This window comes from Mobula birostris, chromosome 5, assembly GCF_030028105.1.
Source record: "Mobula birostris isolate sMobBir1 chromosome 5, sMobBir1.hap1, whole genome shotgun sequence".
Lineage (NCBI taxonomy): Eukaryota > Metazoa > Chordata > Chondrichthyes > Myliobatiformes > Myliobatidae > Mobula > Mobula birostris.
The window spans coordinates 209,533,418-209,605,506 of NC_092374.1; the positions used below are offsets into that span (position 1 = coordinate 209,533,418).

General features: G+C 44.3%; 1 protein-coding gene across 1 annotated transcript; it reads left to right on the forward strand.

The window, feature by feature from the left end:
- Positions 1–5,557: 5,557 nt before the first annotated feature.
- LOC140198339 (zinc-binding protein A33-like) lies at positions 5,558–30,154 on the forward strand. Its single transcript, XM_072259437.1, has 6 exons — positions 5,558–5,992; positions 6,720–6,815; positions 7,237–7,470; positions 8,912–8,934; positions 9,022–9,140; positions 29,523–30,154. Exons 1-6 carry the CDS (start codon positions 5,582–5,584, stop codon positions 30,062–30,064), a joined length of 1,425 nt encoding a protein of 474 aa, XP_072115538.1. The 5' UTR covers positions 5,558–5,581; the 3' UTR covers positions 30,065–30,154.
- The last annotated feature ends 41,935 nt before the right edge of the window (positions 30,155–72,089 follow it).

The window sequence follows — 72,089 nt, forward strand, 5'->3', positions numbered from 1 at the left end:
TATGAGGGAGAGGTGGGGCCTTAGCAGAAGTTAGAGAAGTCGATGTTCATGCCATCAGGTTGGAGGCTACCCAGACAGAATATAAGGTGTTGTTCCTCCAACCTGAGTGTGGCTTCATCTTTACAGTAGAGGAGGCCGTGGATAGACATGTCAGAATGGGAATGGGATGTGGAATTAAAATGTGTGGCCACTGGGAGATCCTGCTTTCTCTGGCGGACAGAGCGTAGATGTTCAGCAAAGCAGTCTCCCAGTCTGCGTCAGGTCTCGCCAATATATAAAAGGCCACATCGGGAGCACCGGATGCAGTATATCACCCCAGTCGACTCACAGGTGAAGTGTTGCCTCACCTGGAAGGACTGTTTGGGGCCCTGAATGGTGGCAAGGGAGGAAGTGTAAGGGCATGTGTAGCACTTGTTCCGCTTACACGGATAAGTGCCAGGAGGGAGATCAGTGGGGAGGGATGGGGGGGGACGAAAGGACAAGGGAGTTGTGTAGGGAGCGATCCCTGCGGAATGCAGGGGGGGGGGGGAAGGGAAAGATGTGCTTAGTGGTGGGATCCCGTTGGAGGTGGAGGAAGTTACGGAGAATAATATGTTGGACCCGGAGGCTGGTGGGGTGGTAGGTGAGGACCAGGGGAACCCTATTCCTAGTGGGGTGGCGGGAGGATGGAGTGAGAGCAGATGTACGTGACATGGGGGAGATGTGTGTAAGAGCAGAGTTGATAGTGGAGGAAGGGAAGCCCCTTTCTTTAAAAAAGGAAGACATCTCCCTCGTCCTAGAATGAAAAGCCTCATCCTGAGAGCAGATGCGGTGGAGACGGAGGAATTGCGAGAAAGGGATGGCGTTTTTGCAAGAGACAGGGTGAGAAGAGGAATAGTCCAGATAGCTGTGAGAGTCAGTAGGCTTATAGTAGACATCAGTGGATAAGCTGTCTCCAGAGACAGAGACAGAAAGATCTAGAAAGGGGAGGGAGGTGTCGGAAATGGACCAGGTAAACTTGAGGGCAGGGTGAAAGTTGGAGGCAAAGTTAATAAAGTCAACGAGTTCTGCATGTGTGCAGGAAGCAGCGCCAATGCAGTCGTCGATGTAGCGAAGGAAAAGTGGGGGACAGATACCAGAATAGGCACGGAACATAGATTGTTCCACAAACCCAACAAAAAGACAGGCATAGCTAGGACCCATACGGGTGCCCATAGCTACACCTTTAGTTTGGAGGAAGTGGGAGGAGCCAAAGGAGAAATTATTAAGAGTAAGGACTAATTCCGCTAAACGGAGCAGAGTGGTGTTAGAGGGGATCTGATTAGGTCTGGAATCCAAAAAGAAGCGTAGAGCTTTGAGACCTTCCTGATGGGGGGTGGAAGTATATAAGGACTGGACATCCATGGTGAAAATAAAGCGGTGGGGGCCAGGGAACTTAAAATCATCGAAAAGTTTAAGAGCGTGAGAAGTGTCACGAACATAGGTCGGAAGGGATTGAACAAGGGGTGATAAATCAGTGTCGAGGTATTTCTGCTGACCGACCTATTGTCTCAGCTTGCTCCTGCCCTACCGAACTCATTTCTGTAGCTCCTGGGTACTCAGAGGCTCCATCTTCCTCTCACCCCAACCCTCCCCTCTCCATTGACACCCCCAGCCTCCGCCCTCCCCCCTCTGATCCCAGCTCTCATCCGTGCCGGGTCTTTACCATCCCCTCCGACCTTCAACTGTCGGAGGCAGAACACTCTGTTCTCAGTAAGGGCCTCACGTTTGTTCCCCCTTCGCCCACACCTCAGCGAGTTCCGTGTTCGCCATGATGCGGAACTTTTCTTCCGCCGTCTCCGTCTCCGAGCCTACTTCTTCGGCAAGGACTCTTCCACCCCCACCGATGACCCCTTCTCCCGTCTTCAACCCTCCTCTTCTTCATGGACACCCCGCTCCGGTCTTCTGCTTGCTCTGGATCTCTTTATCGCTAACTGCCGACGGGACATCAACCGTCTCGACTTCACCGCTCCTTGTCCCCATTCCAACCTCACTCCTTCGGAACGCTCTGCTCTCCACTCCCTCCGCACTAATCCTAACCTTATTATTAAACCCGCCGATAAGGGGGGTGCTGTTGTAGTCTGGCGCACTGACCTCTACCTTGCCGAGGCACAGTGACAACTCGCGGATACCTCCTCTTATTTACCCCTCGATCGTGACCCCACTAAGGAGCACCAGGCCATTGTCTCCCACACCATCACCGACTTTATCCGCTCAGGGGATCTCCCATCCACTGCTACCAACCTTATAGTTCCCACACCCCGCACTTCCCGTTTCTACCTTCTACCCAAGATCCACAAACCTGCCTTTCCTGGCCGACCTATTGTCTCAGCTTGCTCCTGCCCCACCGAACTCATTTCTGCATACCTCGACACTGTTTTATCACCCCTTGTTCAATCCCTTCCGACCTATGTTCGTGACACTTCTCACGCTCTTAAAGTTTTCGATGATTTTAAGTTCCCTGGCCCCCACCGCTTTATTTTCACCATGGATGTCCAGTCCTTATATACTTCCATCCCCCATCAGGAAGGTCTCAAAGCTCTACGCTTCTTTTTGGATTCCAGACCTAATCAGATCCCCTCTATCACCACTCTGCTCCGTCTAGCGGAATTAGTCCTTACTCTTAATAATTTCTCCTTTGGCTCCTCCCACTTCCTCCAAACTAAAGGTGTAGCTATTGGCACCCGTATGGGTCCTAGCTATGCCTGTCTTTTTGTTGGGTTTGTGGAACAATCTACGTTCCGTGCCTATTCTGGTATCTGTCCCCCACTTTTCCTTCGCTACATCGACGACTGCATTGGCGCTGCTTCCTGCACGCATGCAGAACTCGTTGACTTTATTAACTTTGCCTCCAACTTTCACCCTGCCCTCAAGTTTACCTGGTCCATTTCCGACACCTCCCTCCCCTTTCTAGATCTTTCTGTCTCTGGAGACAGCTTATCCACTGATGTCTACTATAAGCCTACTGACTCTCACAGCTATCTGGACTATTCCTCTTCTCACCCTGTCTCTTGCTAAAACGCCATCCCCTTCTCGCAATTCCTCCGTCTCCGCCGCATCTGCTCTCAGGATGAGGCTTTTCATTCTAGGACGAGGGAGATGTCTTCCTTTTTTAAAGAAAGGGGCTTCCCTTCCTCCACTATCAACTCTGCTCTTACACACATCTCCCCCATTTCACGTACATCTGCTCTCACTCCATCCTCCCGCCACCCCACTAGGAATAGGGTTCCCCTGGTCCTCACCTACCACCCCACCAGCCTCCGGGTCCAACATATTATTCTCCGTAACTTCCGCCACCTCCAACGGGATCCCACCACTAAGCACATCTTTCCCTCCCCACCCCCTCTGTATTCGGCAGGTATTGCTCCCTACACAACTCCCTTGTCCATTCGTCCCCCCCATCCCTCCCCACTGATCTCCCTCCTGGCACTTATCCGTGTAAGCAGAACAAGTGCTACACATGCCCTTACACTTCCTCCCTTGTCACCATTCAGGGCCCCAAACAGTCCTTCCAGGTGAGGCAACACTTCACCTGTGAGTCGACTGGGGTGATATACTGCATCCGGTGCTCCCGATGTGGCCTTTTATATATTGGTGAGACCCGACGCAGACTGGGAGACCGCTTTGCTGAACATCTACGCTCTGTCCGCCAGAGAAAGCAGGATCTCCCAGTGGCCACACATTTTAATTCCACATCCCATTCCGACATGTCTATCCACGGCCTCCTCTACTGTAAAGATGAAGCCACACTCAGGTTGGAGGAACAATACCTTATATTCCGTCTGGGTAGCCTCCAACCTGATGGCATGAACATCGACTTCTCTAACTTCCGCTAAGGCCCCACCTCCCCCTCGTACCCCATCTGTTACTCATTTTTATGCACACATTCTTTCTCTCACTCTCCTTTTTCTCCCTCTGTCCCTCTGAATATACCTCTTGCCCATCCTCTGGGTCCCCCCCCCCTTGTCTTTCTTCCCGGACCTCCTGTCCCATGATCCTCTCGTATCCCCTTTTGCCTATCAGCTGTCCAGTTCTTGGCTCTATCCCTCCCCCTCCTGTCTTCTCCTATCATTTTGGATCTCCCCCTCCCCCTCTAACTTTCAAATCCCTTACTCACTCTTCTTTCAGTTAGTCCTGACGAAGGGTCTCGGCCTGAAACGTCGACTGCACCTCTTCCTACAGATGCTGCTTGGCCTGCTGCGTTCACCAGCAACTTTGATGTGTGTTGTTTGAATTTCCAGCATCTGCAGAATTCCTGTTGTTTTAATTTAATAGTTGTTTTTTTAAATATTTATTTCGTCCCGGTTTTACACCCCAGACTGACTCTCTTTACACCTCGAGAATTTTTTTTTAAATGAGCTGCTGCAGGAACTCAACGGGTCAGGCAGCATCTGCAGAGGGAAATGATCGATCGACATTTCCAATGCAGAACGAGGGGTCACGGTTTGAGGACTCCAGAACGAGGGGTCACAGTTTGAGGATAAAGGGGAAGCCTTTTAGGACCGAGATTAGGAAAAATTTCTTCAGACGGAGTCGTGAATCTGTGGAATTCTCTGCCACAGGAAACAGTTGAGGCCAGTTCGTTGGCTATATTTAAGAGGCAGTTAGATATGTCCCTTGTGGCTAAAGGGATCAGGGGGTATGGAGGGAAGGCTGGTACAGGGTTCTGAGTTGGATGATCAGCCATGATCGTACTGAATAGCGGTGCAGGCTCGAGGGACCGAATGGTCTACTCCTGCACCTATTTTCCATGTTTCTATTTCGGGTTGAGGCAGTCCAGATGAAGGATCCCGACCCGTAAAGTCGATTGTACATTTCTCTCCACAGATATTCACAACACTCTGGAGGAACTCAGCAGGTCGGGCAGCATCCATGGAAAAGATCGGTCGACGTTCGATCGGCAGTCCTGACGAAGGGTTCCGGCCCGCAACGTCGACCGATCTTTTCCACAGATGCTGCCCGCCCTGCTGAGTTCCTCCAGCACCATGTTTCTGACTCGAGATTCCAGCACCTGCGGACTCTCGTGCCTCTCTTTTCAGAACTTCTCCCTTTCAGTCCTGCCTCAGACTGAACCAGGCTCTTCCCTCCGGCTTCATTTCTGTCCTGCTTCTTCCTTAGCCCATCACGCCTGCTGGGGCACAGGCCGCCAACAGCAGCTCGCCGGAGTTCCCTGTCCAGGGCCGGGGGTTGATCGATCCTGTGGCTTCTCCCTTCTCCACAGGACTTCAATTGCCATCCACGGAAGGTCCTACCAATCCCAGAGATGAGATATTTGGAGATTCAGCTGAAGTTTCTATCCAATTGGTTTTTTTTACGGGATGGGGTTGCTAACCCCATGCACAACTCTCATCCTTTCGCAGCCGGGCTTAGTCAGTCCATGGCCGAGTTTTCATTTCTGTTCCGACCTGTTTAATGTATTTTTGATCCCACACTATCATAGAAATGGCCACAACGTAATGTTCATTCCCTGAGACTGCAGCGCGTGTAGTGGACAATTGCGGTTCTGCAGGACATCAGCAGCTCCCGTGAAATCGTTCTGAATCAGGAAGTGCTGGGAGTTAACATGGCTTCGAATGGACCGGCCGAGAGTTTAAACGAAGAGGTCGTTTGTTCCATCTGCCTGGATTTCTTCACCGAACCGGTGTTACTGGAGTGCGGACACAACTTCTGTTGCTCTTGTATCACACGGTGTTGGGAAAGGGAGGAGAGAAACTCCTGCCCGGAATGCAGAGAGGTATTTGCTGACCACACCCTCAGGGTCAATCGGGCCTTAGCAAATCTGGCTGAAAAAGTTCGAAACCTAAACCTGAATTGGAAAGGGAAGGAAAATAAACTTCACTGCGAGGAACATGAGGAAGAACTGAAGCTGTTTTGTGAGACGGACAAGACACTGATCTGTCTGATCTGTAGAGATGCGCAGGAACACAAAGAGCACCGCTTCAAGCCGATTAAAGAAGCTGTTAAAATCTACATGGTAAAAACTAACATTAATTTAATACTTAAATTAACACAGAGGGCACCGCTTCATGCCGATTAAAGAAGCCGTTAAATTCTACAAGGTAAAACTAACCCGAATAGGTACTCACCCCATTCTCCCCACCTCACGAGCCTCCATAACCGCAACTTTTGCCAATTTAGACGAGATTCTACTACCATGCACATCTATCCGTCCCACAGCCCATCCCACAACTCTCCGCTCTCTGTAGAAATCGCTCCCCGGACTGTAACTCCGCTATCCACTCGCTCCTCCCCACTCATCTCCCTCCTGGCACTGACACCTGAAAGCAGGACCAGTGATACACCTAACTCCTACACCTCCTCCCTCGTCACCATTCAGGTCCCCAGACAGCCCAAATTCCTCCCGTTTCTTCCGTGGTCGATTGACCTCTCGGATTAGATTCCTTACCTCTTCCACCTGTCCCTTTCAGCTTCTCACTTCATCACCCTCCCCCACGTTCCCCCTCACGTTGTCTCACCCGTCACCTGTCAGCTGGTTCTCATCCCCAATATTTTCATTCTGGCTTCTGTCCCATTCCTTCCCAGTCCTAATGAAGGGTCTCATTCCGAAACGTAGACTGTTTATTTCCCTTCGTAGATGCTGCCTGTCTCCCTGAGTTTCTCCAACCTTTTATGTATGCTAATCGGGTTTGTTTCTTTAGTAGTTGTTTTTTTTTCAATTTCCTTTGCTCTCTGACTTCCAGGATCAGCTAAAATCTTCCTTAGACTCTCTCACAAAAAAGAAATCAGACTTCCAGGAAAAGGAGCAGCAACAGAAAGAGAAGATTTCCGGAGTTCGGGTGAGGCTTCCTGAGCGTAATTTCTGATTTTACTGTGTAGTTTTGCTCTCATTAATGCAGAATAGCAGAGTATCACAGCTCTAGTGACCTGGGTTTGATTCTGACGTCTGGTGCTGTCTGTGTGGAGCTTGCATGCTTTCCCTGGGACAACAATAGTTTCAGACATATTCCTCAGTGTTAATGGGTCAATATAAGAACATGCTGTATGAATGGTTAATTACTATTAACCCTGTGAAGGCAGGGGAGTGTGTATGTTAATCAAGTGGGAGTTAATGTGTCAATGAGAGAGAATAAGTTTCAGGAAAACGTGAGGGAATGCGGTAGAAGGAAATGCTCTCAGAACTAGCATGGACTCCCTTAATGTTAGAAGACAATACAACACAGCAATACAGTAAATTGAGCTTCACCTTTCATTCAACAGGAACAGTCACACAGCGTTCAGACCCACATCACATCCCAGTTTGCTGAACTGCGCCAGATTATCACTGAGAAAGAGCAGAGTTTACTCAGGGATCTCAGAGAAGAAGAGGAGAGGATTCTAAATCCAATGGAGAAAAATCTTCAAAAGATTCAAGAGAATATAAGGCTTATTCAGAAGGAAATCACAAAGTTAAAGGAACAGCTCGATCAAAAAAACAGTGTGATATTTCTCAAGGTGAGCGATTATATTTCAATTTGTTCCTGTCAAAGGACACTAAATGAACAGTGGTATATTCAAAATAAACACAGCACAGCGGCCAATTCTAACAAATCAATTGCCGCTGCTGGTGACCTCACACAGATTGTTATTCTTATATGATACGGCATCCAATCACTCCAATAATGGCATTCCAAAAAGGGCAAAGATATGTATTTCATCATTATTATCAACATACAATCTTGAAGCAATGAAACATCAGCATAATTAATCGTAAATTAAGTTGCAATGAAGCGGTCAAGAAATGATATGAAATCCGTCTGTCCGCAGCTTGTAACTGCCCAGAACAAGGTACAAATACGTAACTTGTTCCCTTCGCTATTACCACGTCCCCACTCACGTGACTAGTTACCATAATAAACACACAACACAAATACAATGCAGACAGAAAACAGATTCATGGCTCCGAAACACGACATGAACAAATAGCAGTAAAATGTTTCTCACCAGACAATTGATGCAACTATTCAGGGTTGCTGTTGTCCCAAAACTGGATTTCCACAACTTCTGTACATCCCAGGAAAAAATGCAATCTTCTCTGAAATAATTTACTCTGATCTTAACACGGAGCTGCTGATTATGTCCTTAATTACTATATTAAATATCCTCCAAAACTCACATTGACACCCAGTTGCAGTCAAAGGCTGTGTGTGTGTTTGGTGCGGTGGGTGAAAGGGTCTCTCTGCCAATCAGTGAGAACAAAGAATGTGACCCACACATTGGATTTATCCTCCAAATCCAGTTTCCATCAGATTAGCCATTTTAGGGAAACTTTCTCTCTCTCTTCACTTTTTCAAATAAGTTTTGTATGGGATTATTCTCCATCATAAACAGGCCATTCAGTCCATCCTCTATTAATTTCCCTGCTTCACAATCCTCCTTCCTCCCACTCACCACACTGAGCAACAGTGCCCCGAACTCCATGATCCCTCATGTGTTTATCCAGATTTGACATTATGTTCAGTCTCTGCTGTTCCGCTTCAACCACTCCTGTGGCAGTGAGTTCCACATCCTCCTCACTAAATTTCTTATGGGATTTATTAAAATCCATCTGGTATTTTATCTTTGACTGCAGGTCTCCCCATAAATAGAGATACTTGCTCTAGCCACACACAATCAAATCCACCACGAATCTTAAATTCCTCCATCTCATCACCCTGATGTCATATCCAGATGAAAATGCACAACTTGTCCTGTCTTTCCTGTAAGTTTCATCCTCTCAGTAATGGTCGAACTTTCAGAAACATTCCTTCTAATTTACTCCCTGGTTCTGTATTGTTCGTGTGTGTGAGTGATCACGGGAGTGGGAATTTTCAACACCTTGTAATGATTTGGATGAAATTCAGGATGTGGACAGTAAGTCCAAGTCTAAACAGATTTGTGTTTTTATTTATTTCAGGAGGAAGCTCATCGGAACCAGAGGTAGGACATGCTCTTTATTGAAACCCTGGATGAATTTGTAACATAGTTCAAAATTGTAGTTTATAACTAGCAGTTTATTATTTACAGGATTAATGATGATGTCTGGGAAATGTCAGTGACAGATGAGGTCCTATCGGTTGAAAAATTCGATCACCCCTATTTGTTGAACACAGAGCTGAGAGAAACACTTGATGCCATTAATCGAGGTAATACTTACAAAGATTCATTTCTCCTTGTTCAATTAGTTTGTAATTTGATGCAGAGATTAGCTGTAATAATGGGCTGAAATGGAACTGAAGTTTATTCCACATCAGCCCCACCGACTGGGAGGCATCACTGTTACATGGTCAGCTGGAGATGTCAGACCCCTGAACACACCAGCACAGGGTCACAATACAACCAATACACGGGACTGGCAGATGAACCACTGTGTCCTGATCCCAGACACACTGCACTAACACACCAAGACATGAATTTGAATCCTACCACAGCAGCTGGGAAATTAACACTGAATTGGTGATATCATAGGGAACAAAAGCGGGTATCAGTGTGGTGACTGAAATTGTCAGAAAAATACACAAGTCCTTCATGCGCTGTGAGTGCAGACTCTGATTGACGCAGGTCTTCCCCTCTTCCGGATCGCAAACTCTCACTGTTTTTGGAGGGAGAAGAGGGGAGCAGTAGTGATAGGGGACTCAATCATCAGGGGAACAGACAGGAGAACCTATGGATGTGAATAGGACGCCCGAATGGTATGTTGCCTCCTAGGTGCCAGCGTCAGGGACGTCTCCGATCATGCCCACAGCATCTTAGAGAGTGAGGGAAAACAACCAGATATATTGGTACGTTTTGGGGCCAATTACATAGGAAGTAAATGCAAAGGGGTCCTGAAAATAGAATATAGAACAGTACAGGCCCTTTGGCCCACAATGTTGTGTCAACCTTCAAACCCTGCCTCCCATATAAGCCCCCACCTTAATTTCCTCCATATACCTGTTTAGTAGTCTGTTAAACTTCACTAGTGTATCTGCCTCCACCACTGACTCAGGCAGTGTATTCCACGCACCAACCACTCTCTGAGTGAAAAAACCTTCCTCTAATATCCCCCTTGAACTTCCCACCCCTTACCTTAAAGCCATGTCCTCTTGTATTGAGCAGTGATGCCCTGGAGAAGAGAACTTGGACACCTTGGTAGAAAGCTCAGAGCAGTACCTCCAGGGTTGTAATTTCTGGATTGTTGCCTGTGCCACGTGCTGGTGAGGGTAGAACCAGGATAATTTGGCAGATTAAAGATGGTGCAGGGGGCAGGGTATCAGATTCTTGGATCACTCTGATTTCTTCTGGTGGAGGAATGACCTGCTTAAAAGGATGGGTTGCACCTGGACCCAAGGGAGAACAATATTCTCAGGGAAAGATTGGATAGAGCTGTTGGGGAGGGTTTAAACTAATTTGGTGGGGGGGTGGGTTGGGAACTGGAGTGAAGGGATAGGACTGACAGTAAAAATGCGAAGATGGCATACAGTCAGACTGTCAGATAGGACGGACAGATGCAAGGACAAAATTGTAGCCAGCAGGTTGAGTATCAGTGCAATTGGGTGCAGAATTAAAAAGGGTAGCAAATACAGTACAGAAAGTGTTATATCTCAGTGCACGATGTAAAAGAACTAAGGTGGATGATCTTGTTGCAGTATTACAGATTGTCAGGTATGATGTTGTGGCCATCACAGAATCATGGCTGAAGGATGGTTGTAGTTTGGAGCTGAATGTTCAAGGCTACACAAAGTATCAGTGATATAGGAAGGTTTGCAGAGGGGGTGACATGGCTGTCCTGGTAAATGAGTAGAAAGATGTGACATAGGATTGGAAGATGATGATTCCTTGTGGGTTGAGTTAAAGACTGCAAAAGTATAAATGACACCGATGACAGTCATATACAGGCATCCCAACAGTAGCTGGGACGTGGGCCACAGATTACAACTGGAAACAGAAAAGCCGATGAAAAGGACAATGTTATGATAGTCATGAGAGATTTCAACATGCAGGTCAATTGGGAAATGCAAGTTGGTAATGGATCTCAGGAGAGTGAATTTGTTGAATGCAATGTGAAGGCTTTTTAGAGCAGTTTGTCATTGAGCCTACTAGGGGAACAGCTCTACTGGATTGGGTGTTATGTATTGAACCAGAGGTGATTTGGTAAAAGAAACCTTACAAGGCAGTGCTCATAACATGACTGAGTTCAACATGAAATTTAATAAGCAGAAAGTAACATCTGACATTGTAGTATTTCAGAGGAGTAAAAGAAATTACAGTGGTCTGAGAAAGGAGTTGGCCAAAGTAAATTTGTCAGAAATGGTGTCAGTTTCTGGGAAGATGAAGAAGGTGAAGGATAGATGTAGAACATAAAACATAGAATAGTACAGTACAGCACAGTACAGGCCCTTCAGCTCACAATGTTGTGCCGACCCTCAAACCCTGCCTCCCATATAACACCCCACCTTAAATATCCCCAAATATACCTGTCTAGTAGTCTCTTAAACTTCACTAGTGTATCTGCCTCCACCACTGACTCAGGCAGTGCATTCCATGCACCAACCACTCTCTGAGTAAAAAACCTTCCTCTAATATCCCCTTTGAACTTCCCACCCCTTACCTTAAAGCCATGTCCTCTTGCATTGAGCAGTGGTGCCCTGGGGAAGAGGCGCTGGCTATCCACTCTATCTATTCCTCTTATTATCTTGTACACCTCTATCATGTCTCCTCTCATCCTCCTTCTCTTCAAAGAGTAAAGCCCCAGCTCCCTTGATCTCTGATCATAATGCATACTCTCTAAACCAGGCAGCATCCTGGTAAATCCCCTCTGTAACCTTTCCAATCCTTCCTATAGTGAGGCGACCACAACTGGACACAGTACTCCAAGTGTGGCCTAACCAGAGATTTATAGAGCTGCATCATTGCATCGTGACTCTTAAACTCGATCCCTTGACTTATGAAAGCTAACACCCCATAAGCTTTCTTAACTACCCTATCTACCTGTGAGGCAAATTTCAGGGATCTGTGAACATGTACCCTCCGATCCCTCTGCTCCTCCACACTACCAAGAATCCTGCCATTTACTTTGTACTCTGCCTTGGAGTTTGTCCTTCCAAAGTGTACCACCTCACACTTCTCTGGGTTGAATTCCACCTGCCACTTCTCTGCCCACTTCTGCATCCTATCAATGTCTCTCTGCAATCTTCAACAATCCTCTACACTATCTACAACACCACCAAGCTTTGTGTCATCTGCAAACTTGCCAACCCACCCTTCTACCCCTACATCCAGGTCGTTAATAAAAATCACGAAAATTAGAGGTCCCAGAACAGATCCTTGTGGGACACCACTAGTCACAATCCTCCAATCTGAATGTACTCCCTCCACCACCACCCTCTGCCTTATGCAGGCAAGCCAATTCTGAATCCACCTGGCCAAACTTCCCTGGATCCCATGCCCTCTGACTTCTGAATAAGCCTACCATGTGGAACCTTGTCAAATGCCTTAATAAAATCCATATAGATCACATCCACTGCACTACAGTCATCTATATGCGTGGTCACCTCCTCAAGGAACTCTATCAGGCTTGTAGACACGATCTGCCCTTCACAAAGCCATGCTGACTGTCCCTGATCAGACCATGATTCTCTAAATGCCTATGGATCCTATCTCTAAGAATCATTTCCAACAGCTTTCCCACCGCAGACATAAGGCTCACTGGTCTATAATTACCCGGACTAACCCTACTACCTTTTTTTGAACAAGGGGATAACATTCGCCTCCCTCCAACCCTCCGGTACCATTGCCGTGGACAACGAGGACATAAAGCTCCTAGCCAGAGGCTCAGCAATCTCTTCTGTCACCTCGTGGAGCAGCCTGGGGAATATTCAGTCAGGCCCCGGGGACTTATCCGTCCTAATGTATTTTAGCAACTCCAGCACCTCCTCTCCCTTAATATCAACATGCTCCAGAACATCACCCTCACTCATATTGTCCTCACCATCATTAAGTTCCCTCTCATTGGTGAATACCGAAGAGAAGTATTTATTGAGGACCTCGCTCACTTCCGCAGCCTCCAGGCACATCTTCCCACCTTTATCTCTAATCGGTCCTACCTTCACTCCTGTCATCCTTTCTTTCTTCACATAATTGAAGAATGCCTTGAGGTTTTCCTTTACCCTACTCGCCAAGGCCTTCTCATGCCCCCTTCTTGCTCTTCCCAGCCCCTTCTTATGCTCCTTGCTTCCATATATTCCTCAATAGACCCATCTGATCCTTGCTTCCTAAACCTCATGTATGCTGCCTTCTTCCACCTGACTAGATTTTCCACCTCACCTGTCACCCATGGTTCCTTCACCCTACCATTCTTTATCTTCCTCACCGGGACAAATTTATCCCCAACATCCTGCAAGAGATCTCTAAACATCGACCACATGTCCATAGTACATTTCCCTGCAAAAACATCATCCCAATTCACACCCGCAAGTTCTAGCCTTATAGCCTCATAATTTGCCCTTCCCCAATTAAAAATTTTCCTGTCCTCTCTGATTGTATCCTTTTCCATGATAATTATAAAGACCAGGGAGCGGTGATCACTGTCCCCCAGATGCTCACCCACTGAGAGATCTGTGACCTGACCCAGTTCATTACCTAGTACTAGGTCTAGTATGGCATTCCCCCTGGTCGGCCTGTCCACATACTGTGACAGGAATCCGTCCTGGACACACTTAACAAACTCTGCCCCATCTGAACCCTTGGAACTAATCAGATGCCAATCAATATTAGGGAAGTTAAAGTCACCCATGATAACAACCCTGTTATTTTTGCACGTTTCCAAAATGCCTCCCAATCTGCTCCTCCGTATCTCTGCTGCTACCAGGGGGCCTATAGAATACCCCCAGTAGAGTAACTGCTCCCTTCCTGTTCCTGACTTCCACCCATACTGACTCAAAAGAGAATCCTGCTACATTACCCACCCTTTCTGTATCTGTAATAGTATCCCTGAACAGTAATGTCACCCCTCCTCCCCTTTTCGCCCCCCCCCCCCACCTCTATCCCTTTTAAAGCACTGAAATCCAGGAATATTGAGAATCCATTCCTGCCCTGGTGTCAGCCAAGTCTCTGTAATGGCAACTACATCATAATTCCATGTATGTATCCAAGCTCTCAGTTCATCACCTTTGTTCCTGATGCTCCTTGCATTGAGGTACACACACTTCAGCCCTTCTACCTTACTGTCTTTACACCATTTATTCTGCTTCTCTTTCCTCAAAGCCTCTCTATGTTAGACCTGGCTTTACTCCATGCACTTCTTTCACTGCTCTATCGCTCTGGGTCCCATCCTCCTCGCAAATTAATTTAAACCCTCCCGAACCATGCTAGCAAACCTACCTGCAAGAATATTGCTCCCCCTCGAGTTCAGGTGCAACCCATCCAATCTGTAGAAGTCCCACCTTCCTCAGAAGAGATCCCAATGGTCCAAAAATCTAAAACCCTGCTCCCTGCACCAACTCCTCAGCCACGCATTCAACTGCCATCTCCTCCAATTCTTACCATCACTGTCATGTAGCACTGGCAGCAATCCTGAGAACGCCACCCTTGAGGTCCTGTTCTTCAGCCTTCTGCCTAGTTCCCAAAACTCACACTTCAGGACCTCATCCCTCTTCCTGCCTATGTCGTTGGTCCCAACATGTATCACGACTTCTGGTTGCTTTCCTTCTCATACCAGGATGTCGTGCACCCGGTCAGAGACATCCCGGACCCTGGCACCCGGGAGGCAACAAACCATGCGGGTGTCCTTCTCACGTCCACAAAATCTCCTGTCTGCTCCCCTGACTATAGAGTCTCCAATGACGACAGCTCTCCTCTTCTCCTTCCCATCCTTCTGCACCATCGGGTCAGACTCAGTGCTGGAGGCCCTGCCACCGTGGCTCACACCTGGTCAGTCGTCCCCGCCAACAGTATCCAGGACAGTAAACTTATTATTCAGGGGAATGGCTACAGGGGTGCTCTGCACTACCTATCTGCTCACCTTTGCTTTCCCCCCTCTGACTGTCGCCCAGCGACCTGCTTCCGACAGCCTAGGTGTGACTACCTCCCTGTAGCTCTCACCTATGACTGCCTCATTCTCCATTATGAGTCGAAGGTCATCCAGTTGCTGCTCCAGATTCCTTACACGGTCTTCCAGATCGCCCAGCCGTATGCACTTCTGGCAGATGTGACTCTGCGGGAGAGGGGAGTTCCCCCAAGACTGCCACATCTCACATGAGAGGCACATCACCGTCTCAGGAGGCACATCTGCAAAATATTGCCATGGCACAGTATTACAAAAATAAACAAATAAATGTCAAAATAGTACAACCATGGCTGACAAGGATATACAAGGTAACGTAAATGCAAAAGAGTGGCCATACAACAAAGTAAAAATTAATAGGAGAGTTGGGAAGCTTTTACATACCTACAGAGAGGAACTGAAAGAATGATTGGGAGGGGAAAAATGAAATATGAAATTGAAATAAATTGACTTTATTACTTACATTCTTCATATACACGAGCAGTAAAATTACTTACATTACATCTCCATCTAAATGCAATTTATAGGAATTTTCTGATAAATTATATTCATAACATGCTTGTCAATATAACATAGAAATACAGTTGCTCGGTATGAGTTAAGCAGTCTGATGGCCTGGTGGAAGACAATGTCCCCAGACCTTGTTGGTCCTGGTTTTATGGTAGCAACTAGCACAGTTTGTGGTTGGGGTGACTCGGGTCTCCAATGATCTTTCGGGTTCTTTTTACACACTTGTCTTTGCAAAACAAGTTAGCAAACAATATCAAATTGTTTTTCAAGTATTGTAAAAAAAAAAAATAGAGATGAGAGTAGATATACGACCACTAGAAAATAAGGCCGGATATATGGCAATGGGGCAAAAAAGATGGCAGATGAATTAAATGAGTATTTTGCATCAGTCTTCAATGTGGAAGACACTAGCACTGTGCCAGATGCTGAAGGGAGTGAGGGAAGAGAAGTGAGTGCAATTACTGTTGTAAGGGAGAAAATGCTCAAAAATGGACATAAGTCACGCAGACCAGATGAACTGCACCCACGTGTTCTGAAAGAGGTAGCAGCAGACATTGTGGAGGCATTTGAAATGATCTTTCAGAAATCATTGGGCTCTGGTATAGTGCTAAAGTTCTGGAAAACTTCAAATGTCACTCAACTCTTTAAGTAAGGAGGAAGGCAGCAGAAAGGAAATTAGCCTCACCTCTGTGGTTGGGAAGGTATTAGTGTCAATTGTTAAGCATGAGGTTATGGAATACTTGGTGACATTAGACAAGATAAGACAAGTCAGCATGGCTTCCCTTAGGGAATAGTTTGCCTGGCAAACCTGTTGGAGTTCTTTGAGGAGATTACAAGTACGGGAGATAAATGGGTTGTCGTGCATGTTGTATATTTGGACTCTCAGAAGGCCTTGGACAAGGTTGCACACATGAGTCTGCTTGCCAAGTTTTGAGCCAAAAGTATGACAGAAATGTTATTGGTATGGTTAGAGCATTGGCTAGGTGGTAGGAAGCAGTGAATGAGAAACTGGTAGGCTACACAAGGACTTGGATGAGGAGAATGGGCAAGAAAGTGGCAAATGATATACAATGCTGGAAAATGCATGGTCATGCACTTTGGTAGTAGAAACAATGTGCAGATTATTTTTTTTAAATGGGGAGAAAACCCAAAAAGCTGAGAAGAAAATGGACTTAGGAGTGCTTCTGCAGAACACCCAAAAGGTTAACTTGCAGGTAGAGTCAGTTGTGAGGAAGGTAAATGCAATGTTAGCATTCAGTTCAAGAGGTTTAGAGTACAAGAGCAGGGATGAGATGCTAAGGATTTATAAGGCACTGGCGAGGCCTTACCTTGAGTATTGTGAACAGATTTGGGCTGTTTATCTAAGAAAACATGCTGGCATCGTAGAATGCTCAGAGGAGGTTCAGAAGGATGATTCCGGGAATGAAAGGGTTATCACATGTGGAACATTAAATAGCTCTGTGCCTGTACTCGCTGGAATTTAGAAAGATAAGGGCGGATCTCATAGAAACCTTTTGTATGTTGAAAGGCCAAGACAGAGTAGATGTGGAAAGGATGTTTCCCATGGTGGGGGAGTGTAGGACAAGAGGGCACAGCCTCAAGATAGAGGGGCATCTATTTAAAAACAGAGATGCAGAGAAATATCTTTAGCCAGAGGGTGGTGAATTTGCAGAACTTGTAACCACAGGCAGCCGTGGATTAGATTAGATTAGATTATGAAGACAAGCAGTCCTCTTTTATTGTCATTTAGTAATGCATGCATTAAGAAATGATACAATATTCCTCCGGTGTGATATCACAGAAACACAGGACAGACCAAGACTGAAAAACTAACAAAACCCACATAATTATAGCATATAGTTACAACAGTGCAACAATAGCATAACTTGATGAAGAACAGGCCATGGCACAGTAAAAAAGTTCAAAGTCTCTCAAAAGTCCCTCATCTCATGCAGACGGGAGAAGGAAGAAAACTCTCCCTGCCATGCCCGACCACAGTCCGACTCTGAGTCATCCAAAAACTTCGAGCTCTGATCAGCACCTCCGAAACTGAGTACCGAGCACCATCTTTGCCGAATGCATTGACCTTAGCCTCGGTCGCCAGCAGCAGGCAAAGCCGGGGATTTTGGGGCCTTCTGTCCAGAGATTCTCGATCACACAGTAGCAGCCAGGTCGTTGGGCATACTTAAGGCTGAGCTTGATAAGTTCTAGATTGAACACAGTATCAAAGGTTGTGGGGTGAAGGCTGGGGAGTGGGGCTGAGGAGGAGAAAAAAAAGGATCAACCATGATTGAATGGCGGAGCGAACTCTTAGAAAACATAGAAACATAGAACACCTACAGCATAATACAGGCCCTTCGGCCCACAAAGTTTGCCAAACATGTCCCTACTTTAGAAATTACTAGGCTTACCTATAGCCCTTTATATTACTAAGCTCCATGTCTCTTAATAGAAACATAGAAAACCTGACACGATGGGCCAAATGGCCGAATTCTGCTCCGATGTGTTATGAGTATCAAACCGCTACATTGAAGCATTGTGAGAATGAGCCCAGACACACCAACCAGCATTGACATTAGTCTAGATTTCATCTCAGGAGAAGCACACACAGCATAACCGGCCTGGCAAAATACTCCCACACACATACACAAGGACTGGCAGATTGTAGTCAGAATCTCAGCAATATACGTTATTATTTCCCTCAGTAACCTGGAAACTAATCTCTTCAGACAAGGTAATTTATTTATTTAAACAACTCACACACACGTCACACATTGTCAGCCCACATCAGAGATGTGAAGACACACACGGTGACATACAAATATTCCAATGTGCACACTCTCCTTCAATGTGTATACACACCCACTGACCTTTACCACAATCCACACACACACACACACACACACACACACACACACACACACACACACACACACACACAATTAGAGTGTGACGCACGGTCAAAGAGACAGGCACAAATTCCCATTTAGGAATGAAATCTGCTGTCCTTACCCAGTCTGTCTGTTCTGCGGCACTGAGCTGCCCTCTGACGTGACGTCACATCAGCAGTTCACAGACAGGCTCCAGGGTGAGATTGCTCAGGAGGATGATCTGGGAGGGGTTTGATGGATGTTGAACCCACGGCCCACTTCATGCATCAGCAAGGCTAAGATGTCTTCTTCAGCATGTCGCGTTTTTATTTGTTTGCCCCATGTCCCTCTAACCATTTCCTATCTGTCTGAATTTATTTTAAAATATTTTAATTTTACCTGTTTCCACACTATCTGACAGAAAATTCCATCTGCCCACCTCCCTCTCTGTGAGAATATTACCCCACAGATCCCTGATAAAAGTTTTCCCTTTCTCTTTCAATTTGAGCCCTCTGGTTCTGTACTACTATTTCTCAGAAAAAGACTCACTTTATCTCAGCCCATTATGAATGTATTTACCTCAATAAGGGGTCATCCCTCAACATCCTACACTACAGCTAAATAGCCCAAGCCTAACCACTCTCTGCTTTTAAACCCAAGCTTCCTGTCCAGTGTAGTGACATCCTACGCCAGTTGACTCTGTGGTTAAGGAGGCATACGGTGCATTGGCTTACATCAATCATGGGATTGGGTTTAAGAGCCAAGAGGTCATGTTGCAGCTATATAGGACCTGGACAGACCCCACTTGGAGTACTGTGCTCAATTATGGTCACCTCATGACAGAAAGGACATGGAAACCATAGAAAGGGTACAGAGGAGATCTAAAAGGATGTTGCCTGGATTGGAGAGCATGCCTATGAGAATAGGTTCATAGTCATAGTCATAGTCATATTTTATTGATCCCGGGGGAAATTGATTGACTGAACTCAGCCTTTTCTGCTTGGAGCGATGAAGGATGAGAGGTGATCTGATAAAGGTGTATAAGATAATGAGAGGCATTGATCGTGTGGATAGTCAAATGTTTTTTCCCAGGGCTAAAATGGCTAGCACGAGAGTGCACAGGTTTAAGGTGCTGGGGAGTAGGTACAGAGGAGATGTCAGGGGTAAGTTTTTTAACTCGGAGAGTGGTGAGTGCGTGGAATGGGCTGCAGCAGTGGTGGTGGAGGCGGAAATGAAAGGGTCTTCTAAGAGACCCCTGAATGGCTGCATGGAGCTTGGAAAAATGGAGCCATGGGTAAAGCCCAGGTAGTTCTAAGGTAGGGACATGTTCGGCACAGCTTTGTGGGCTGAAGGGCCTGTATTGTGCTGTATGTTTTCTATGTTTCTATGTTTCCCCACATTTGGGAACCGGAAATGCAGACAATACCCCAGTGTGGTCTATCATCAACAACAAAGACCTTGCTGAAGTTTCATGTGGACAGTGTCGTACAGGCTGATGAATACAGGACCGAATGCACCAGTATTTGGAGTAAGCTTGATGATGTTGTAGCACAGGTAGAGATTGGCAGGTACAACGTTGTTAGCAACACTAAGTTGTGGCTGAAAGGAGATCCTGGCTTGAAGCCTAACATCCGAGAATGCACCTTGTATTCAAAGGACAGGCAGGTAGGCAGAGGGGATAGGGAGGGTCTGTTGGTAAAAAATGAAATGAAATCCTTAGAGAGAGGTGACATAGGATTGGAAGATGTCAAATCATTGTGGGTAGAGTTAAGAAACTGCAAAGGTAAACAGACCCTGATGGTGATCATATACAGGCCTCCAAATAGTAGCCAGGATCGAAATGTGATACAAATCACACCAGGGGATGGAAAAAAGGGCAAGGTGACAGTTGGAATGGGGCATTTCAACATGCAGGTAGATTGGGAAAATCATGTTGGTGCTGCATCCCAAGAGAGGGAATTTGTAGATGCCCCCGAGATGGCTTTTTAGAACCGCTTGTGGTTGAGCCCAATGAAAGAAAGGCAATTCTAGAGTGGGATTTGTATGATGAACCAGATATGATTTGGGAGATTTAAGGTAAAAGAACCTTTAGGAAGCAGTGATCATACAATGATAGAATTCACCCCAGAGTTTGAGAGGGAGATAAAGTCAGATGTGTCAGTATCAGAGTGGAGTAAAGTTAGTTACAGAGGCATGAGAGAGCAGCTGACCAAAGTAGATTGGAAGGGGACACCAGCAGGGATGATTGCAGAACAACAAACACTGGAGTTCCAGGGGCAATTCAGATAGATAAATCCCAAAGATGAAGAGGTATTATACAGGGAGGATGAGGTAACCTGTTTGACAAGGGAAGTCAAAGACGGCATAAAAGTGAGAGGGCATACAATGGAGCAAAAATTAGCAGGATGTTGGAGTATTGAGGAGATTTTGATCATCAACAGAAGGCAATTACAAAGCCAAAGAGAGAGAAAAAGAGATGTGAGAGAAAGCTTGCCTACAATACTCAAGAGGACACAAAAATGTAAAGCGTGAAAGAGAGGACAAAGTGGATATTGGACCCCTAGAAAATGACACTGGAGAGGAGAAATGTGACAAGAAACATGGCAGAGGTACTTATTTAATATTTTGTGTCAATCCTCACTGTGGAAGATACCAGCTGTATGTCAGAAATGTGAGAGTGTCAGGGGACAGGAATGAGTGTTGTTGTTATTACTAAGGAGAAAGTACATTGGAAGAGTGAGTTCTGAAGGTCCCTGGCCCAGATGGACTACACCCCACTATTCGGAAAGAGTTAGCTGAAGAGAATATGGGGGCATTAGTAATGATCTTTCAAGGATCTTTAGATACTTGGTCATTCAGGGTGTCTGGAAATTGCAAAGGTTACTTCACAGTTTAAGAAGAAAGAGCAGCTGGAGAAAGAAAATTGTAGGTGTGTTCGTCTGGATGTGGTGATCTTAGGAAGATGTTGGAGTCCAGTATTAAGGACGAGCTTTTGGGTGCATGGAGGCGCATGATAAAATAGGGCAAAGACACCATGCCTTCCCTTAAGGGGAAATCTTGCCTGACAAATCTGTTGGAATTCTTTGAGGAACACAAAGCCAAGATAGACAAAGAATGATTCTGGATAACAGAATTTCGCCTTTGTGGCCAAACTTTCAGATGATAGGAAGATCGGTGAAGGGGCAAGTAGTGCTGTAGAAGCTCAGAGTCTGGGGAAGGACAGAGACAGATTAGAAAATGGGCAAGTAAATGATAGATGGATTATCGAGTCCAGAAGTCGTGCATGCACTTTGGTAGAAGGAATAAAGGCATAGACGATTTTGTAAACAGCGAGAAAATTCAAAAATCTGAAGTGCAAAGGTACTTGAGGCTCCTGGTGCAGGATTCCCTGCAGTGTATGTCGGCGCTAAGATCAGCAAACTCATTGTTAGTATTTGAATAGGATGTAATTCTGAGGTTTTAGAAGGCATAGGTCAGACCACACTTGGAGTATTGTGAGCAGTTTTGGATCCCTTATATTGGAAAAGATGTGCTGGCATTGGAAAGGGTCCAGGAGGTTCACAAGAATGATTCCTGGAATGAAAGAGTTAACATATGAGGAGTGTTTGATGATTCTGGGGTTGTATGCATGGGAATTTTGAAGAATGGTTGATTTATTATCCTTCTCAAACCTATTCTTCCTCCTCCTCCTCATAACTTTTGATGTCCTGACTAATCAAGAAGTTTACCTATCAACTCCTGCTTTAAAAATCAAACACAAGAAAATCTGCAGACGCTGGTAATCCAAGCAACACAGGTTCTAATGAAGGGTTTCGGCCTGATCTCCCTGAAACCTACCTGGAGACAGTTGATGTTGGGAGGATGTTTCCTATAGTGGGTGGGTCGAGAACAGAAGGCACAGCCTCTGACGAGAGAATGTCCATTTAGAACAGAGATGACAAGGAATTCCTTTAGTCACAGGACAGTGAATCTGCCACAGGCAGCTGTGAAGGCAACTAATTGAGTATATGTACAGTGGAGCCACACACACAAAATGCTGGAGGAAATGAGCAGGCCAGGAAGCATCTATGGAAAAGAGTAAACAGTCAATGGGTTCAGGCCGAATCCCTTCATCAGGACCTGTGTTGCTTAAGGGTCCCTGCAAATTCTTCCCCTGCCCTAATGAGCGGCTGCAGACAATGGGGTTGTGGGAAAGGGGCAAAGGCTTCCTCATCTCCATCTTTGTCCTCCTTCAGCTTCTCATTGCGTCTACACACACAGTTCACCTCAGGCTTTGCACCCCTCCCAAACCTGGTTCTGGTTCAATCTGTCATTCATCTCTTTGCTGGTTCCCATTATCACCTCCTTAACTGTCTCGAATCTTCACACTCCCCCACTTCACACTTCACACTCACAAATTACTAGTCAGGGATACTATTACAGCTACAGAAAGGGTGGGTAATGTAGCAGGATCCTCTTTTGAGTCAATATGGGTGGAAGTCAGGAACAGGAAGGGACAGTTACTCTATTGGGGGTAATCTATAGGCCCCCTGGTAGCAGCAGAAATACAGAGGGGCAGATTGGGAGGCAGATTTTGGAAAGCTGCAAAAATAACAGGGTTGTTATCATGGGTGACTTTAACTTCCCTAATATTGATTGGCACTTGATAAGTTCCAAGGGTTTAGATGGGGCAGAGTTTGTTAAGTGTGTCCACGATGGATTCCTGTCACAGTATGTGGACAGGCCGACTAGGGAGAATGCCATACTAGATCTAGAACTAGGTAATGAACCGGGTCAGGTCACAGATCTCTCAGCGAGTGAGCATCTGGGGGACAGAGACCACCGCTCCCTGGCCTTTATAATTATCATGGAAAAGGATACAATCAGAGAGGACAGGAAAATTTTTAAGTGGGGAAGGGCAAATTATGAGGCCATAAGGCTGGAACTTGCGGGTGTGAATTGGGATGATGTTTTTGCAGGGAAATGTACTATGGGCATGTGGTCGATGTTTAGAGATATCTTGCAGGATGTTCGGGATAAATTTGTCCCGGTGAGGAAGATAAAGAATGGTAGGGTGAAGGAACCATGGGTGACAAGTGAGGTGGAAAATCTAGTCAGGTGGAAGAAGGCAGCATACAGGAGGTTTAGGAAGCAAGGATCAGATGGGTCTATTGAGGAATATAGGGAAGCAAGAAAGGAGCTTAAGAAGAGGCTGAGAAGAGCAAGAAGGGGGCATGAGAAGGCCTTGGCAAGTAGAGTAAAGGAAAACCCCAAGGCATTCTTCAATTATGTGAAGAACAAAAGGATGACAGGAGTGAAGGTAGGACCGATTAGAGATAAAGATGGGAAGATGTGCCTGGAGGCTGTGGAAGTGAGCAAGGTCCTTAATGAATACTTCTCTTCGGTATTCACCAATGAGAAGGAACTTGATGATGGTGAGGACAATATGAGTGAGGTTGATGTTCTGGAGCATGTTGATATTAAGGGAGAGGAGGTGTTGGAGTTGTTAAAATACATTAGGACGGATAGTCCCCGGGGCCTGATGGAATATTCCCCAGGCTGCTCCATGAGGCGAGAGAAGAGATGGCTGAGCCTCTGGCTAGGATCTTTATGTCCTTGTTGTCCACGGGAATGCTACCGGAGGATTGGAGGGAGGCGAATGTTGTCCCCTTGTTCAAAAAAGGTAGTAGGGATAGTCTGGGTAATTATAGACTAGTTAGCCTTACGTCTGTGGTGGGAAAGCTGTTGGAATAGATTCTTAGAGATAGAATCTATAGGCATTTAGAGAATCATGGTCTGATCAGGGACAGTCAGCATGGCTTTGTGAAGGGCAGATCATGTCTAACAAGCCTGATAGAGTTCTTTGAGGAGGTGACCAGGCATATAGATGAGGGTAGTGCAGTGGATGTGATCTATATGGATTTTAGTAATGCATTTGACAAGGTTCCACATGGTAGGCTTATTCAGAAAGTTAGAAGGGATGGGATCCAGGGAAGTTTGGCCAGGTGGATTCAGATTTGGCTTGCCTGCAGAAGACATTGGGTTGTAGTGGAGGGAGTACATTCAGATTGGAGGATTGTGACTAGTGGTGTCCCACAAGGATCTGTTCTGGGACCTCTACTTTTCGTGATTTTTATTAACGACCTGGATGTGGGGGTAGAAGGGTGGGTTGGCAAGTTTGCAGATGACACAAAGGTTGGTGATGTTGTAGATAGGGTAGAGGATTGTTGAAGATTGTAGAGAGACATTGATAGGATGCAGAAGTGGGCTGAGAAGTGGCAGATGGAGTTCAATCCAGAGAAGTGTGAGGTGGTACACTTTGGAAGGACAAACTCCAAGGCGCAGAGTACAAAGTAAATGGCAGGATACTTGGTCATGTGGAGGAGCAGAGGGATCTGGGGGTACATGTCCACAGATCCTTGAAAGTTGCCTCACAGGTAGATAGGGTAGTTAAGAAAGCTTTCAGAAGTCGAGGGATAGAGTTTAAAAGTCACGATATAATGATGCAGCTCTATAAAACTCAGATTAGGTCACACTTGGAGTACTGTGTCCAGTTCTGGTCGCCTCACGATAGGAAGGATGTGGAAGGATTGGAAAGAGTACAGAGGAGATTTACCAGGATGCTGCCTGGTTTAGAAAGTATGCATTATGATCAGAGATTAAGGGATTTAGGGCTTTACTCTTTGGACAGAAGGAGGATGAGAGGAGACATGATCGAGGTGTACAAGATAATAAGAGGAATAGATAGAGTGGATAGCCAGCGCCTCTTCCCCAGGGCACCACTGCTCAGTACAAGAGGACATGGCTTTAAGGTAAGGGGTGGGAAGTTCAAGGGGGATATTAGAGGAAAGTTTTTTACTCAGAGAGTGGTTGGTGCGTGGAATGCACTGCCTGAGTCCGCAGATACACTCGTGAAGTTTAGGAGACTACTAGACAGGTATATGGAGGAATTTAAGTGGGGGTTATTTGGGAGGCGGGGTTTGAGATTTGGCACAACATTGTGGGCCGAAGGGCCTGTACTGTGCTGTACTATTCTATGTTCAAATGAATGTTTACATTGAATGAAGGGCCTGTTCCAGTGTTGTACTGTTCTATGTTCTCTGTTCCCTGATCAGAAGAATAAGAGGCGATCTCCGGGTAACAAAAAATTCTTTCAGGGCTCAACAGGCAGGATACAGGGAGGATGGTTCCCCTGTCAGGGGTCACTGTCTGTTTTGAATTCTGAGCATCCGTGGGGGAGTAGGGAGTTTGGGGTTCTGAAAGGTAAGTTTAGGGAGTTAGGCGCAAAGTTAAAGGACAGGACCTCCAGGATAGCAATCTCAGGATTGCTACCAGTGCCACATGCAGGCGGGTTTAGAAATAGTGAGATAGAGCAGATCAACACGTGGCTGAAGACATGGTGCAGTGGGGAGAGCTTCAGATTTATGGATAAATTGGGCAGTTTTCCAGGGAAGGTGGGACCTGTTCCGGCAGGACGATTTACATCTGAACTGGAGGGGGACAAATATTCTTACAGGTAGGTTTGCTAGAGAGGCTCCAGTGGATTTAAACCAGATACAAGGCGGGAGGGGAACAAGAGTGTAGGAACAAATGTAGGGGAGAAGGAAGAAAAAGAGCATAGTAAAGTTGTTTGCACCGTTAGTGACAAACAGAGAGTAAGAGGTGGGCAATTTCTTACATGCATTTATTTTAATGCTAGGTGCATTGGAAGAAAGGTAGATGAGCTTAGAGCATTGATTGATACCTGGAAGTATGATGATGTAACTGTTAGTGAAACATGGTTGCAGGAGGGGTGTGATTGGCAACTAAATATTCCTGGATTTCATTGCTTCAGGTGTGATAGAATCGGAGGGCAAGAGGGGGAGGTGTTGCATTGCTTGTCAGAGAAAATATTACAGCTGTGCTCTGGCAGGATAGATTAGAGGGCTTGTCTGGGGAGGCTATTTGGGTGGAACTGAGGAATGGGAAAGGTGTTTGTAAAAAGTGTGCAGGATAGCTTTTTGCAGCAATACATAGGTTGAAAGGAAAGGTTAAAAATTTGAGACATCCATGGTTTTCAAGGGATATTGGAATCTTGGTTTGGAAAAAGAGAGATATCTACAATAAATATAGGCAGCATGGAGTAAATGAAGTGCTTGAAGAATATAAAGAATGTTAAAAGAATCTTAAGAAAGAAATTAGAAAAGCTAAAAGAAGATACACGGTTGCTTTGGCAAGTAAGGTGAAAATAATCCAAAATGTTTCTAGAGTTATATTAATAGCAAAAGGATAGTGAGGGATAAAATTGGTCTCTTAGAGAATCAGAGTGGACAGCTATGTGTGGAGCCAAAAGAGATGGGGGAGATTTTGAACAATTTCTTTTCTTCTGTATTCGCTAAGGAGAAGGATATTGAATTGTGTAAGGTAAGGGAAACAAGTAGGGAAATTATGGAATCTATGATGATTAAGGAAGAGGAAGTACTGGCGCTTTTAAGGAATCTAAAAGTGGTTAAGTCCCCGGGTCCTGACAGGATATTCCCTAGGACCTTGAATGAAGTTAGTGTAGAAATAGCAGGGGCTCTGACAGAAATATTTCAAATGTCATTAGAAAAGGGGATGGTGCTGGAGGATTGGCATATTGCTCATGTAGTTCCATTGTTTAAAAAGGGTTCTTAGGGTAAAGCTAGCAATTATCGGCCTGTGGGTTTGATGTCAGTGGTGGGTAAATTAATGGAAAGTATTCTTAGAGATTGTATATATAATTATCTGGATAGACAGGGTCTGACTAGGAACAGTCAACATGGATTTGTGCATGGAAGGTCATGTTTGACAAAACTTATTGAATTTTTTGAACAGTTTACTCGGAAATTTGATGAGGGTAAAGCGGTGGATGTTGTCTATATGGACTTCAGTAAGGCCATTGACAAGGTTCCACACGGAAGGTTAGTTAGGAAGGTTCAATCATTAGGTATTCATATTGAAGTAGTAAAATGGATTCAACAGTGGCTGGATGGGAGATGCCAGAGAGTAGTGGTGGATAACTGTTGGTCAGGTTGGAGGCCGGTGACTAGTGGTGTGCCTCAGGGATCTGTACTGGGTCCAATGTTGTTTGTCATATACATTAATGATCTGGATGATGGGGTGGTAAATTGGATTAGTAAGAATGCAGATGATTCTAAAATAGGTGACGCTGTGGATATTGAAGCAAGTTTACAAAGCTTGCAGGGAGATTTAGGCCAGTTAGAAGAGGGAGCTGAAAGGTGGCAGGTGGAGTTTAATGTTGATAAGTGTGAGGTGGTACATTCTGGTAGGACTAATCAAAATAGGACATACATTGTAAATGGTAGGGCATTGAAGAATGCAGTAGAACAGTGTGATCTTGGAATACTGGTGCATACTTCCCTGAAGGTGGAATCTCATGTGGATAGGGTGGAGAAGAAAGCTTTTGGTATGCTGGCCTTTTATAAATCAGAGCATTGAGTATAGGAGTTGGGATGCAATGTTAAAATTGTACAAGGCATTGGTAAGGCCAAAATTGGAGTACTGTGTACAGTTCTGGTCACCAAATTATAGGAAAGATGTGAACAAAATAGAGAGAGTACAGAGAAGACTTACTAGAATGTTACCTAGGTTTCAGCACCTGAGTTACAGAGAAAGGTTGAACAAGTTAGGTCTTTATTCTTCTGAATGTAGAAGGTTGAGGGGGGACTTGATAGAGGTATTTAAAATTATGAGGGGGATAGATAAAGTTGACATGGATAGGTTTCTCCATTGAGAGTGGGGGAAATTCAAAGAAGAGAACATGAGTTGAGAGTTAGGGGGCAAAAGTTTAGGGGTAACACGAGGAGGAACTTCTTTACTCAGAGACAGGTGGCTGTGTGGAACGAGTTTCCAGTAGAAGTGGTAGAGGCAGGTTCGATATTGTCATTTAAAGAAATATTGGATAGGTATATGGACAGGAAAGGAATGGAGGGTTATGAGCTGAGTGCAGGTCGGTAGGACTAGGTGAGAGTCCGCCTTCGGCATGGACTAGAAGGGCCGAGATAGCCTGTTTCCATACTGTGATTGTTACATAGTTATATGGTTGCCCATTCTCTTCACAGAGCCATTGCCGGACAGCATAGAAACGTGTCCTTCAGCCCATCACCTCTGTGCTGACCTATTTATCCATCTACATTCATCCCCTTAGCTGGCATTAGGTCAGTCTCCTTCTGTGCCTTGCCTATTGAAGTGTCTGTCCTAGTGTCTCTTAAACACAGAGGACTGGAGGCCTGTGTCCTGGAGAGGTCGGTACTGGGGCCAAGTTGTTTGTCATTCATATTAAATTTTGGATGAGAATGTTGGTGACATAGTTAGTAGTTTTGCGGGTGACACTAAAATTCATGGTATAGTGGACAGCAAAGAAGGTTGTCTAAGTTCACAACAGGCCCTTGATCAACTGTAGAGTTCGGTACAGTGACAATGTTTTAAAATACATTTGGACGGGTACGTGGATAAGAAAGGGGGAAAGGAATAATGGGAAAATGGGACTTGCTCCTTAAAGCAAGCTGGTCAGCACGAACAAGTTGGGCCGAAGAGCCTCTGTGACTTCCTGTTTCAATCCATTCACTCACCCTCTTCTGATCTTAATCCACCCCTTTCCCGCACTAGTTTCTGCTGTCTATCTCCTCTATTTCTTTCTGTTCTTCAGGGAAGATGTCGACCTGAAACGTAGACTGTTCATCTCTCTCCACACATGCTGCCTGACCAGCTTGGTTCCTCCAACATTTTGTGTCTGTTTGATCGGAAATCTCTGCTCTTCGTCCAATGGAAAACCCTTGGGGAGACATTAGTTGTCAAACCATGGGAAAGGTTCGTGTCGTCCAACTGACAGCGCCTGAGGCCCAGCGGCCTTTCCACTGGTCCCGGGGCCGCACTGCCCGAGTCTCCCCTCCCGCAATCTCCAGGGCCGCGCTGCCCGAGTCTCCCCCCGATCCCCGGGGCCGCGCTGCCCGAGTCTCCCCCCGATCCCCGGGGCCGCACTGCCCGAGTCTCCCCCCGATCCCCGGGGCTGCACTGTCTGAGTCTCCCTCCGAGCCCTGGTGCCGCACTGACCGATTCTCCCACCGGTCCCCAGGGACTCTCTAATTCTCTGCTTCTCCCCCCAGTCTCTGTCACTCTGGATGTGGAAACGGCGAATCCGCGGCTCGAGGTGTCTGAGGATCGGAAGAGTGTGAGATGTACCCGGACCCCGAAGAATCTCCCTGACACCGGGAGGAGATTCACATTCTGGACTTGTGTGCTGGGATCGGAAGGATTCACATCGGGGAGATATTACTGGGAGGTGGAGGTGACGGGAAATCGGCGCTGGTGTCTGGGAGTCGCCGCAGAGTCTGTGGAGAGAAAGAGACGGGTTGATCCAAGTCCGGAGACTGGGTTCTGGGTCATCGGGCAGGTTGGTGACGTGTTACATCGGGAGTATGTTTTTACCTCCCCTGTGACCCGTCTCCCTGCCGGTCCCATCCCCGGGAGGGTGGGAGTTTATCTCAGTTACGAGTCCGGGACAGTTTCATTTTACAACGCAGAGACCAAATCCCATCTCCACACCTTCACTGGGAATAAATTCACGGTGAAACTTTATCCCTTCTTTGCGACCTGGGATGGAAACCAGTGGCTGAGAATCTGCTTCGGTTCCGCTCAGGGTCTGTAAACTGGTCGGGTCCCGGGACCGGCGTCAGGAGTAAAGACGCAGTAAATATAAATGTGCGGAGAGTGAAATAAACACGAGATGAGAATTATCGATCCATTAATTTTAACTCGTTTAACATGTCCGTCAATGGAACAGAAACACTGCGGATTCAGCAGCAGCTGCGGGCGGCGGGTCCTGAGCTCCCCCAGGTCCTAGAGTCCACCCTTAATGAGACAGGTGAAAAGGGACAAGGTGCTGACCGGAAAAGTAGGGGTCAGGGTGAATATTGGTAAGACCATAACACACAGGAGCAGAATTAGGCCACTCAGCCCATCGACTCCGCTCCGCCATTCCATCACGGTTGATCCCCGATCCCACTCAATCCCATACACGGCCTTCTCGCCATACCCTTTGATGGCCCGATCCATCAGGAAATGATCAACTTCTGCCTTAAATATACCCACAGACTTGGCCTCCACTGCAGTCTGTGGCAGAGCATCCCACAGGTTTACTACTCTGCCTGAAAATATCCCTCCTTAAAAGGCTTTTCAACTTGCCTTTTGTTGCATTTTAAAAACATCCCAATAATCAAACATCCCACTCACCTTTGCTACCTTATATACCATTTCCTCAGGTTTTACACTGTCCTTAACTTCCCTTGTCAGCCTCGGATTCCTACCCCCGACATTTGAAAACAACTTCTGTGGGACATGTCTATCCTGCTCCTTGTAAACTATTCCCAGATACTTCAGCGACCTCTGTTCAGCCATCTTCCCCGGAATATCCTCCTTCAATTCACCTGGGCAAGTTCCTCTCTCATGCCTCTGTAACTCCCTTTATTCCTTTGTGAGACTGATACATGACTCAGGCTTCCCTCTCCCAAATTGCAGTAAGAATTCAATTATATAATGATCACTGCCTCCTAAGGGTTCTTGAACTTTAATTTCCTGAATAAGGTCAGGGTTGTTACACAAACACGAGGAATTCTGCAGATGCTGGAAATTTTAGCAACACAACTCAAAGTTGCTGGTGAACGCAGCAGGCCAGGCAGCATCTCTAGGAAGAAATACAGTCAACCTTTCGGGCCGAGACCCTTCGTCAGGACTAACTGAAGGAAGAGCTAGTAAGAGATTAGAAAGTGGGAGGGGGAGGGGGAGATCCAAAATGATAGGAGAAGACAGGAGGGGAAGGGATGGAGCCAAGAGCTGGACAGGTGATTGGCAAAAGGGATATGAGAGGATCATGGGACAGGAGGCCCAGGGGGAAGGAAAGGGGGGAGGGGGGGGGAACCCAAAGAATGGGCAAGGGGTATAGTCAGAGGGACAGAGAGAGAAAAAGGAGAGAGAGAAAGAATGTGTGTATATAAATAAATAACGGATGGGGTACGAGGGGGAGGTGGGGCACTAGTGGAACAACACCTTAGATTCCGTCTAGGTAGCCTCCAACCTGATGGCATGGACATTGACCTCAAACTTCTGCTAATGCCCCGCCTCCCCCTCGTACCCCATCCATTATTTATTTACACACATTCTTTCTCTCTCCTTTTTCTCCCTCTGTCTACACCCCTTTCCCATCCTCTGGGTTTTACCTCCCTCCCCCTTTTCTTTCTCCCTGGGCCTCCTATCCCATGATCCTCTCATATCCCTTTTGCCAATCACCTGTCCAGCTCTTGGCTCCATCCCTCCTCCTCCTGTCTTCTCCTATCATTTTGGATCTCCCCCTCCCCCTCCCACTTTCAAATCTCTTACTAGCTCTTCTTTCAGTTATTCCTTTCAGTTTGGCCTAGTCTTTGGGTGTATTTAAGGCAGAGATTGATAGATATCTGAGTAGCCAGGGCATCAAAGGTTATGGTGAGAAGGTGGGGGAGTGGGACTAAATGGGAGAATGGATCAGCTCATGATAAAATGGCGGAGCAGACTCGAATGGCCGACTTCTGCTCCTTTGTCTTATGGTCTTATGGTCCTGCCGAATGATCTCGGCCCGAAACGTCGACTGTACCTCTTCCTAGAGATGCTGTCTGGCCTGCTGCGTTCACCAGCAACTTTGAGTTGTTACGCAACACCCAATCCAAGATGGCCTTTCCCCAAGTAGGGCCAAGCACAAGCTGCTCTAAAAAGCCGTCTCGGAGGCATTCAATATATTCCCTCTCTTGAGATCTGATACCAACCTGATTTTCCCAATCCCGTTGCATATTGATGTACCCCAAAACAATTGTGACATTACCAATATTACATGCCTTTTCCAGCTCCAGACTGCAAATTAACTTAAAGTTACTCCCATAACTTCATAAAGTTTTTATCTGAAAACTATCAACCCCCCCCAAAGAGTGTACTGAAGACTGCATTTGATTTTCTTCAGTCTTTTATGCTTCATACTGAGATAGTATGTGTGCAACAGTTTCATAATGACAAAATGTACATGACACAGAATGAAGTTTTCCAATGGGATACAAGGCACAATTAAGCATAGTGTGGACAATTCTAAGTCGTGTCAATATAATTTCATCCCCTCTCATTTTAAGCCCTTCTTCTATAATCCCAAGAGGTTTATGTATTCTGTAAAGGTGTCTGTCCTTATAGAACATAGAATAGTACAGTACAGTACAGGCCCTTTGGCCCACAATGTTGTGCCAACCCTCAAACCCTGACTCCCATATAACTCCCCACCTTAAGTTACTCCATATACCTGTCTAGTAATCTCTTAAACTTCACTAGTGTTTCTGCCTCCACCACTGACTCAGGCAGTGCATTCCACGCACCAACCACTCTCTGAGTGAAAAACCTTCCTCTAATATCCCCTTTAAACTTCCCACCCCTTAAAGCCATATCCTCTTGTATTGAGCAGTGGTGCCCTGGGGAAGAGGCACTGGCTATCCACACTTATCTATTCCTCTTATTATCTTGTACACCTCTATCATGTCTCCTCTCATCCTCCTTCTCTCCAAAGAGTAAAGCCCCAGCTCCCTCAATCTCTGTTCATAATCCATATTCTCTAAACCAGGCAGCATCCAGGAAAAATCTCCTCTATACCCTTTCCAATGCTTCCCATCCTTCCTATAGTGAGGCGACCAGAACTGGATGCAGTACTCCAAGTGTGGCCTAACCAGAGTTTTATAGAGCTGCATCATTACCTCGCGACTCTTAAACTAAATCCCTCGACTTATGAAAGCTAACACCCCATAATCTTTCTTAACTACCCTATCTACCCGTGAGGTAGGATAGGATCCCCAGATCCCTCTGCTCCTCCACACTACCAAGTGTCCTGCCATTTACTTTGTACTCTGCCTTGGAGTTTGTCCTTCCAAAGTGTACCACCTCGCACTTCTCCAGGTTGAACTCCATCTGCCACTTCTCAGCCCACTTCTGCAACCTATCAATGTCTCTCTGCAATCTTCGACAATCCTCTGCACTATCTACAACACCACCAACCTGTGTGTCGTCTGCAAACTTGCCAACCCACCCTTCTACCCCCATATCCAGGTTGTTAATAAAAATCATGAAAAGTAGAGGTCCCAGAACAGATCCTTGTGGGACACCACTGGTCACAACCCTCCAATCCGAATGTGCTCCCTCCACCACAACCCTCTACCTACTGCAGGCAAGCCAATTCTGAATCCACCTGGCCAAACTTCCCTGGATCCCATCCCTTCTGACTTTCTGAATAAGCCTACCATGTGGAACCTTGTCAAATGCCTTACTAAAGTCCATGTAGATCACATCCACTGCACTACCCTCATCTATATGCCTGGTCACCTCCTGAAGGAACTCTATCAGGCTTGTTAGACACGATCTGCCCTTCACAAAGCCATGCTGACTGTCCCTGATGAGACCATGATTCTCTAAATGCCCATAGATCCTATTTCTAAGAATGTTTTCCAGCAACTTTCCCACCACAGACGTAAGGCTCACTGGTCTATAATTACCCGGACTATCCCTGCTACAGTTTTTTGATCTAGGTGACAACATTCGCCTCCCTCCAATCCTCCAGTACCATTCTCGTGGACAACGAGGACATAAAGATCCTATCAATTCAGACACAGACAAAAATAAAACAGCCACACCAACATTCCTAGTTATATTATCTTTTGATCCATCAGTAAAAATGCTGATCGTATGATAATAACTTTCATTAATATACTGATGAACCAACAGACTCTCAGGCAGAACCGAATCCAATCGTGTAACCTAAAGTCAAGTCAAGTCACTTTTTATTGTCACTTCTACCATAACTGCTGGTACAGTACACAGTTAAACGAGACAACTTTTTTCAGGACTATGGTGCTACATGAACAATACAAAAACTACACTGAACTACATAAAACAATACAAAACGACGCTAGACTACAGACCTACCCAGGACTGCATAAAGTGCACAAAACAGTGCAGGCATTACAATAAATAATAAACAAGACAATAGGCACAGCAGAGGGCAGTAGGTTGGTGTCAAGCCAGGCTCTAGGTATTGAGGAGTCTGATGGCTTGGGGAAAGAAACTGTTACACAGTCTGGTCATGACAACCCGAATACTTTGCTGCCTTTTGCCAGATGGCAGGAGGGAGAAGAGTTTGTATGAGGGGTGCATGGGGTCCTTCATAATGCTGTTTGCTTTACGGATGCAGCGTGTGGTGTAAGTATCTCTAATAGCGAGAAGAAAGACCCCAATGATCTTTTCAGCTGACTTTACTATCCGCTGCAGGGTCTTGCCATCCACAATGGTGCAATTTCCGAACCAGGCTGTCAACTAAAGTCATTGGAAAAAAAAGGTGGGGTTACCGAGAAAGCAGCAGTGCGACATATTGTATCATCCAATACACCCGTACTCCCAGCTTGATAAGAACCCAGCCACCTGAAACTAAAAACAATCTTCTTGTTGTGTTCCCAACCGTCCTCCAGCATACCATTAGCAGGATGTTCATTTCCTTGCCCTTGCAAATTAATCGAGTGTGTTAACATCAACTTGAACCTCTGTGATTGTCAGGGCAATTGTCCCACCTCAATCAGTAAAGCCGAAACAGAAGATGACCTTGCTGCACCACAACACAATCTTAAAGCCTGTGCTCGTAACACACCCAAACATTTTAAAGTTGAAGATGGAGCTGATCCATAGCACACAGACATAATCAAGAACAGATCGAATTAAACAAATATAAATGGTCAACAAAGATTTTTGTGTTGCACCCAAGAATACCCATATAGATGCCTGAGGAAATTTAATGCTCCTTTACATTTGTCAATTATTTTACTGATATGGTGCTTCCATGTCAGCTTATTATCCATCCACATGCCTGGAAATCTTCCCACCAGCAATTCCTCAAGAGTTGAAACATATCATTTCAAATCAAGTGCATGTCTATTAATCCTGCTTGTAAAACACGTAATATGTTTTAGCAACTGAAAGCTTAAATCCTCAACTATTTGCCCAATTTTCAACTGTATTAGTTGTAAATGCATCCTATTCACAGTAAAATTGAAATTACTACTTCTGAACTATAACTCAGAATCAGAATCAGGTTTATTATCACAAGCATATGACGTGAAGTTTGTTAACTTTGCAGCAGCAGTTCAATGCAATACATAACCTTGCAGAGAGAGAAAAAAGTAAATAAAATAAAACATAATAAAAAATAAACAAGTAAATCAATTATGTGTATTGAATAGATTATTAAAAATGTGCAAAAACAGAAATACTGTGTATTAAAAAAGCAAAGTTGTATCCAAAGATTGAAAGTCCACTCAGGAATTGGATGGCAGAGGGGAAGAAGCTGTTCCTGAATCACTGAGTGTGTGCCTTCAGGCTTTTGTATCTCCTACCTGATGGTAACAGTGAGAAAAGGGCATGCCCTAGGTGTTGGAGGTCTTTAATAATACAGCTACATTATCTGCATATGGCAATTTACCCACCAGAGTACCCATCTTAGAGAAAATATCATTAATCATAATATTAAATAATGAAGGGCTACAAATACTGCCTTGTGGAGTCCCATTCTCCATCTCATAGAAACATAAACATAACGTGCCCACCCGTACCTGCACAGTCCATCCAAATAAAAAAACTCAGATAAATTATACAATCTCCCCACACTTCTAATTTTCATAATATATTATTTCCCTTTTCAGCATCAAAAAATACTGCTATTACAACATCTTTATTTAACTGTGCTTTCCTAATATCGTCTTCCAAACCTAAAACTGAATCTAATGTCATTCTACCCTTCCAAAATCCAATCTAATAAAACCTCTCTTTTCCAAAATATACCTCGAGTGCTCGATTACCATACATTCCATTTACATAAATGTGACTTTAACGATATTTGCCCATAACTAGAAGGATCAGACGGGGATCTCCCAGGTTTTAGAATAGGCAGTACTGCGGCCATTTTCCATGAGGAAAGTAGATGGCCTGACCTCCAAACACGATTCAAAAATTTAATATTTTTATATTACATACAAGAGAGAATTACATACAATTACAATTACATATATCATCCTTTCCTGGGGACGCCTGACCTGCATTAAAAATAGACTTCTTAAATTCCTACAAAGAAAACTCTACATCAGCGATACTATCATTGCTACAGCTGACTTCCAGCACATCAGGGTATTCCCTTAGAAACATATCCCTACATTGTGTAACTTCTTCACTTAAATTATCCTGATTATGAATCTCAGCAAATGACCCGGTCAGCAACACAGTCTTCCCTGTTTCAGTAACAATCATTTTGCCCTCATTAATCAATACTGGAATATTATGATCCCTATAAACCACCCCCCCTCCATTTTCTAAATCATACCCCAAACAGCTCCAAGTTTAATATCCCTTCCAATATTAATATCCATATAAATCACCACCTTCCTCACCACGGTCTGCGTCCTTTTATTCTTAATAACGTCATTCGAAGATTGATGAATCATGAAATAAAAACTTAGATTTCTCCCAATTTGGTTTAACAAATACTCCACCTCCTACAATTGGCTTCCTGTCCCTGACTGACTGACGTTCATATTAACTAATCACCGTGAGAGTTCTCATTTGACTGACAAGCTCCTCAGCCAATAACAGCAGGTAGTCTGAGCTACGATAGACCGGGTGGAAATCTGATCCGCAAACAGGATGATACTTTCACAGTTGATCATGTTGGGATAAACCAAACCTTTCAAGAATTTTATACCTCTTCATATCACTCTGATTTTCCTCATGATTCTAATTTCATGCATGATTTTTTAAGTAAATTGAGTTTTCCGAAACTATCTCCCGAAGATTGCCTATCATTAGAAACTTCCATTTCAGAGGAAGAAATAATAACTGCAATCTCATCATTAAATTCCAGTAAAGCACCCGGTCCCGATGGGTTTACAGTGGAATTTTTAAAATTTTTTTCCTCCATTCTTTCTTCTAAGTTGTCTAGAATATTTAAGGAAGCAATTAGTTTAGGTAAATTACCACAATCGTTTTATGAAGCCTCTATTTCCTTAATTCTTAAAAAGAATAAAGATCCTACGGATTGTGCATCCTACAGACCGATATCTCTTCTGAATGTAGATTCAAAAATTCTAGCTACTAGACTGGAGAAGGTGTTACCTCAAATTATTTCCATGGATCAAACCGGATTTATTAAAAATCGCTATTCATCTTTTAATATTAGGAGGTTAATGAATATTGTTTATACCCCCTCACTTACTACCCCGGAATGTATTATCTCATTAGATGCTGAGAAAGCCTTTGACAGAGTTGAATGACCTTATTTATTTAATGTCCTTGAGAAATTTAATTTTAATTTGACATTTATATCTTGGATTAAATTGTTATATTACTCCCCGGTAGCCTCGGTTTGTACAAATAATTATAGATCTTTTTTTCGTCTTTTTCGCGGTACTAGGCAAGGTTGCCCTCTTAGTCCTTTACTATTTAATATTGCTCTTGAACCTTTAGCAATTGCTATCCGTGACTCGCCAAATATTGTTGGTATTACCCGTGGAAATGAAATACATAAACTATCATTATATGCAGATGATTTGTTGTTATATATCTCTAACCCGGAGAAGTCAATTCCTGCTATCTTAGATCTCTTAGCTCAATTTAGTAACTTTGCTGGTTACAAATTGAATCTTAATAAGAGTGAATTATTCCCTTTAAATAAGTATGTACCTATTTATGGACGTTTACCATTTAAATTGGTTACTGATTCATTTATATACTTAGGGATAACAATTACCAAAAAATATAAAGGTTTATTTAAAGCTAATTTTTTACCTTTAATTGATCAGATTAAACTTTTATTTACCAAATGGTCCCCAATCTCTTTGTCTTTGATTGGTCGGATTAATGCTATTAAGATGATCATTTTGCCTAAATTTTTGTATATATTTCAATCGGTTCCAATTTTTATCCCAAAATCTTTTTTTGATAACGTAGATTCAAAAATTTCCTCATATATTTGGCAGAATAAAAATCCTAGGTTAGGTAAAAGATATTTACAGAAATCCAAGAAGGAGTGGGGACTTGCCCTCCCAAATTTTAGATTCTATTATTGGGCAATTAATATTTGATATTTAAAATTTTGGCTACAAGATTTGGACGCATCTTTAAACCCTCATTGAGTTAATCTTGAATCTAATTCATTACAAGGGTTTTCCTTGGGTTCGGTTTTAGGAACTTTACTTCCTTTTACTTCTTTTAAATCATATAAACAAATGAATAACCCAATAGTTAAACATACTTTACGTATATGGTTTCAATTCCGAAGATTTTTTGGGTTTAATCAATTGATTCTAGCAAGTCCCATTATATCAAATTTTCTTTTTCAACCTTCCACGATGGATCAAGCTTACTTTGATTGGAAAACCAAAGGTATAATATCTTTTCGCGATTTATTCTTGGATAACTGTTTTATGTCTTTTGATCAACTCTCTAATAAATATAACTTACCCAGATCTCACTTTTTTAGATATCTACAGATTAGAAACTTTTTAATTACTGTCTCTCCTAATTTTCCACACCCATATCCAATGGACACTTTGGAAAAAATCTTAGACTTAAATCTTTCTCAGAAAGGTGTAATAGCAATTATATATAATATAATTATGAATTTATGTCCTGATGCCTCTAATAAAATTAAAGTTGACTGGGAAAGAGAACTTGAGATTAATATACCGACTGAAAAATGGGAAAAAATTCTTCAGTTGGTGAATTCATCCTCTGTATGTGCTAAGCATAGGTTGATACAGCTTAAAGTAGTCCACAGGGCTCATATGTCCAAAGATAAACTATCTCGTTATTACTCTTATATTAATCCAATATGTGACAGATGCCAGTCTGAGATTGCTTCTTTAACTCATATGTTTTGGTCATGTCCCTTGTTGGAGAAATATTGGAAAGATATTTTTGATATTATTTCAACGGTCCTAAATATAGACTTACAACCTCATCCAATTACTGCTATCTTTGGACTACCAATGATAGACTCAAATAATTTAACCTCTTTATCACGAAGGATGATTGCATTTCTTACTTTAATAGCTAGAAGGTCCATTTTGTTGAATTGGAAAGAGATCAACCCTCCTACTGTATTTCATTGGTTTTCACAAACTATGGTGTGTTTGAATCTGGAGAAAATTAGAAGTGCAGTTTATGACCCTTCTATTAAGTTTGAAAAAATTTGGAGGCCATTTATTCAGCATTTTCATTTGATGTAATTTGATCATTTCCAAACTTGTTTTATTTCTCTGTACTTTTGTTGGAGGGGAATGGAATCGTCGACACTGAGGTTTTCTTCTTTTCCATTTTTAAGTTGTTAGTTTTGCCCAAGTCTTTTAGTTTAGTTTAGTTGTTTTTTTTTTCTTTTGGGATGGGTTTTTTTTTCTCTTTTTCTTTCTTTTTCCTTTTTTTTGCTTTATATTATCCGTGATCAGTTCTACATGTATGGGAGTTTTGGTAATTTCCACTATTTGGTTTTGCAATTACTCTTTTTTTAAATGTAACAATGCATCTCATATTATCTGTATTATTGCTATGTTTTGTTTTTATATTTTGAAATTAATAAAAAGATTGAAAAAGAAAGAATATTCTGAAGGGGGAGGGTGAGCAGCCAGTTGTCTTGGTATATGTTGGTACCAATGACATAGATAGGACAAAGGAGGAGGTCCTGAAGAGAGGTTTCCAGGAGTTAGGAAGGAAGCTGAGAAGCAGGACCTTCAGGGTTTAGTAATCTCGGGATTGCTACCTGTGCCACGTGCTGGCGAGGGCAAGAATTGTAGGATCACGCAGATGAATGTGTGGCTGAGATAATGGTGCAGGGGGCAGGACTTCAGATTCTTGGATAATTGGGATCTCTTCTGGGGGAAGTTTGACCTTTTCAAAAAGGACAGGTAGCACCTGAACCCGAAGGGGACCAATATCCTGGCGGGAAAGTCAAATAGAGCTGTTAGGGAGGATTTAAACTAATTTGGCAGGGGGATGGGAACCTGAATCACAGAGTGGAGGTAGAGGAAAACAGAAATAAATCTAAGATAGTGAGCAGTAAAGATGTCAGGAAAGACAGGTAGGTGATGGGGCAAATTTGTAGCCATTGGGATGAGTTGCAGTGAAATCAAAGCGAAAGTATCAAATACTGGTCTTAAGGTGTTATACTTAAATGCACGCAGCATAAGGAATAAGGTGGATGATCTTGTCGTACAGCTACAGATTGGCAGGTATGATATTGTGGCCATCACTGAGACGTGGCTAAAGGATGCATGTCTCTGGGAGCGGAACGTCCAAGGATACATGGTGTACTGGAAGGATAGCAAGATAGGCAGAAGGGGAGGCATAGCCTTATGAGTAAGAAATGATATTAAATCATTAGAAAGAGGTGATTTTAGGATTGGAAGGTGCAGAATCTTTATGGGTTATGCTAAGAAATCGCTGGGGTAAAAGGACCCTGATGACAGTTATCCAAACAGCTGCAGTGATGTGGACTACAAATTACAACAGGAAATAGAAAAGGCTTGTCAGAAGGGCTGAATTATGATAATTGTGGGGGATTTTAAGATGAGAGTGCATTGGGAAAATCAGGTCAGCACTGGATCTCAGGAGAGAGAATTTGCAGAATGTCTGCGAGATGGCTTTTTAGAACAGCTTGTTGTTGAACCCACTAGGGGATCGGCTGTACTGGATTGAGTATTGTGTAATGAACCGGAGGTGATCAGAGAGATTGAGGTGAAGGAACCCTTAGGAGGAAGTGATCATAACATAAGACCATAAGACAAAAGAGCAGAAGTAGGCCATTCGGCCCATTGAGTCTGCTCTGCCATTTTATCATGAGCTGATCCATTTTATCCTATTTAGTCCCACTGTTCCGCCTTTTCACCATAACCTTTGATGCCCTGGCTACTCAGATACCTATCAATCTCTGCCTTAAATACACCCAGTGACTTGGCCTCCACTGCTGCCCGTGGCAACAAATTCCATAGATTCACCACCCTCTGACTAAAAAAATTTCTTCGCATTTCTGTTCTGAAAGGGCGCCCTTCAATCCTGAAGTCATGCTCTCTCGTACTAGACTCCCCCATCATGGGAAACAACTTTGCCGCATCCACTCTGTCCATGCCTTTTAACATTCGAAATGTTTCTATGGGGTCTCCCCTCATTCTTCTAAACTCCAAGGAATACAGTCCAAGAGCGGACAAACGTTCCTCATATGTTAACCCTCTCATTCCCGGAATCATTCTAGTGAATCTTCTCTGTACCCTCTCCAACGTCAGCACATCCTTTCTTGAATAAGGAGACCAAAACTGCCCACAGTACTCCAAGTGAGGTCTCACCAGCGCCTTATAGAGCCTCAACATCACATCCCTGCTCCTATTCTCTATTCCTCTAGAAATGAATGCCAACATTGCATTCGCCTTCTTCACTACTGACTCAACCTGGAGGTTAACTTTAAGGGAATCCGGTACGAGGACTCCCAAGTCCCGTTGCATCCCAGAACTTTGAATTCTTTCCCCACTTAACTAATAGTCTGCCCGTTTATTTTTTCTGCCAAAGTGCATAACCATACACTTTCCAACATTGTACTTCATTTGTCACTTTTCTGCCCATTCTTCCAATCTATCCAAGTCTCTCTGCAGACTCTCCGTTTCCTCAGCACTACCGGCCCCTCCACCTATCTTCGTATCGTCAACAAACTTAGCCACAAAGCCATCTATTCCATAATCCAAATCGTTGATGTACAATGTAAAAAGAAGCGGCCCCAACACTGATCCCTGTGGAAAACCACTGGTAACCGGCAGCCAACCAGAATAGGATCCCTTTATTCCCACTCTCTGTTTCCTGCCAATCAGCCAATGCTCTATCCACGTATGTAACTTTCCTGTAATTCCATGGGCTCTTATCTTGTTAAGCAGCCTCATGTGTGGCACCTTGTCAAAGGCCTTCTGAAAATCCAAATATACAACATCCACTGCATCTCCCTTGTCTAGCCTACTGGTAATTTCCTCAAAAAATTTTAATAGGTTTGTCAGGCAGGATTTTCTTTAAGTAATCCATGCTGAGTTCTGCCTATCTTGTCATGTGCCTCCAGGTACTCTGTAACCTCATCCTTGACAATCGACTCCAACAACTTCCCAAGCTAACAGGTCTATAATTTCCTTTTTGCTTCCTTGCCCCCTTCTTAAATAACGGAGTGACATTTGCAATCTTCCAGTCTTCCGGAACCATGCCAGAATATATCGACTTTTGAAAGATCATCGCTAATGCCTCCGCAATCTCAACAGCTACTTCCTTCAGAACACAAGAGTGCATTCCATCTGGTCCAGGAGATTTACCAATACATCAGATTTCGGCTTTTCTTTTTCTAATTTCACAGTGAACTCAATCATGTTATGATCACTGTCTCCTAAGGGTTCATTCACCTCAATCTCTCCCTAATCACCTCCGGTTCATTACACAATACCCAATCCAGTACAGCCGATCCCCTAGTGGGCTCAACAACAAGCTGTTCTAAAAAGCCATCTCGCAGACATTCTACAAATTCTCTCTCTTGAGATCCAGTGCCGACCTGATTTTTCCAATCTACTTGCATGTTAAAATCCCCCACAATTATCATAACACTGCCCTTCTGGCAAGCCTTTTCTATTTCCAGTTGTAATTTGTAGTCCACATTTTCAACATGATTGAAAAACGCAAACAACAGGAATTCTGCAGATGCTGGAAATTCAAGCAACACACATCAAAGTTGCTGGTGAACGCAGCAGGCCAGGCAGCATCTATTGGAAGAGGTGCAGTCGACGTGTCAGGCCTAGACCCTTCGTCAGGACTAACTGGAGGAAGAGTGAGTAAGAGATTTGAAAGTTGGAGGGGGAGGGGGAGGTGGAGATCCAAAATGATACGAGAAGACAGGAGGGGGAGGGATGGAGCCAAGAGCTGGACAGGTGATTGGCAAAAGGGATACGAGAGGATCATGGGACAGGAGGTCCGGGAAGAAAAACAAGGAGGTGGGGCGGGGGGGAACCCAGAGGACGGGCAAGGGGTATATTCAGAGGGACAGAGGGAGAAAAAGGAGAGTGAGAGAAAGAATGTGTGTATAAAAATAAGTAACAGATGGGGTACGAGGGGGAGGTGGGGCAGTAACGGAAGTTAGAGAAGTCGATGTTCATGCCATCAGGTTGGAGGCTATCCAGACGGAATATAAGGTGTTGTTCCTCCAACCTGAGTGTGGCCTCCTCTACTGTAAAGATGAACCATTCCCATTCTCACATGTCCATCCACAGCCTTCTCCACTGTAAAGGTGAAGCCAGAGTCAGGTTGGAGGAACAACACCATATTCCGTCTGGGTAGCCTCCAACCTGATGGCATGAACATCGACTTCTCTAATTTCAGCTAATGCCCCACCTCCCCCTCGTACCCCATCTGTTGCTTATTTTTACACACACCTTCTTTCTCTCACTCTCCTTTTCCTCCCTCTGTCCCTCTGAATATACCCCTTGCCCATCCTCTGGGTTCCTCCCCCCCCCCCACTTGTCTTTCTTCCCGTACCTCCTGTCCCGTGATCCTCTCGTATCCCTTTTGCCAATCACCTGTCCAGCTCTTGGCTCCATCCCTCGCCCTCCTGTATTCTCCTATCATTTTGGATCTCCCCCTCCCCCTCCTACTTTCAAATCTCTTACTCACTCTTCCTTCAGTTAGTCCTGACAAAGGGTCTCGGCCTGAAACGTCGACTGCCCCTCTTCCAATAGATGCTGCCTGGTCTGCTACGTTCACCAGCAACTTTGATGTGTGTTGATAACATGATTGAGTTCACTATAAAATTTGAAAAAGAGAAGCCGAAATCTGATGTGTCGGTATTTCAGTGGAGTAAAGGAAATTACAGTGGCATGAGAGAGGAACTGGCCAAAGTTGACTGGAAAGGGACACTGGCGGGAAAGACAGCAGAGCAGCAGTGGCTGGAGTTTATGCGAGAAGTGAGGAACGTGCAAGACAGGTATATTTCAAAACAGAATAAATTTTCGAATGGAGAAAGGATGCAACCGTGGTTGACAAGAGAATTCAAAGCCAAAGTTAAAGCAAAGGAGAGGTCATACAAGGAAGCAAAAATTAGTGGGAAGACAGAGGATTGGGAAGTTTTTTAAAACCTTACAAAAAGAAACTAAGAAGGTCATTAAGAGGGAAAAGATTAACTATGAAAAGAAGTTAGCAAATAATATCAAAGAGGATACTGAAAGCTTTTTCAAGTATATAAGGAGAAAAAGACAGGTGAGAGTAGATATAGGACCGATAGAAAATGATGCTGGAGAAATTGTAATGGGAGATAAGGAGATGGCAGAGGAACTGAACGAGTATTTTTCATCAGTCTTCACTGAGGAAGACATCATCAGTATACCGGCCACTCAAGGATGGCAGGGAAGAGAAGTGTGCACAGTCACAATTACTACAGAGAAAGTACTCAGGAAGCTGAATAGTCTAAAGGTAGATAAATCTCCCGGACCAGATGGAATGCACCCGCGTGTTCTGAAGGAAGTAGCTGTGGAGATTGTGGAGGCATTAGCGATGATCTTTCAAAAGTCGATAGATTCTGGAATGGTTCTGGAGGACTGGAAGTTTGCAAATATCACTCCGCTATTTAAGAAGTGGGCAAGGAAGCAAAAAGGAAATTATAGACCTGTTAGCTTGTCATCGGTGGTTGGGAAGTTGTTGGAGTCGATTGTCAAGGATGAGGTTACAGAGTAGCTGGAGGCATATGACAAAATAGGCAGAACTCAGTATGGAATCCTTAAAGGAAAATCCTGCCTGACAAACCTATTACAATTTTTTGAGGAAATTACCAGTAGGCTAGACAAGGGAGATGCAGTAGATGTTGTATATTTGGATTTTCAGAAGGCCTTTGACAAGGTGCCACACATGAGGCTCTTAACAAGAGAAGAGCCCATGGAATTGTGGGAAAGTTACATACGTGGATAGAGCATTGGCTGATTGGCAGGAAACAGAGAGTGGGAATAAAGGGATCCTATTCTGGTTGGCTGCCGGTTACCAGTGGTGTTTCACAGGGGTCCGTGTTGGGGCCACTTCTTTTTACATTGTACATAACGATTTGGATTATGGAATAGATGGCTTTGTGGCTAAGTTTGCTGACGATACGAAGGTAGGTGGCGGGGCCAGTAGTGCTGAGGAAACGGAGAGTCTGCAGAGAGACTTGGATAGATTGGAAGAATGGGCAGAGAAGTGGCAAATGAAATACAATGTTGGAAAGTGTATGGTTATGCACTTTGGCAGAAGTAATAACCGGGCAGACTATTATTTAAATGGGGAAAGTATTCAAAGTTCTGAGATGCAACGAGACTTGGGAGTCCTCGTACAGGATACCCTTAAGGTTAACCTCCGGGTTGAGTCGGTAGTGAAGAAGGCGAATGCAATGTTGGCATTCATTTCTAGAGGAATAGAGTATAGGAGCAGGGATGTGATGTTGAGTCTCTATAAGGCGCTGGTGAGACCCCACTTGGAGTACTGTGGGCAGTTTTGGTCTCCTTATTTAAGAAAGGATGTGCTGACATTGGAGAGGGTACAGAGACGATTCACTAGGTAGATTCCGGGAATGAGAGGGTTAACATATGAGGAACGTTTGTCCGCTCTTGGACTGTATTCCTTGGCGTTTAAAAGAATGAGGGGAGACCTTATAGAAACATTTCGAATGTTGAAAGGCATGGACAGAGTGGATGTGGCAAAGTTGTTTCCCATGATGGGGGAGTCCCGTACGAGAGGGCATGACTTAAGGATTGAAGGGCGCCCATTCAGAATAGAAATGCGAAGAAATTTTTTTAGTCAGAGGGTGGTGAATCTATGGAATTTGTTGCCACCAGCAACAGTGGAGGCCAAGTCATTGGGTGTATTTAAGGCGGAGATTGATAAGTATCTGAGTAGCCAGGGCATCAAAGGTTATAGTGAGAAAGCGGGGGATGGGACTAAATGGCAGAATGGATCAGCTCATGATAGAATGGCAGAGCAGACTCGCTGGGCTGAATGGCCGACTTCTTTTCCTTTGTCTTATGGTCTTAAGTGTGTAGAGGTTCATTTCTGCAGGTCAATTTGAACACAGAATCTTGGCAGAGTGGAGGGTCAGAGAGATCTTGGGGTCCATGTCCATACGACACTCAAAGCCGATGCAGAGATTGCAGTGTTGTTAAGAAGGCGTCTGGTGTGAAGGCTTTCATCAACCATGGTAATGTTGAAGCTGTACAAGACCTTGACCAGACCCCACCTGGAGTAATGTGTTCATTTCTGGTCATTTTACTAGAGGAAGGAAGTGGATACTGTAGAGGGAGTGCAGAAGAGATTTACAAGGATGTTGCTCTTGGATTGGAGAGCATGCTTGATGAGAATAGATTGAGTGAACTTGGTCTTTTCCCCTTGGAGCGACGGAGGATGAGCTGTTACCTGATAGAGGTGTAGAAGTTGATGAGAGGCTTTGACCATTTGGATAGTCAGAGGCATTTTCCCAGGATTCAAATAAATACGAAGGGGCATAGTTTTAAGCTGCTTGGAAGTCGGTACCGGTGGCATTGACCTCCCACATCATGAAGACCCTGGAGAGACTTGTTCTGGAGCTGCTCCGGCCTATGGTCAGGCCACACTTAGATCTCCTCCAGTTCGCCTACCAGCTCCGACTGGGAGCTGAGGATGCTATCGTCTTCCTGCTGAACCGTGTCTACGCCCACCTGGACAAGCCAGCGGGCACTGTGAGGGTTATGTTTTTTGACTTCTCCAGTGTGTTCCACACCATCCGCCCTGCTCTGCTGGGGGAGAACCTGACAGTGATGCAGGTAGTGCTTCCCTGGTATCATGGATTCTTGATTACCTGACTGGCAGACCACAGTAGGTGTGCTTGCAACACTGTGTGTCCAATAGAGTGATCAGCAGCACTGGGGCTCCACAGGGGACTGTCTTGTCTCCCTTTCTCTTCACCATTTACACCTCGGACTTCAACTACTGCACAGAGTCTTGTCATCTTCAGAAGTTTTTGGATGACTCTGCCATAGTTGGATGCATCAGCAAGGGAGATGAGGCTGAGTACAGGGCTATGGTAGGAATATTTGTCACATGGTGTGAGCAGAATTATCTGCAGCTTAATGTGAAAAAGACTAAGGAGCTGGTGGTAGACCTGAGGAGATCTATGGTACGGGTGACCCCTGTTTCCATCCCGGGGGTCAGCATGGATATGGTGGAGGATTACAAATACCTGGGGATACGAATTGAAAATAAACTGGACTGGTCTAAGAACACTGAGGCTGCCTACAAGAAGGGTCAGAGCCGTCTCTATTTCCTGAGGAGACTGAGGTCCTTTAACATCTGCCGAACGATGCTGAGGATGTTCTACGAGTCTGTGGCGGCCAATGCTGTCATGTTTGCTGTTGAGTGCCGGGGCAGCAGGCTGAGGGTAGCAGACACCAACAGAATCAACAAACTCATTCGTAAGGCCAGTGATGTTGTGGGGGTGGAACTGGACTCTCCCACGGTGGTGTCTGAAAAGAGGATGCTGTCCAAGTTGCATACCATCTTGGTCAATGTCTCCCATCCACTACATAATGTACTGGTTGGGCACAGGAGTACATTCAGCTAGAGACTCATTCCACCGAGATGCAACACAGAGCGTCATAGGAAGTCATTCCTGCCTGTGGCCATCAAGCTTTACAACTCCTCCCTTGGAGGGTCAGACACCAATAGGCTGGTCCTGGACTTATTTCATAATTTACTGGCATAATTTACATATTACTATTTAACTATTTATGGTTCTATTACTATTTATTATTTATGGTGCAACTGTAACGAAAACCAATTTCCCCTGCGATCAATAAAGTATGACTATAACTATGTACTGAGGGAATGTCAGGGGTAAGTTTCTTACACAGAGAGTGGTGGGTGCATACAATGCACTGCGGGCAGCGGTGGTGGAGGTGGATACAATAGGATATGTTAAGAGACTGCTTGATAGGTACATGGAGCTTAAAAACAGAGAAGATTATATGACAGAGAAATCCTAGGCAGATTCTGGAGTAGGTTACATGGTCGCAACAATATTGTGGGTCAAAGGGCCTGTAATGTGCTGTAGATTTCTATGTTCCATGTCAAAGGCAGGCAGAGGGATTAGTTTAAATGGACCCCAGGACAGCATGGGAGGTCGGGCCAAATGGCCAGTGTCAGTGTTGTAAGGGAGGGATTCTGTCCCTAACATCATAGTCATAGTCATAGTCATAGTCATACTTTATTGACCCCGGGGGAAATTGGTTTTCATTACAGTTGCACCATAAATAATTAAATAGTAATAAAATCATAAATAATTAATTAGTAATATGTCAATTATGCCAGGAAATAAGTCCAGGACCAGCCTATTGGCTCAGGGTGTCCGACCCTCCAAGGGAGGAGTTGTAAAGTTTGATGGCTACAGGCAGGAATGACTTCCTATGACGCTCTGTGTTGCATCTTGGTGGAATGAGTCTCTGGCTGAATGTACTCCCGTGCCCACCCAATATATTATGTAGTGGATGGGAGACATTGTCCAAGATGGCATGCAAATTGGACAGCATGCTCTTTTCAGGCACCACCGTGAGAGAGTCCAGTTCCATCCCCACAACATCACTGGCCTTATGAATGAGTTTGTTGATTCTGTTAGTGTCTGCTACCCTCAGCCTGCTGCCCCAGCACACAACAGCAAACATGATCGCACTGGCCACCACAGACTCGTAGATCATCCTCAGCATCGTCCAGCAGATGTTAAAGGATCTCAGTCTCCTCAGGAAATAGAGATGGCTCTGACCCTTCTTGTAGACAGCCTCAGTGTTCTATTCCACTCAATAGATTCTGCCCGACTTGCGAAGGGTCTTGAAAAGTTGCATTCAGTTTCACTTAGCCCTCCCTTACAGCACTGATACAGGCCCTTCGCCCAAACTTTCCATGCTGTCCTGGGGTCCATTTAAACTAATCCCTCTGCCTGCCTTTGACACAGAACATAGAAATCTACAGCACATTACAGCACGAACTGTCTTCGGCAGTGGAACGGGGCACGACTGTGCAAGCATGTGTAAGTCGGACGGAGAGGCAGTGGGAGTATTTAAAAGAGAGCAGTTTGTGGAAGTCGGCCATTTTCTTCGGCAGTTGAACGAAGCACGACTGCACAAGTGCGTGACATCAGCCGGGTGAGCGCCGAACGTTTAAAAGGACAACTTCCTTATCCAGCGGGCAGCGGAGTGAGTGGTAGCACAGTGAAAGAGCTTTGGCTTCACGGGCTTTGGCTGAAGTGAGCAGAGGCTGAGGAGGAGATTGCTCCCAGTGAGGCCCGTACCACTGCCGAAGCAGTTGGCAACATTCCACGTCCACATTTCAAAATGGACATATTGCGACCTTGTAATTCTAAACTCTCATTACAGCTTCTCCTACTGGTGGAAACATCTCAATATTTCCCTGCCAGCACTACTAAGGACTTCGTGTGTTTCTGGAGTGCCACTCTTCAGTTTTCTAAAGTCCAAAATACCTGGATAAAGTCACTCTGCAATCTCATGACTAGAAACCCCTCTTATCCCAGGAACTGACCTGATGTAACACTGTTGTACTGACTCGAATACTAGCAGTTAGGGGCCAGAACTGTCCGCAGGTGTGGTCTCACCTGTTCAACTGTAAGAATGTTTCCCGATTTCTCATTTCAAACCCTTCCGTAACAAAGACAGATATACCACTTCAGTCCCTAAATGCTCGCTGCACTTGGCACTCTCTCTCCGCACACTTACACGCATGAAGCTCCATTTACCAAGTTTTCTCCCACTCACCCAATCTCTCTATTTTATGATTTGGAACTAAATGTCCCTATCACATCATCTATTCCTACCTCTTTCACGGTTGTTGACCAACTTCGACCCCCTCATGCTCTGTCCCCTCTTCCAGCATATTAAAATTAATACTAAATTATTGAGTGGCCAGAACCGATCGTTAGGCCACATTAGTTACATCCTCTGAGAATGAAACAGGCCTGTTTAATCTGCTTCTGTCTCTGTGAGAAAACCAGTCTTCAAACCTCGTCAATACATTTCCCGCCAGTACTCTGAGCTCTGGTCTTGTGCAGCAGCCTTTAATGTGGATCCTTGTCAAATGCTTTCTGAAAATCTAAGCACAGCACATCATTGGTTCCCCTCTACATCTTGAAATAATGAACTTTGTCAAACTTTAGCAAACTTATTAAGTTTATCTCCAGCGTCATTATTTAAAACACTCCACTGCAAATAGTTGCAACCTGATGACATTTCTTTTAGTCCCATTAGTTTTTGCTCCCCTTAGTGATGGTGATTGTTACCGATTGTTGCATTGTTGAAGTACCATCCAGCAGATTATCGATGGTGTATTTGCCCTGCTCCCACCATGAACATTGATCACAGTATTAATTTAACTTATCTGCAGCGTCTATGTTCGCTTTAGTTTTTGTGTCTCTTCTCTGTGGTTGCTGAAATATTCTCCGTCTACCCCCTACCTCCTGCCCTGCCTCTTATATGGTCTTTGATACAATATTTACCTTGATCTCCTTTGCTGACCATCTTTCCCAGGAATCCCTCTATTTAGGTTGTTTGTCTACTGGCTGTTATGCCTGGTCTTGAGCCTATTTACCACGTCTACCACGTCACCTCTACTACGACACATTCATTCCCCTGTAATTGTCCCTATTAGGTTGGAGACATTGATTCCAGACCCGGGTGCTCATCCTCAGACGGTTCCTTCAATTCTCCTTCTTGCGACCACTTCTTACATGGGATCTTTCAATACAACATCATCTAATAATTCCATCTCATTACAAAGAAACACGTCAAAAATGGCCTGTTCTTGGATAGGTTATGTAAGACACTACTGTAAGAAACAGTTTCTGAGCACACCAAGAATTCCTGTTGCATTGGGTTAATCATTATAGAGATCAAAGCCACTCAAGCACACGATTCCCTTTTTACGTCTGTTTGCAATTTTCCCATTCATGATTTGTCCCATTGAGAGGCAAAGCCCGGGGGCCTTGAAACCATTCCTATCCATGTCTTCTTTCCCCTGCTGTTCATTATTTCCACATTCAGCGTCGTTACCCTTCACCGTGCCTATGTTTCATAATCAAGTTTAATATCATTGGTATACGTTGTCAAATTTGTTGTTCTCTCGAAACAGTACATTGGGATACATATTAATAAAAGTTAAACATTACAATTAGAATCTATAACAATCAGTTAAATGAGCAGTACAAAAAGAGAGCAATACTAAGATGGTGTTCATGGGTTCATCCATATATCCCATCATCACCATACAAAGAACACGGACAACCTCGTCCTCATACTTTCATCTTGATGAATATTGAGTATCCCGGAAAACGGATGTTCCCAGTCCCAGTCTCCGTAAACTACATCGTGTTAGATGAAACATAATTGCAGCTATGAAACATAAAACTGCTCAGGTGGAGGTCCTTCGGCCCATGATGCCTATTCCAGCCATGGTATCAAATTATACTACACCTTCTCCCTGAACGTGATCCATTTTCTGTATATTTATGGAGCCCCCCTGGTCAGCCTCACGGTCGCTCGGCTCGCTGTCGTCTAGTGAAACAGCCCTCGGCCCCGCCAGACTGGGTAATCAGTTTGTGTGGATGCTGTGTGATGTACCCTACCCCGTCCAAATAACAGACAATACACCAGATACGATTAAATGATTTACAGTTTATAGATATTACTGGAACTATATAATTAAGAGAGAATAAAATAAAAAAGAAAAATCAAAGGCGCCACACTTATCAAAGTTCAATTTCTTCGTGCACAAACAGTTGGAGCTCAGGACCCTGTGACACCTCGGACCACCTCGACCGGCCGCCTGGGACCAACAATGGTGGTCGACCAGACGCTCCACACGAGTCCGTCTCCGTCTCCTCACCTCGCAGTACGCCCCGCTCGGGGTCCGACCCCGTTAGCGGAATCACAGCACCTGGTCCATCCTCTGTCTCTCTCTCCCGCTTTCTCCCCCCAGAACACCGCGCATACAATATCTCACAGACATACCAAAAACATAACAACTATCCCAATTGGTTCATAACATCTTCTTATCAGTAACGTGATTCAAACAAACTGCGAGTGGGAGGACTTTCTCAGCAGTTAGCATAACAAAGAAGCCCTTTCGATTATAACATAACACATAAGCCATTTTAATTATAAGACCATAAGACCATAAGACAAAGGAGCAGAAGTAGGCCATTCGGCCCATCGAGTCTGCTCCGCCATTTTATTATGAGCTGATCCATTTTATCCTATTTAGACCCACTGCCCCGCCTTCTCACCATAACCTTTGATGCCCTGGCTACTCAGATACCTATCAATCTCTGCCTTAAATACACCCAGTGACTTGGCCTCCACTGCTGCCTGTGGCAACAAATTCCATAGATTCACCACCCTCTGACTAAAAAAAATTCTTCGCATTTCTGTTCTGAAAGGGCGCCTTTCAATCCTGAAGTCATGCCCTCTCGGACTAGACTCCCCCATCATGGGAAACAACTTTGCCACATCCAGTCTGTCCATGCCTTTTAACATTCGAAATGTTTCTATGAGGTCTCCCCTCATTCTTCTAAACTCCAAGGAATACAGTCTAAGAGCGGATAAACGTTCCTCATATGTTAACCCTCTCATTCCCGGAATCATTCTAGTGAATCTTCTCTGTACCCTCTCCAACGTCAGCACATCGTTTCTTAAATAAGGAGACCAAAACTATCCACAGTACTCCAAGTGATGTCTTACCAGCGCCTAATAAAGCCTCAACATCACATCCCTGCTCCTATACTCTATTCCTCTAGAAATGAATGCCAACATTGCATTCGCCTTCTTCACTACCGATTCAACCTGGAGGTTAACTTTAAGGGAATCCTGTACGAGGACTCCCAAGTCCCGTTGCATCTCAGAACTTTGAATTCTTTCCCCATTTAAATAATAGTCTGCCCGTTTATTTTTTCTGCCAATGTGCATAACCATACACTTTCCAACATTGTACTTCATTTGCCACTTCTCTGCCCATTCTTCCAATCTTTCCAAGTCTCTCTACAGACTCTCTGTTTCCTCAGCACTACCGGCCCCTCCACCTATCTTCGTATCGTCAGCAAACTTAGCCACAAAGCCATCTATTCCATAATCCAAATCGTTGATGTACAATGTAAAAAGAAGCGGCCCCAAAACTGATCCCTGTGGAACACCACTGGTAACTGGCAGCCAACCAGAATAGGATCCCTTTATTCGCACTCTCTGTTTCCTGCCAATCAGCCAACGCTCTATCCACGTATGTAACTTTCCCGTAATTCCATGGGCTCTTATCTTGTTAAGCGGCCTCATGTGTGACACCTTGTTAAGGTAGATAAAACTCCAGGGTATAATCAAGGGTATTCTGTGACATAATGGAAAGCTCGGAAAGAAATTTCAGAGGCCCTGGCATTGTATCTGCATCATCTTTTACTCTGGAAGAGGTGTCTAATACGGATATTTGGAATAAAATAACGTCGGATTGGAAATTACAGAAACTGATCGGACATTTTACATTATAAGGAAGATATGCGAATTCACATACTGACACAGGGACAGGACGAGTAAAGTTGTCATTTCATGCCGCTTTGTTTTGGCAATTATGAATGCATTTGCCTTAAATAACAAGTGTCAGAAATCCAGTAAGGAAGATATGGAAACTAGCATCAACTATGCATACACATACGTTTTAGCCGTTACTTGCCTTCAGTCTGAATAAAAATGCTTATAGTTTCCGAGCCTTGTAAAAATTTGCAAAAAAAAGAAAGAAAATATACAGTGAGCAGTGGATGAAAATAATATAACTACAAGAAATAGCAGAAAATGTCAATGATGATAAGGGAAATGGGCTGATATGTCAGTGGGAGAAATCCGAGTGTTCAGTATTAAACGCTGCATTTTTATGCTGGAAAATTCAGGTATTTAAACTGTACATTTGTTTCAATAGTTTGATGAAACCAACTCCTTACATCAATCACAAATGACGCCCATATCTCTATGGAGGCGGTGATGTCCTTTGAGTAACATAGCTATTCTAATCGTTCTGTAAGTTATTTTTCATTGACATTGACCGGTATTGCAGCACCAAACCAAATAAAAAGCGAAGAGGCGTGAACATTTCCCTTCCAGGGAAAAGATTACCGAATTTAACAGCCAAGCAGCATGCCTTCCCATAACTGAAAAATATCTCAATATGCTGCGCCTACTGTTCATTTGAGTATGATTGTGCACGTTGTAAAAACATTGAGACATAGAATAGTTTCATTTGAAAGGTGAAAGCTCTGTGTCAGGAAGAATATGGAAAATGCGAAGCGAAGGCCCCGGTGCAGGTTGATGACAGTAGGAGCATATATGGTTTTGGCGTGGACTAGATGGAAAATCAAACTGCACTGGTCTCTCTACACGTAGCATGCCGGCCCACTGGGGTGTGGACACGCTGTGAAGCTCAGGAACCAGATCCACAGCTATGGGGAATTAGCCCCGCTGCCTCGTGGGCAGCCAGGGGAGAGACGAAGGCTGTGGGAGTAAACTCAGACCGCAAATCCAGAGTGGAGCCCCTAAGGCGGCTGGACGTTATCGAAGATGGTGGCAAACATATTGCTTCATATGCTTTCCTTTGGACTACACTGGTGAGGCCGATAAGTTAATCTTGAGGACTGAGCATCCCAGGATGACCATAACTTCACCCAGGATCATCACCCGTTGTCCTTCGAGAAAGACGGATGCTAACCCATAGGCCACAGGCCCTGTTTCTGGGCTGCATGACTGTACTCACTCTTAGAACCATAGAACACTACAGCACAGAAAACAGGCCATTCGGCCATTCCAGTCTGTGCCGAAACTTTATTCCGCTAGTCTCTTTGACCTGCACCCATTCCATAACCCTCCAGACCTCTCCTATCCATGTATTCTGAGGGGTCCAATTTATCCAATTTATTCTTAAAACTTAAGAGTGATCCCGCATTTACCACGTCAGATAGCAGCCCGTTCCATACTCCCACCACTCCCTGAGTGAAGAAGATCCCCCTAATGTTCCTCCTAAACCATTCCCCTTTTAACTTAAGGCCATGTCCTCTCGTATTTATCTCTCCAGATCTAAGTGGAAAGAGCCTACTCGCACTTACTCTGTCTATACCCCTCATAATTTTATAAATCTCTATCAAATCCGCCCTCATTCTTCTACGCTCCAAGGAATAAAGTCCTAACCTATTCAATCTTTCCCTGTAAATCAATTCCTGAAGACCCAGCAACATCGTAGTAAATCTCCTCTGCACTCTTTCAATCTTACTGATCTCCTTCCCATAGTTAAGTAACCAGAACTGCACACAATACTCCAAATATGGCCTTCCAAATGTCTTATACAGCCTCACTATAACATCCCAACTCCTATACTCAGTACTTTGCTTTATGAATACCAGGATGCCAAAAGCCTTCTTTACAACCCTGTCTACCTGTGATGCCACTTTCAGGGAATTATGTATCTGAACTCCCAGATCCCTTTGTTCCTCCGCACTCCTCAGTCCCTTACCATTTACTTTGTATGTTCGACCTTAATGTGTCCTTCCAAAATGCAACACCTCACACTTGTCTGCATTAAATTCCATCTGCCATTTTCTGGCACATTTTTCCAGTTGGTCCAGATCCCTCTGCAAGCTTTGAAAGCCTTTCTCGCTGTCCACAAAGCCTCCAATCTTAGTGCCATCAGCAAACTTGCTGATCCAATTTACCCCAAAAACTGCCTCAATATTTTCCGTGTGGATCTCAGCAGGGAAGGCAACATCTATGGTAGAAAGTACAGTTGACGTTTCGGGAGGACTGGCGAAAAAAGCTGAGGAGGAGATTTGAGTGGGGGAACGGGAGAAACGTTAGGCGATAGGTGAAACTTGGAGTGGCAGGGATGATGCAAGTAGCTGGGAATTCATTGGTAAAAGAGGCAGAATGACATGGATGAAAGAAGAAAGGGGCAAGGAGCACCAGAGGAAGAAGAGTGGCGGGCAAGGAGATACCATGATAGAGGAACAACGGGATGGGAAATGGTGAGGCGGGGTGAAGGCATTACTGGAAGTTTGAAAAATCGCTGTTCATGCTATCAGTTTGGAGGCTATTGAAACGCAATATAAGGTGTTGTTCCTCTAACATAAGTGTGGTCTTATCCCAACAGTGGAGGAGGTCATGCATGGACATATTGGAATGGGAATGAAGTGGAATTAAAATGGGTGGCCATTGAGAAACCCGGCATGTTCTGGCGAACGGAGCACGAATCTGATGGCATGTTAATTGTACTTCCCACTCCCATTTTGTGTGTCCATCCATCTGAAACATAAGGATATGGGGCTGGCACGAACACTGTTCTCAGCAGCCCAAAGGTAATTCGTCCCCATTCATGCAGAACACCCATTTTACTGCCTTCCTTTAGTCTCTGGTTTGGAATCGTGTCTCAACAGAGTCAAGTTTGGAGTAATTTTGAGATTTTAAAAAGGCAGAGTAATTACAAGCTGAAAATCTAAGTAGATCTGCATGGATGACGCCAGCAATTACATTCTAGGAATCTATTATCACCTCTTCAGCATTTTAGAGAGAAACACGGTGCCTGCATTAAAACATTTTCCTTGTGGACTCTAAATTCAAAATCAGTGTGTTAGAAATTTAGTGCAACACTGTTTATCATTCTGTGCATACGCACCGTGAAAAGTCTACTTTAAAGATTGCCCCCGAATTATCTCCCAAAATGCCACACTTAAATTCCCTACTTAAATGAGCACCGATCAATAACTTCCCCAATGACCAATTCTCTCTGACTTTGGGAAACTCGTATCTAGAATAGAAACACTCACATTTCGAACACGCTATCCACATAGGCAAAGTAAACAAGTACTAAGAAACTCTAGAATTAAAATGAATGAACGAAATACAACACCAAAATTCATGCTTCCAATTTCTTTCCTTCAGAAACTTCGCAAACAACTGAAAAAACTGAAAAGAATCATTACTGCACAGTAACGAATCACACCTACATAGCCATCCATTTGACTCCCATCTATTTGCCTGAAGACAGATTGATAAAAACCCTAATCATCTAGCTCTGTCACCGCCACTAGCAGGGTGTTCCTCGCACGCATCACTCTCTGTAAACTGTTTTTTTTTTCTCTGACACTCCCCGTTATACTTATTTCCAATCACCTAAAATAATGTCCTCTCACATTGACTATTTCGGAAATGGGAAAAAAGTATCTGAGTATACATTCTATCAACGTCCTTCATCATCTAGTAAATCCATCGTCCTCCTTTGCTCCAAAACGGGAAATTCTAGGTCGGTTAACTTAACTTCATAGGACACGCCCTTAAGTCCAGGCAGCATTCTGGTAAATCACGTCTGCACCCTCACTAAAGCTGCCAAATCCTTCCTAAAATAAACTTCTACTAACACGATACTTTGTTGTTTGCCCCAGATTCCCACCCGAACGAAAGTAATGATGCAACCTTCGGCGGATGTAAGAGGATCTCAGTGGTCAAGCAGATGCCTTGATGAATTAATATATTTACCTTGGAAAGGGACAGGAAATATGGTGCGCTCAGCTTACAGCGATGGCCGGAAACACGTCAACACTGCAATTTAACATGTTACGAAGGAAAGGAGTCTCACGCAAAAGTTGGTGAATGTATGAAACGAACTGACAGAACCGGTAGAGATAAGTAAAATTAAAACAGACAGTTGGAAAGTTACTTTTGGAGAGATTGATAGACATTTGGACAGTTACATAGGTTTAACTGGATATGGCTGACAAGTAGGCATCAGATTAGCGTAGATAGGTGACTTGTCTTTAAAGACTAGTTGGGCCGAAGTGTTTATTTCAGTCTCTATAATTCCATGAATCTATAATTCAATTAATAAAGGTCAGACCTGCCAAACTAAAGTTGCAGAACTTTTGTTTCCATATTCTACCAACGTGCAATAGGAGTCGTGCGTTATCTGCACAGCAGCCTACTGAATGTAACCATATACTTCATTCCATTCTACAGCTCCTCTCTGAACTTTGTCTACATTAATCCATAGATATACGTGCTGGTCCCCATAATCATCATTTGCAATATACGTGCGAGCTGTTGTTTGGTATATGCCTGTAACACTCAGCTCTATGAACCCACATTAGTCTGGTGGAAACCGCCGTCTGACCGCCAAACTGTGTCTCACGTTAGTGTAGATGCTGTGCATGCACGCTGGCACAAACCCACAACGTAAAATATCAGTCAGTACACAATGTACGTTTAAACGGTTACACTTTATAAATTTTACTGTGACTATGGCGTTAGTAGAGAAACAAAAATATAAAATAAAAAGGCGCCAAAAATAGAGATTATACAGTTCGTGCACACGTTGGAGTTCACGCAATATCTTCTGTCCACCATTCGATTTCCTCCGAACTCCACGACCCTCGGACCGGGACCAACCACGGCGGTCTATCAGAGCACTTCCTGCACGTCCTTCCTCTTCGCCTCTCTTCGCCGAAGTTCCCGCGCACTCACTCAGGTTCCCACACATACAGATAGAATAACATAACCTCCATTGGTTAATTCCCCGTTATCTACAATTATAACCTAAACACTTCAGCTACAACGAACATTACCTCATCAATTAAGGTTACAGAAAAGACATTTCTTTGTAACACTTCAAAGAAGTCATTTTGTTATTAGCAGTTAACTGTTAACATTACTGAGAACTCTACAAGTCAGATGATAGAATATACTAACTAGAGTTGTTGAAATTGTTGACAGAGCGAACGACATAATTATTATGACCACAGTGGTTGTTCTCCTGGCGCAGTATCGTTCCCGCAGTATTTGTCAGCAAACTGTGATAGAGCAATTGAAAGTGCTAGTCACTGTTAGTCAAACAAAACTGTCCCTATTTACAACATTCGGTGCAAGTGCCTGAACGCAAATATGAGTGATCAGCAATAAATTAGCATAATAATAGGTGTAACCCATCTACACAACAGCAAAGAAGACAGCTAGCATGAGATCTCCTGTTGCCATTTCCACCTGGTCCAGGTGATGGATTTCGAAAGTCCACATGTTCTCCTATACAGGATCACAGACGCAGTTAAATTAGCCACAAAGAGATGAAAAGTTATTGCAGCAGTGCCAAATCTGAATCATTTTACTTGAGCAAACGGCTGTACAGTTCAGACTGGATCCAGTCCCTCTAATTCTATGTTATAAGTGGCTAGTTAAGAAACTCAGCGTTGGAACATTGATAATGGTAACACAGGGGGTCCTCCCTTTTTGGCATAAATTGTTTAGAAAATACGTAGAATCACACTTGCTTCTTTCATTGGACAACATGGCCGGCCGTACGGTGCTTCTTGTAGATATAATCAAAGCGTGGTACTTTCCATAGGATGTATCCTTTGGTGGGAGAGTGTAAGACCAGAGGACACAGCCTCAGTATAGAACGGTTTCCTTTTAGAACAGAAATGAGGAGAAATTTCTTTGGCCAGAGAATGGTGAACCTATGGAATGCTTTGTGAGAGGCAGTTGTAGAAGTCAATTCGTTATGTATATTTAAGCTCGAGTTTGAAAGATTCTTGATTGGACAGGGCATGAAGGGATACGTGAAGTCGGCAGGAGTTGGGGATGACAGCAACATTGGATCAGCCATGATGAAGTGGCGGAGCAGACTCGATGGACCAAATGGGCTCATTCTGCTCCTATGTCTTGTGGTCTAATGGTCTTAAAATTGATACTTGTGAAAGAACACCAGAGGGAAAAGCTTCTTTATCAGAAACGCTACTGTTAATATTGAAGAGATGTTTGGACCGATATAAAACACGATTCAGTTCTCATTTGCTGATATGAAATGGAAAGACCTGCTTTTCCAAAATCAACTGGAAAGTCCACCGAAAGAGATGCCATGTTGCTGATTTGTAGCGACCCATTGTTCCCTAAATATACAAGTATATATCATATACGGTAATCATTGTTTCATTGGACAACACGACAGTGTTTAATATAGATGTAATCAAGGCGTAGGAGTACTCAAACAAAATATTTATCAGGAATAGATTCTGGAATAAAGTAACGTGGGTCTGGAGAAAACTAAAACTGTTCCGACATGATTTATCGGAGATATAGCGAACGCATGGGACTTACCGCAGATAGGGACAGCGCAAGTATAAGTGATTGTCATTTTATGTCGCTTTGTTGTGGCGGTTATCAATTCATTAGACTAATGGAACGTATCTTTAATCCAATAAGGAAAACAAGTAGACCACATAACCTATGGATAATTCGCCGCTTTCAAACGTCATTTGCCTTCCCACAATAGACACTCTGACTCTTGTACAATTTGCGAGATAAAAATAGAGCTCAAAAAAAAAGGATCGAAAAGTAATCCGGGAAATTATAGGCCGGTGAGATTAACGTCAGTAGTAGGTAAATTATTGGAGGGAGTACTAAGAGACAGAATCTACAAGCATTTGGATAGACAGGGGCTTATTAGGGAGAGTCAACATGGCTTTGTGCGTGGTGGGTCATGTTTGACCAATCTGTTGGAGTTTTTCGAGGAGGTTACCAGGAAAGTGGATGAAGGGAAGGCAGTGGATATTGTCTACATGGACTTCAGTAAGGCCTTTGACAAGGTCCCGCATGGAAGGTTAGTTAGGAAAATTCAGTCGCTAGGTATACATGGAGAGGTGGTAAATTGGATTAGACATTGGCTCGATGGAAGAAGCCAGAGAGTGGTGGTAGAAAATTGCTTCTCTGAGTGGAGTCCTGTGACTAGTGGTGTGCCACAGGGATCAGTGCTGGGTCCATTGTTATTTGTCATCTATATCAATGATCTGGATGATAATGTGGTAAATTGGATCAGCAAGTTTGCTGATGATACAAAGATTGGAGGTGTAGTAGACAGTGAGGAAGGTTTTCAGAGCCTGCAGAGGGACTTGGACCAGCTGGAAAAATGGGCTGAAAAATGGCAGATGGAGTTTAATACTGACAAGTGTGAGGTATTGCACGTTGGAAGGACAAACCAAGGTAGAACATGCAGGGTTAATGGTAAGGCACTGAGGAGTGCAGTGGAACAGAGGGATCTGGGAATACAGATACAAAATTCCCTAAAAGTGTCGTCACAGGTAGATAGGGTCGTAAAGAGAGCTTTTGGTACATTGGCCTTTATTAATCGTAATATTGAGTATAAGAGCTGGAATGTTATGATGAGGTTGTATAAGGCATTGGTGAGGCCGAATCTGGAGTATTGTGTTCAGTTTTGGTCACCAACTTACAGGAAGGATATAAATAAGGTTGAAAGAGTGCAGAGAAGGTTTACAAGGATGTTGCCGGGACTTGAGAAACTCAGTTACAGAGAAAGGTTGAATAGGTTAGGACTTTATTCCCTGGAGCGTAGAAGAATGAGGGGAGATTTGATAGAAGTATATAAAATTATGATGGGTATAGATAGAGTGAATGCAAGCAGGCTTTTTCCACTGAGGCAAGGGGAGAAAAAATCAGAGGACATGGGTTAAGGGTGAGGGGGGAAAAGTTTAAAGGGAACATTGAGGGGGCTTCTTCACACAGAGAGTGGTGGGAGTATGGAATGAGCTGCCAGACGAGGTGGTAAATGCGGGTTCTTTTTTAACATTTAAGAATAAATTGGACAGATACATAGATGGGAGGTGTATGGAGCGATATGGTCCGTGTGCAGGTCAGTGGAACTAAGCAGAAAATGGTTCGGCACAGCCTAGAAGGGCCAAAGGGCCTGTTTCTGTGCTGTAGTTTCTATGGTTCTATGGTTAATGCAGTGAACAATGCATGGAAATTTTACACCTGCAAGAAATGGTACAAAATGTCAGTAGAGAGGCGGGTGGTGGGAGTGATGGGTATTGTTAGTGGGAGAAATCCAAGTACGTCGTGTTAAACAGTGCAGTCACATGTCCAAAAAAAATTGGTATTTGATCTATCTTTTTTTACAGGTAGTTTTATGAAAAAGACTCCTTACATTAATCACAGATAACCTCGCTACTGTCATATCAGTTTAGATGTGAGAAGGTCTTTGAGATACAAAACTAATCTAATCGTTTACTAAGTTATTTCTCACCCAAAGTGATCACTTTTGTGGCACAATACCAACCTGAAAGCAAGAAGCAGGTGCGAACATTCCATTTCCGGAGAAAGATTGTTGAATTAAACAACCAAACTAAATGCCCTCCATTAACTTCAAAATCTTAATACTATTCGCCTATTGTTACAATTGACGATTATTTGAGGATTATAGTGCACATTGTAAAAATATTGAGACTAAGGATTGTTTTATGACAAACACAACAAAATCACTGCCATTGAGAAAAAAAAGTGCAACTGTCTCGATTGAAGTTGCGAGTAAACAAAATTGATTATAATTTGTAATTTTGTGATTCTTCCGAGGGAACGAGCTTCATTACACGATGACGCAATTAGTATAAATGATTTATCTGAAGTGTTTGTTCAGTGGACTGTCACTGATGTGACTAAACACGTGGTATGATTAATTGTCAAAGTGCATATTCCTCTCCTTTATAAGAGCTTGTAAAACAATTAACACCAGATATCCGCAGTTGGACTATTTTCAACTGATCAGCAATTCATACAGAAAATGGGATATCCAGCAATTTACTACATCGCGAGTATTTACTATCCTGTAGTAGCAGCGATTGGTATCCCTAGTAAGTAACTGGAATTGGCTATTACAGTATGAGTGAGTTTATAACATTTGTCACAGATGATCTCTCATCTGATGAATGTTTTAAGCCTGTTATAAAAATAAAAAATATTTTATTTTACTCTTTCATTCTTTTTCTCTGAAATTGCTACACGTTTCTGATGTCCGATCAATATTATTGGACATATTATAGTCATAGTCATAGTCATAGACATACTTTATTTATCCCAGGGGAAATTGGTTTTCGTTACAGTTGCACTATAAATAATAAATAGTAATAAAACCATAAATAGTTAAATAGTAATATGTAAATTATGCCAAGAAATAAGTCCAGGACCAGTCTATTGGCTCAGGGTGTCTGACCCTCCAAGGGAAGAGTTGTAAAGTTTTATGGCCGCAGGCAGGAATGACTTCCTATGACGCTCTGTGTTGCATCTCGGTGGAATGAGTCTCTGGCTGAATGTACTCCTGTGCCCACTCAGTACGTTATGTAGTGGATGGGAGACATTGTCCAAGATGGCATGCAACTTCGACAACATCCTCTTTTCAGACACCACCGTCAGAGAGTCCAGTTCCATCCCCACAACATCACTGGCCAAATGAATGAGTTCATTGATTCTGTTGGTGTCTGCTACCCTCAGCCTGCTGTCCCAGCACACATCAGCAAACATGATAGCACTGGCCACCACAGATTCGTAGAACATCCTCAGCATCGACAGGCAGATGTTAAAGGACCTCAGTCTCCTCAGGAAATAGAAACGGTTCTGACCCTTCTTGTCGACAGCCTCAGTGTTCTTTAACCAGTCCCAGTTTATTGTCACCTCGTATTCCCTGGTATATTGTAATCCTCCACCATGTCCACACTGACACCCTGGATGGAAACAGGGGTCACCGGTACCTTAGATCTCCTCAGATCTACCACCAGCTCCTTAGTCTTTTTCACATTAAGCTGCAGATAATTCTGCTCACACCATGTGACAAAGTTTCCTACCGTAGCCCTGTACTCAGCCTCATCTCCCTTGCTGATGCATCCAACTATGGCAGAGTCATCAGAAAACTTCTGAAGTTGACAAGACTCTGTGCAGTAGTTGAAGTCCGAGGTGTAAATGGTGAAGAGAAAGGGAGACAAGGCAGTCCCCTTTGGAGCCCCAGTGCTGCTGATCACTCTGTCGGACACACAGTTTTGCAAGCACACGTACTGTGATCTGCCAGTCAGGTAATCAAGAATCCATGACACCAGGAAAGCATCCACCTGCATCGCTGTCAGCTTCTCCCCCAGCAGAGCAGAGCGGATGGTGTTGAACGCACTGGAGAAGTCAAAAAAAACATGACCCTCACAGTGCTCGCTGGCTTGTCCAGGAGGCGTAGACATGGTTCAGCAGGTAGACGATGGCATCCTCAACTCCTAGTTGGGGCTGGTTGGCAACTGAAGGGGATCTAAGTGTGGCCTGACCATAGGCCAGAGCAGCTCCAGAACAAGTCTCTCCAGGGTCTTCATGATGTGGGATGTCAATGCCACCGGTCTGTAGTCATTGAGGCCGCTGGGGTGCGGCGTCTTCGGCACAGGGACGAGGCAGGACGTCTTCTACAGCACAGGATCCCTCCGGAGCCTCAGGCTCAGGTTGAAGACATGGCGAAGTACTCCACATAGCTGAGGGGCACAGGCTTTGAGCACCCTAGTACTGACACCATCCGGTCCTGCAGCCTTGCTTGGGTTGAGACGTTTCAGCTGTCTTCTCACCTGTTCAACTGTGAAGCCCACCGTGGTGGTTTCGTGTGGGGAAGGGGTATCGTCATGAGAGCAGGGTGGGGACTGTGAGGAGGGGTAGGAGGGGAGAGTGGAATATGTGTTGGTTGGGGGCCGACAACAGATGACTCATGTGGGGGATGGGCAGGGGTCACAATGTCAAATCTGTTAAACAACAGGTTAAGTTCGTTGGCCCTGTCCACACTGCCTTCAGCTCCTCTGTTGCTAGTTTGCCGGAACCCAGTGATGGTCCTCATCCCCCTCCAGACCTCTCTCATGTTGTTCTGCTGGAGTTTCCACTCAAGCTTCCTCCTGTATCCTGGCTTTCAGGTCCCTCTGTATTGCCCTCAGCTCCTCCCTATTTCCATCTCTAAACACCCTCTTTTTAGTGTTCAGGATGTCCTTAATGTCCTTTATTACCCATGGCTTGTTATTTGAATAACAAAGGACAGTTCTTGTCGGAACATTGCAGTCCACACAGAAGTTGATGTAATCAGTGATGCACTCTGTGAGCCCATCAACATTAACAATTGATTGAATGTCAATATTGAGATTGTTCTAGTATTTTACCCTACTCGACCGTCCAGCTTTACCGGCACGTCTTTTTCTAACTCTGATTCTTCATCAATATAGAAACTCAAACGTTTACTGAAATGAAAACAAAATATTTATCATCGCTGCAGCTCTCTCTGTGAGCTTCATTTTTTTTTGACAACACTCTGTTTACTCCTCTCGGTCTCGGTGTAAACTTTTATTTCTATTTGTCGAAGTGTCTTCGAAATTGCCACAGTAATGTGCAAATTTTTTTCTTTTTACTGTGTCTTCTTTCTATGGGTGGTTTTAATTTAGATACGATTAGATAAGATAATGTTTATTTTATTTCCTACATCCACTTCACAAAATGGGGTGGTAAAAGTATTTATGTTGTGTCTCTGTCGCAAAGTACAAGATTCAAATATATTTGCCACCTCTACATCGAAACATGCATTCAGCTCTGCCGTTCCTTAACTCCAAAATGTTATCTCCGAAGAAACAGTTTCCCTGATTCAATTTTATTTCAGCAAGTTATAAAACCTTCAGAAGTCTCAGTAACAATGATGGGTCTGTCTAGATGAGTGGGTCAATAAGCCACTCACCGGAAAAACTGCTGTCAACTCAAAAGTTGCAGCTCAGCTGTTACTCGGCCCCTTCGTTATCATGAAATCCAAGGAAAGTGACAGAGCCAATACGAACAACATTTCCACTCTACGAATCGAAGTCAGCCTGAGCCGGCATAGGAAGGCCACTAGAATTGTGAAACGGGCCCAGCAGAGATCTCACTTTCTGAGGAAGCTTAAACAAGCATCACTCCCCACTAACATCTTAACTACATTCCACAGAGGCGTGGTTGAGAGTGTACTGACCTTTTGCATCACAACCTGGTACTCCAGCTGCAGTGCTGTCGACAAAAAAGCCTTGCAGAGGGTGATTAGGGGAGCAGAGAAGGTTATTAGGGTCTCCCGACCTTCTGTCCAAGACCTCTTTCAGAGTCAATGCCTCCAGAAGACACGGTACATCATTAAAGACCCCTCACACCCTCTCCATGAACTGTTTGTTCTTCTGCCATCATGCAAACGTTACAGGAGCATCAAAACTAAAACCGCAAGGCTACAGGGAGGTAGTCACACCTAGGCTGTAGGAAGCAGGTCATTGGGTAACAGTGAGAGGGGGGAAAGCAAAGGTGAGCAGACAGGTAGTGCAGATCACCCCTGTAGACATTCCCCTGAATAATAAGTTTACCGTCCTGGATACTGTTGGCGGGGACGACAGTATCCGTCCTGGATACTGTTGGCTGTGAGACACGGTGGCAGGGCCTCCGGCACTGAATCTGACCCGGTGGGGCAGAAGGGTGGGACGGAGAAGAGGAGAGCTGTCGTCATTGGAGACTCTATAGTCAGGGGAGCAGACAGGAGATTTTGTGGACACGAGAAGGACACCCACATGGTTTGTTGCCTTCCGGGTGCCGGGGTCCAGGATGTCTCTGACCGGGTGCACGACGTCCTGGTGCGGGAGGGAAAACAACCAGAAGTCGTGATACATGTTGGGACCAACGACACAGGCAAGAAGAGGGATGAGGTCCTGAAGTATGAGTTTCGGGAACTGGGCAGAAGGCTGAAGAACAGGACCTCAAGGGTGGCGTTCTCAGGATTGCTGCCAGTGCTACGTGACAGTGATGGTAAGAATTGGAGGAGATGGCAGTTGAATGCGTGGCTGAGGAGTTGGTGCAGGGAGCAGGGTTTTAGATTTTTGGACCATTGGGATCTCTTCTGAGGAAGGTGGGACTTCTACAGATTGGATGGGTTGCACCTGAACTCGAGGGGGAGCAATATTCTTGCAGGTAGGTTTGCTAGCATGGTTCGGGAGGGTTTAAATTAATTTGCGAGGAGGATGGGACCCAGAGCGATAGAGCAGTGAAAGAAGTGCATGGAGTAAAGCCAGGTCTAACATAGAGAGGCTTTGAGGAAAGAGAAGCAGAATAAATGGTGTAAAGACAGTAAGGTAGAAGGGCTGAAGTGTGTGTACCTCAATGCAAGGAGCATCAGGAACAAAGGTGATGAACTGAGAGCTTGGATACATACATGGAATTATGATGTAGTTGCCATTACAGAGACTTGGCTGACACCAGGGCAGGAATGGATTCTCAATATTCCTGGATTTCAGTGCTTTAAAAGGGATAGAGGTGGGGGGGGGCGAAAAGGGGAGGAGGGGTGACATTACTGTTCAGGGATACTATTACAGCTACAGAAAGGGTGGGTAATGTAGCAGGATTCTCTTTTGAGTCAGTATGGGTGGAAGTCAGGAACAGGAAGGGAGCAGTTACTCTACTGGGGGTATTCTATAGGCCCCCTGGTAGCAGCAGAGATACGGAGGAGCAGATTGGGAGGCATTTTGGAAACGTGCAAAAATAACAGGGTTGTTATCATGGGTGACTTTAACTTCCCTAATATTGATTGGCATCTGATTAGTTCCAAGGGTTCAGATGGGGCAGAGTTTGTTAAGTGTGTCCAGGACGGATTCCTGTCACAGTATGTGGACAGGCCGACCAGGGGGAATGCCATACTAGACCTAGTACTAGGTAATGAACTGGGTCAGGTCACAGATCTCTCAGTGGGTGAGCATCTGGGGGACAGTGATCACCGCTCCCTGGTCTTTATAATTATCATGGAAAAGGATACAATCAGAGAGGACAGGAAAATTTTTAATTGGGGAAGGACAAATTATGTGGCTATAAGGCTAGAACTTGCGGGTGTGAATTGGGATGATGTTTTTGCAGCGAAATGTACTATGGACATGTGGTCGATGTTTAGGGATCTCTTGCAGGATGTTAGGGATAAATTTGTCCCGGTGAGGAAGATAAAGAATGGTAGGGTGAAGGAACCATGGGTGACAAGTGAGGTGGAAAATCTAGTCAGGTGGAAGAAGGCAGCATACATGAGGTTTAGGAATCAAGGATCAGATGGTCTATTGAGGAATATAGGGAAGCAAGAAAGGAGCTTAAGAAGGGGCTGAGAAGTGCAAGAGGGGGCATGAGAATGATTTGGCGAGTAGGGTAAAGGCAAACCCCAAGTCATTCTTCAATTATGTGAAGAAAAAAAAGGATGACAGGAGTGAAGGTAGGACCGATTAGAGATAAAGGTGGGAAGATGTGCCTGCAGGCTGTGGAAGTCAGCGGGGTTCTCAATGAATACTTCTCTTCTGTATTCACCAACGAAAGGGAATTTGATGATGGTGAGGACAATCTGAATGAGGTAGATGTTCTGGAGCATGTTCATATTAAGGGAGATGAGGTGTTGGAGTTGTTAAAATACCTTAGGACGGATAAGTCCCCGGGGCCTGACGGAATATTCCCCAGGCTGCTCCACGAGGCGAGGGAAGAGATTTCTGAGCGTCTGGCTAGGATCTTTATGTCCTCGTTGTCCACGGGAATGGTACCGGAGGATTGGAGGGAGGCGAATGTTGTCCCCTTGTTCAAAAAAGGTAGTAGGGATAGTCCGGGTAATTATAGACCACTGAGCCTTACGTATGTGGTGGGAAAGCTGTTGGAAAAGATTCTTAGAGATAGGATCTCTGGGCATTTAGAGAATAATGGTCTGATCAGGGACAGTCAGCATGTCTTTTTAAAGAGCAGATCATGTCTAACAAGCCTGATAGGTTTCTTGGAGGAGGTGACCAAGCATATAGATGAGGGTAGTGCAGTGGATGTGATCTATATGGATTTTAGTAAGGCATTTGAAAAGGTTCCACACAGTAGGCTTATTCAGAAAGTCAGAAGGCATGGAATCCAGAGAAGTTTGGCCAGGTGGATTCAGAATTTGCTTGCCTGTAGAAGGCAGAGTGTCGTGGTCGAGGGAGTACATTCATATTGGAGGATTGTGACTAGTGGTGTCCAACAAGGATCTGTTGTGGGACCACTACTTTTAGCTATTTTTATTAACGACCTGGATGTGGTTGTAGAAGTGTGGGTTGGCAAGTTTTCAGACGATACAAAGGTTGGTGTTGTTGTAGATAGTGTAGAGGATTGTCAAAGATTGCAGAGAGACATTGATAGGATGCAGAAGTGGGCTGAGAAGTGGCAGATAGAGTTCAACCTGGAGAAGTGTGAGGTGATACACTTTGGAAGGACCGTCTCCAAGGCAGAGTGCAAAGTAAATGGCAGGATACTTGGTAGTGTGGAGGAGCAGAGGGATCTAGGGGTACATGTCCACAGATAGGGTAGTTAAGAAAGCTTATGGGGTGTTAGTTTTCATAAGTCCAGGGATAGAGTTTAAGAGTCGCGATGTAATGATGCAGCTCTATAAACCTCTGTTTAGGCCACAGTTGGAGTATTGTGTCCAGTTCTGGTAGCCTCACTATAGGAAGGATGTGGAAGCATTGGAAAGGGCACAGAGGAGATTTACGAGGATGCTGCTTGGCTTAGAGAGTATGCATTATGTTCAGAGATTAAGGGAGCTAGGGCTTTACTCTTTGGAGAGAAGGAAGAGAGAGGAGACATGATAGACTTATACAAGATAATAAGAGGAATAGATAGAGTGGATAGCCAGCGCCTCTTCCCCAAGGCACCACTGCTCAATACAAGAGGACATGGCTTTAACGTAAGGGGTGGGAAGTTCAAGCGGGATATTAGAGGAAGGTTTTTTACTCAGAGAGTGGTTGGTGCGTGGAATGCCCTGCCTGAGTCAGTGGTGGAGGCAGATACACTGGTGAAGTTTAAGAGACTAGACAGGTATGTGGGGGGAATTTAAAGTGGGGGCTTAAATGGGAAGCAGGGTTTGAGGTTCGGCACAACATTGGGTGCCAAAGGGCCTGTACTGTGCTGTACTATTCTATGTCCTTAAACAGCTTCCTCCCACAGGCAGTCAGACTGCTAAATAGCTGCTCTACCTTAATCTGCTTTGGACACTTTTAACTTGCACTGGACACTTGTAACTTGATTTTAACTGATACGTGGCTGTTGTGTTTTACTATTCATTGTTATGTTTATTATTTAGTGTTGCGTTTGTTATGTTATGATTGCACTGGTCCTGGGAAACGCTGTCTCATTCTGCCCTGCAGAGCTGATATACGGTTAGAATGACAATGATGTTTTTTGAATCTTGAATCTTGAATCTTGATCAGATGTGTGAGATTCATTCAGTCCGATTCAGCACATTTCAGTGCATGCATATCCAATAAAAATGATCCGAGTTTCCACGCATGAACCTAACTCTTCTTTGCTTCCTTGCAGTCAATTTAGTGGCGATTGTGATCCTGTCTCTGGGAAACTGCGGACTCTCGAAATGTATCTCCCGTTACCTGGTGGGAATGGCAGCAGCTGATTTATTGGGTGTTATTATTGCTGTTGTACTCGATCAGATTAATAGTATTTACAATTATTCTCTTCCTTTGCTCATTACGCCGGTTTGCGCCCTGACTCTTGTCCTGAGGGTCGCAACCGTGGACTCTTCTGTTTGGTTCACGGTTGCTTTCACTTTCGATCGCTGCGTTGCAATTTGTAATCAAAAGCTGCGGGAACGATACTGCACCGAGAGGACAGCGACTATTGCGATTGTGATTGTGAGTTTAGGAAGTTGTGCAAAGTGTGTTCCATTGTACTTTCTGGTAGATCCTTACGTTATCATTGACAACGTACCCTGGCGATGTATTTTGCGAATGCATCTCCTTAGTTTACCAGCGTGGAAGGCATACCAATTGTTTAACACCATCATTACACCTCTATTGCCGATCGGTTTGATTCTGCTTTTTAATACTTTAACAGTCAGTCACATTTTCGCGGCCAACAGAGTTCGCCGGGGGATCAGGAACAGCAGAGAGAAAAAGAATGATCCGGAGGGGGAGAACCGGAGAAGGTCAATAATTTTGTTGTTTGCTCTGTCAGCCAATTTCATATTGTTGTGGATCCCCATAATTGTATATACTATGAGCTGGGAAATTCAGAATTACTTTTACACAGACAGATATTTGAATACCCCGACTTATGTCCTAGAACAGTTCGGGTTCATGTTGCAGTTTCTCTCCAGCTGTACCAACACGTGTATCTACACTCTGTCACAGAGGAAATTCAGGGAGGAGCTGAAGCGTGGAGTCAAATATCTGCTTACGTTCAGTGGTCGGCCTTGTAGTTAAAAGGCAAATCGAATTGTATGATTTGCCGGGAGTTTAAATACATTTCTATGTTATTTATATGACCGGCAATTGTTCCTATATTCCAGCAACCAAGAGGGCGAATATTAGTAGTTTTCCAGTTCCAGTAAAGTCAGCAAAATTAATTCAATTGAACAAACAACAAAAAAGTACTGATATGATCGCTACATTACCAGAAATGTTATTCCAAATTTTCGATTAATGCCAGAATCTGGGCCAAAGAATCATGTAAAGCTAAAATGATTTTTCTTACATTGGTAGAATTCTATTTTAATTCACTAGACTATGGATCATTCCAGGGATTTCTGTAAGAACTGGAGGAATAACCCTGAAAGCTGGAAAGCTGCTGCCAGTTAAAGCAAGCTGGGATACCTACAATCTCCATTGTATTAGTGAA

Coding starts and splice junctions, on each gene's coding strand:
- LOC140198339 (XM_072259437.1), top strand. CDS start 5,582: ATGGCTTCGAATGGACCGGCCGAGAGTTTAAACGAAGAGGTCGTTTGT. Junction 5,993..6,719: donor AAGCTGTTAAAATCTACATG/GTAAAAACTAAC, acceptor TCTGACTTCCAG/GATCAGCTAAAATCTTCCTT. Junction 6,816..7,236: donor AGAAGATTTCCGGAGTTCGG/GTGAGGCTTCCT, acceptor TTCATTCAACAG/GAACAGTCACACAGCGTTCA.